A 72,089-nucleotide genomic window follows, 5' to 3' on the forward strand; every position below is an offset into this window, starting at 1 on the left:
CACGCGGTGCTTCGTCTTCCCAGGCTGAGAGGCCTGCACCTTCCCGCCCCAACCCGGCCCAGGCCACTCCACCTGTCACCGGAGGAGCCTCCGTTCCCCCACCAGACTTCAAAACCCTGTATCCCTGGGCCAACTCGACCCTCTTGAGGGAAACATCTTCTGTGAACACTGCTGGGGCAGTTTTGCGGTTGACTAAGGGGGATGAGCCTCACCAAACATTCCACAAGGAGCACGACGAGAAGATGACAGTGCTGCCTTGCCCCCCCCGAGCTGCCAGTTTGCGCCGACGACAGGGCGAGCAATGACGGGCCCTTCTGCTTTGTTTACACAACTTTATTCAAGAAGGTGAAGCTCAAGTTTCCATTTACTCGTTTTGAGAGGGAGCTCCTCACCGAGCTCAACATCGCCGCCGCCCAGCTCCATCCCAACAGCTGGGCGTTCGTGCGAGCGTTCCAAGTTATGTGCGACCATCTCGGGTTGCCGGCATCCGTAGATGTATTTTTATTTCTCTTTAAAGCCAAGCACCCAGGAGACCGCCTGTGGGTAAGCTTGAATGGGATTGCTGGGAGGTCTATCCTCTCTATCTTCCAGCAATCCTATAAAGACTGGAAGGGGAAGTTCGTCCAAGTGCGCCCCAACGACAAGGACGCTTCCCTACTCAACGGTTTCCCCTTGTACTGGGTGAACAAGGGGAACAAGGAGTCCAAGAGCTGCTTCAGGAGACCCAGAAGTCTTGATAGCATGGGTGCATTGGACAGAGATCTCTGCCTCTTTTGGAAGAGTGTGGCGGATGCCAACATCACCTTCCTCACCACCACCCTGATCTGCTTCGAATTCTTCGAGGACCAACTCGAAATTCGAATAGGTTAGAACATTTAAGCTTTTGTTTTAATACTGCTTTTGTTAACTGTTTCTGGGCGTCTTGTGCGTTACGCGCAAGACTTTGGTTTTATTTTTCTGCACTGCTCATCTGCTTTGCTGCATATTGCCTTGTGCCTTGATTTTCTCTCTTAGCTAACCCATGCATTTTGGCTCTATGCAGATAACATGCTGGGCAAGGGCAAGCTCGCTGAATTAAGGGCGCTCGCCCGAACCCACGGGTTGGCAACGGGTTCTCAAACAGTGCCAAACTCGGTGGTGGAGATCGCCGCTGCACAGGGCCGATCGCCACCTAAGGGCCCAGCTCCCTCCGATGTCCGACCCGCTGCCCACCGCAAAAAACTGGTCCTCAAAAGACCCAAGAGGAAAACTCCCCAAGTAGTCCACGAGGAGGAGGAAGAAGACGACGAGGTCACCGAAGATGGCCTTGTTACGAAGAGGAAGAGGGTGGCACCTTCTTCACCACCTGCCCCACCCCCTCTTCCAACATCAACACCTCCATCCACGCCTGCTCCACCTCCGACTTTGCCATCTCCACCAGCTCCTGCCTCACCAGTCCAAGCAATCCCGCTGGCAACTGCGCCACCTGCGGATGAGGCTCCCGAGGCAAACTTCATGGAGGACCCCCCGAGCGCCTCCACGCCATATGTATCAGCTGGAGGGGGTCCTCCTTCAAATGCCTCAGCTGCAGATGTTGCTCCAATCGGGGATGAGGTTGCCCATACCTCTCCAATTCTGATCACCGAATCCCCGACGTCGCCACCACGCCCAGAAGCACCCACTGAAGAACCAGCTAAAGAAGGTGGCGACGAAAACCAACAACAGGCCCACCGGGTGCCTCTACAAGCAGCAAACCTCCCTCTTGAGGTCACGAGGATGTGGGAGCCTTTATCTGCCAAGCTGAAGACGATAGCAGAAGACATCCCCGCCATCATAACCAGAGCTGTGGAGAGCTCCACCAGGAAGCTCCAGGATGACCTCTTCAACCTTAGAACTGAGAATAGCACCATGAGGGTTGAGGTGGAGAAGTTGTCCTTCAATCTGACACTCGCGGAGATTGAACACTCCCGAGTAGAAGACGCAATGAGCACCAAGCTCAGGGTGGCGCGCAAGGAGGCCACTGAACTCCGCCATAAGGTGCAGCAACTGGCTCAAGAAAAGATCGAACTAGAGAGCAAGATTGTGCCTTATCGCGTCAGGGTGGCTGACCTGGAGGCTCTCATAAAAGCTGACGCCGCCAAGGTGAAGAAACTGGAGCAAAGGTCAGCCGACCGGGAGATCTTCCTTGGCAAGGTGGAGAAGGCGAGGGATGACGCCATGGCTGAGCTCGACGAAGCCAACAAGGAAAAAGGGGAGCTCGCTGCCGAATTGGGCCAAGTGCAAGCAGAATCCAAGAAGGTTGCTGAAGACCTTCTCCAGGCTCAAGAAACCAACGAACAACTCAAGAAGCAAGTAGAAGAGCTGGAGCAGCAGAACAAGGGGCTGAAAGAACAAACTGAAGAACTCAAGAAACAGATTGAAGAGCTTAATCTGAGTTCTGCCCAAATTCTGGCTGCTGGATTCGAAGCTGCACGGGAACAATTCGCCTGCTTGTTCCCCGATCTGGATCTCAGCATGGTGTCTCTTGACAACGAGGTAGTGGATGGGAAAGTGGTTCCCACTGAAGACTTATCAGTTTACTCCATCCACTGCCTTTATACTTTCCTTTTGTGTATAACTTGTAATAAACTTTATATCTTCCCGTACATATGTTCTGAACTGATATTTACTTTTAATGACAAAGTCTGTGTATTTCCTCTTATGACTTCTTCAACTGCTTTAACTTTCCTTGCGTGATTTACTTCAAAGAAATGACTTAGCGAATTCGTAGGCACGATCTTATACTTAACTGTTTCGAACCATTTTAACTTCAAATAATAATCGCTTTAAAACTTGTAATCTCAAGGCAATTAACCTTAACGCAAAATTACTCTTCAAGCAACGAACTTTAACTCAACTACCGGCTTGAAACATTGCTTCACCCGATCTGCTTCATCAAAACGGGTCTTTAGCTTTCTCGCCACTGTTTGAACTTTTCTGATCGCCAAAGGCTCTTGGCGATATCAGCTTCTTTCTGGTTTCACCTTGGCCATTGTTCTTTTATCTGGGGGTAGAGGCGCCTTTCGGGTCCTCCTCCACCTTCCTGAACTTCAGAACAAAAGACCGGGTGGCTAGGTGCTCTCTTCGAACCTACCTTAGCCACCTTCCAAACTTCGTCCACCCTTAACACCATACCTGAACTCGTTCAAGACGAGAAGGGTTTTATCTTGCCTGAACTCGCTCATAGGCGAGAAGGTCTTTAACTCGCCTGAGCTCGCTCATAGGCGAGAAGGTCTTTTAACTCGCCTGAACTCGCTCATAGGCGAGAAGGTCTTTTAACTCGCCTGAACTCGCTCATAGGCGAGAAGGTCTTTTACTTGCCTCTACATTGCCCCAGGGGTTACATCTTCTCGCCCCCAGAAACACTGAGGACTTTTCGCTGGGGCCTCTACATTGCTCCAAGGGTTACATCTTCTCGCCCCCAGAAACACTGAGGACTTTTCACTGGTGCCTCTACATTGCTCCAAGGGTTACATCTTCTCGCCCCCAGAAACACTGAGGACTTTTCACTCTTCCTCGCCTGCGCTCGCTTCGACGGCGAGGAGGTCTTTATCTTGCCTCAGAACGCGCGAGGGCGCTGAGGTCTTTTAACTGGTGCCTCCGATCGCCAAAAGACGATGAGGACTTAAAACTTTTAACTGATGCCTCTGATCGCCGAAAAACGATGAGGACTTAAAACTTTAACTGATGCCTCCGATCGCCAAAAGATGATGAGGACTTAAAACTTTAACTGATGCCTCCGATCGCCGAAAAACGATGAGGACTTAAAACTTTAACTGATGCCTCCGATCGCTGAAAAATGATGAGGACTTAAAACTTTTTAGAAAGCATGCAATATATCTTTAACTTGCCTTAAGTCACATATAAGTGACAAGGTCTTTCTTCAAAACTTTCTGAAAACAACAGGCACGCAATCTAAAACAACTTGTACCTTGAAAACTCTTCTTTTATTGGGTGGCCTCATCAAAAACCCTCCTTAGGGAAAAAAGAGTGCCCCCTGCAAACTGTTTTAACAGAGACATTGTAAAGTAACTTCGTGTTTATCTTTACTTACAAAGTTCTCAACTGTAATACAACTTCAGGTGCGTGGCGTTACAAGTACGAGGAATCGCCCCTCCTTCCAATGTCTCTAAGCGGTAGGCGTCGTTCCCGAGCGCCTCGGTTATTCTGAACGGTCCTGTCCACTTGGGCGACAGTTTATTCTCCATCTCGTACTGGTGGGCTTTCCTCATCACCAGGTCGCCTTCTCTAAACTGTCTCGGCATCACCTTCGAGTTATATCTTCGTTCAATCCTTCTCTTCACCGCTTCAGCCTTCAATCTCGCCTCTTCCCTGACCTCATCCAGTAGATCCAGGTTCAGCCTTCTCTCTTCGTTCGAGTCTTCCTCTACGAAATTCTGGAATCTCGGCGAGCTCTCCTGGATCTCTACTGGAATCATAGCATCACACCCATAGACCAAGCTGAACGGGGTCTCATGGGTTCCTGACTGCTCGGTGGTGTGGTACGCCCAGACTATACGGGGTACCTCCTCAGCCCAGCTTCCTTTGGCTTTCTCTAGCCTTCTCTTCAAACCTCTCAGCAACATCCGATTAGCTGACTCCACCTGGCCATTTGTCTGAGGGTGCTCGACGGATGCAAACACTTGTTGAATTCCCACCCCTTTGCAAAGCTTCTTCAACAGGTGGCTTGCAAACTGAGTCCCATTGTCCGACACCAGGCGCTTAGGTACACCAAACCGGCACACAATGTTCTTCCACACGAAACCTTCGATCTTGTGTGCGGTGATCTGAGCCACTGGTTCTGCTTCGATCCATTTGGTGAAGTACTCAATCGCCACTACCAAGTACTTCATCTGCCTGATCGCCAGCGGGAATGGTCCCAGGATGTCGATTCCCCAAGTATGAAACGGCCAAGGGCTGTGAATCGACTTCAACTCCTCAGGAGGCGCCTTGTGCCAATCGGCGTGCTGTTGGCATTGCTTGCAACACTGCGCATACCTCTTGCAATCTTCTCTCATTGTTGGCCAGTAGTAACCTGCACGGAGAGTCCTTGCGGCCAGAGCTCGACCCCCGACGTGGCTTCCGCATATACCTTCGTGGAGCTCTGCCATGATTCTCGTGCACTTCTCGCCATGTACGTATTCCAGGAGTGGGTGAGTGAACCCAAACCTGTATAGATCGCCATCAATCAACGTGTACTTGCTAGAATTTTTCTTTACCTTCCTAGCCTCTGTCGGATCCAGTGGGAGAAGGCCATCTGCCAGGCATCGCTTGTACTGTGTTATCCAGGTGTCTGGCTCATGGATAGCGCAGACCTGCGTCATGTTCACCTTCTCTCCTCGACATGCTCTAATTCTCGGCGATCTCAAAGTTTCTTGCGTCAGGGACTTATGACTTCTCGCTGCTTTCTCCGTCGACTTGCTTATCTGAAGAACCAGGTGATCTGCTACAAATGCTCTCGGCGTCTTCAGAGTTTCTTGAATCACCGTCCTCTGCCTACCCCCCTTGCCTGAACTGGCGAGCTTAGCTAGCAAGTCAGCTCGGGCATTCTGTTCTCTGGGCACGTGTACTACTTCAAAGGAGGCAAAGGAACTCTTCAATTCCTGCACATACTCCAAGTAAGCCGCCATTTGTGGATCTTTAGCCTGAAACTCGCCTGTTACTTGCCCTGTGACTAGCAGCGAGTCACTCTTAGCCATTAGCACCCTGACTCCCATCTCTTTGGCCAGCAAAATCCCGGCGATCAGCGCCTCATACTCTGCTTGATTGTTACTGGCTTTGAAGGCAAATCTCAAAGATTGTTCGATCAGCACGCCGTTGGGTCCTTCCAAAAATGACTCAAGCACCGCTACCCTGCTGGTTCGACGATCCATCCACCGAAAGCACCCAACGGAAGTCGTCCCCTTCAACTCGTGTCGCCTCCGATGAGAGCTCGACCACGAAATCCGCAAAGATTTGCCCCTTGATCGGGCCTCGGGGCTCATATTTAATATCAAACTCTGACAATTCTACTGCCCACTTCACCATCCTCCCCGCAACGTTAGGCTTCTTCAAGACCTTCTGGATGGGCAGGTCAGTCATCACCAGTATGGTGAAGCTATGGAAATAGTGGCGCAACCTCCTCGCCGAAAATACCACAGCCAGCGCGGCCTTTTCCAGGGCCTGATATCTCGTTTCGGGGCCCTGCAACACCTTACTAACAAAATAAATAGGCTTCTGAGCCTGATCTTGATCCTGGGCGAGCACCGCACTCACCGCCCTCTCAGTTACAGCAAAATACAACCTGAGAGGGGTTCCCGCCAGCGGTTTGCACAAAACCGGCGGGCTCGCCAGATACTCCTTCAACTTGACGAAGGCTTCCTCGCACTCCTTCGTCCAAACAAACTTGTTATTGCGCCTCAAGCACTGAAAATAGGGATGGCCCTTTTCTCCGCTAGCTGACACGAAGCGAGACAGGGCTGCCATCCGACCTGTTAGCTGTTGAACTTCCTTCACCGTAGCTGGGCTCCTCATCGCCAAGATGGCAGCACACTTATCAGGGTTGGCCTCTATGCCTCTTTCAGTCAAGAGGAAACCCAAAAACTTTCCAGCCTCCACGCCGAAAATGCATTTCTCTGGATTCAGCTTCAGTTTGAACTTGGCGATCGTCGTGAACAATTCTTCCAAGTCTGCGACGTGCTTGCTCTTTTCCGGCGAGGTCACAACCATGTCATCGACGTACGCTTGCACGTTCCTTCCCAGCATCAGTGCAAGTACTCGATCCATCAGCCTCTGGTACGTGGCCCCCGCGTTCTTCAGCCCAAACGGCATCACCTTATAGCAATAGCACGATCTTTCCGTCATGAAGGTTGTCTTCTCTTCATCCATGGGATGCATCTTGATCTGATTATACCCCGAGAAGGCATCCAGGAAGCTCAGCAACTTACACCCTGCAGCACTATCTACCAGGGCGTCTATGCTTGGTAAAGGATACGAATCCTTTGGGCAAGCTTTGTTCAGGTCAGTGAAATCGACGCACATGCGCCATTTCCCGTTACTCTTCTTCACCAGCACGACATTCGCCAGCCATTCAGGGTACTGGACTTCCCTGATGTGGCCTGCAGCGAGGAGTTTCTGTGTTTCGTCCCTGATCGCCTGCCTCCTCTCCTCGTTGAACTTTCTTCTTCTTTGTCGCACTGGTCTCACCAAGTTATCCATCGCCAGATGATGGCACAAGAAGTCGGGATCGATCCCGGGCATGTCCGAAGCGGACCATGCAAACGCGTCCAGATGCCGTTCAATCACCTTGGCGATCTGGTCCTGGAGCTCAACCTCCAGGGATCTTCCCAGCTTGAAGATCTTTCCCCCGATTTCTCTCTCGAGCCACTGCTCGACGGGTTTTGGTCTGGTTTCTCTGGCGATCACCGCCCTGGCGATTCCCAGTTCTCTCGGTTCCTCAGGGCGATTCCTTGCCTCTTCCTCCTCCAGACCAGCATTCCCCTGTCCTAGCTCAGCATCCACCATCTCCACGTCCCTTCCGGCGGTCTCTTCTGTTACCGTCGATCTGGGTTTCACACCAGGAGGCGGGGTGGTCGTTACATAACTCACCGATCTCTTGTTTTTCAGGCTATTCTCATAGCACTTCTTTGCTTCCTTCTGATCGGATTTGATGGTGATAACCACCCCCTCCATGGACGGCAACTTCACCTTCATGTGCCGGGTCGACGGTATGGCACCTATCCTGTTGAGCGTGGGCCTTCCCAACAGGATGTTGTATGCTGAAGGAGCGTTTACAACGAGGTATTTGATTTTCTCCGTTCTTGAACCCGCCACATCTGTAAACGTTGTCCTCAATTCTATGTACCCCCTGACCTCCACCTGGTCACCAGCGAACCCATACAAACACCCTCCATAGGGCCTCAGCTAGTCAAGGGGCAGCTCCAGCTGCGTGAAAGTCGGCCAAAACATCACATCTGCCGAGCTTCCTTGGTCCACCAGCACCCTGTGGACCTTTCTTCCTGCTGTTATCAACGAAATTACTATGGGATCGTTGTCATGAGGCACAACATCCCGGAGATCTTGCTTGGTGAATGTAATATCCACTTCCGGCGAGTGGTCTTCAAACATATCCACCGTCATCACGGACCTCGCGTACCTCTTCCTCTGTGACGCGGTGCATCCACCTCCTGAGAAACCCCCTGCAATGGTGTGGATTTCTCCGTGCGTAGGCATCTCGTGCTGCTGAGCTTCAGCACCTGCTGGTTGGGAGCTTGACGCACCCCCCGTCCTTCTGTCCAGCAAATAGTCGTTTAGGAACCCGCTCTTTACCAGATCGTCGAGCTGGTATCCTAACGCTAAGCACGAGTCCACTGTATGGCCAAAGCCCTGGTGAAACTCACACCAGGCGTCCGGCTTTGGTCCCAGCACCTTGTCGCCCACCTTTTCCGGCGCCTTCAACCTCGCGGATATATTGGGAATGGCGATCAGATCCGCCAATCCCATGACAAACTTGTGCTTAGGTGGGCGATTGTATTCCCGGCGTGCTGGTTGCTGGCGTCCTTGGCCCCTGCCCTTGTTCTTCCTTGGATCATAAGGATGGCGAGTCCTCTGATCCCTTCTGGTCGTCGCTGTCTCCAGCACCCTCTGCGGCTGGATCCTGGTCTGGGCGCGTGGCCTAGCGGGGGCCACGCTTCCTCTCTTCTCGGCGACTTCGCTCTCGTCGGCGATGTGGGCCACCGCAAGTCGCCTAACCTCAGCAAACGTGGTGGGGTGTGCCCTGATCAACGCCTCGCAGAATGGTCCCGGCAGCACGCCCTTCTTAAATGCATAGACCAGCATTTCTTCATCTTTGGCCGGCGATCTGACCATCTACGCCCCAAAGCGATTTAGATAGTCCCTGAGGGACTCTCCCTGATATTGCCTTATATCAAACAGGTCGTAAGACACCCTGGGCGGTGCCTTATTCACGATGTACTGCTCGACGAAAATCTTCGAGAACTGTTGGAAGCTGGTTATGTGACCGTTAGGCAGGCTAACAAACCATTCCAGCGCCGTTCCCTGGAGCGTACTCACGAACATCTTGCAATGCACGGCGTCCGATCCCCCTGACAGCATCATCTGTGTATGGAACGTGGTGAGATGAGCTTCAGGATCCTCCACGCCGGTGAAAACAGCCTTGACAGGTACCACACTCGTAGGAATAGGCGTGTCAGTAATCGCCTGAACAAAAGGCATAGGAAAAACACGAGGCGGTGTTGACGGCGCGACCTCTTCAGCAATAGGACGCCCTTGCTGCTCCTGAAGAGCCTGACGCAGCTCCTCAGTCACCTTGCTCAGCTCATCATTTCTGGCCCGAGAGGCGGCCAGGTCCTCATGCATTCTCGCCTGCTCTATGCGCGAGGCTTCCACAGTTGCCTGCAACGAGCGCATAATCTCTACCATCTGCGCCATGGTCATGGCGGCGGCGCCTTCAGCAGCGACAGGCGCAACTGGACTTGAACGATTGCTTCTCATTTTTCTCATGAAACTTAGCGAATCACAGAATGCAGCGAACAACACTTACTTCAGCTACGATCGATTCAGCGATCAATCGAAAAAAAACTTGTGCAAAACTCCGCAAGAAAACTCAAGAACACCGCGAACCTTCAAAGAAGCCTGCAACTCCACCAGAAACCACCGCTTCTCCCACGGACAACCAAACGAACGAAGGAACTCAAACTCCACCGAACGAAACACGCGTAAACAGCAGAAAACCTCACTTCACCGATCAAAAATCCAAACGAACGGTGTAAAACGCGAAATCACCGAACAAATCTTAAGCGAACAGCGAACGATGGTTGCACCAGCACACAACCACGCAGAAAACTACGAAAATCTCCAAGAACTCACGCTGTGGATGGGAGCAAGTTTTACACGGCCCCACGGTGGGCGCCTGATGATCCTGCCTGTTGACCAGAACGCTGGAACCTGCCTCGTCACAGGATCGACGTGTGCACCGCTTGAAACGTCCGTCCTTCTTCAAGGTCCACCTCGAGAACCTGCAAAAGAACAGAGCGGCGCCGCTGCGGCCGATCGCACTCCAACGCCCAAGTCAGTGACCGAACCACCAAATACTAAGAGCAAGAACACTCAAGAAATCTCAAGGAACCGTGCAATGTTCTCTCTCACAGTAAGCTCAAGAACTTGCAAGCGTAAAGAGTATAATCTGAACGTGTGTACCTCAGAAAGTTCTTTGAGAACTCTTATATACCTGGTCACTTTCTCTCTCCTGGCAGTTACAGACCTGGACACGTGGCTCGCATCCAGTCGTACACGTGTCACCATCTGGAGCCTTCTTGACTTGGGCGCTGCTTCTGACTCTCTTTTTGGTTAAGTTACTTATGCATGGTACTGCCCAGTGCATAGCTAACTTGGGAGTGCGATCTCTACTGGAATTGGCGAGTTAGGGTGCTCTCGTACACCTTCCCTGTGGTCTCGCCGGCCGCCTTCATAATCTGCACCACCTTCATCTTCGGCGATGTGTCTGTTCTGGCGATCTCCAATCATTTGGTCGCCTGAGTTTACCATCTGGCGACTTCATCTTCAACTGGGCGATCGCCTGGTATGCTGGAGATCGGAGCACGCCAACTTAATAATTGGCGACTACACGAGCCCCCCGACTTCCTTCCCTTCTGCGAATCTGGCGCCTTGTCAACACGCCCACGCTGTAGCTTGGTGCCACGTCATCACTTCCGACTACCAGGGCGGTACAGATTCTTTCTTCCTCCATCTGATTCAATAACTCCAATTTTTTTGCATATGAATATATTTTGGATATTGAAATGTGAATTACAATATTGGATATAGGACATTTTGTTTTAAGTATAGACAATTTTTGGAACTGTACCCAGAGTCGGTGGGTCGCGTATTATTGGATGACAACAACGAACTTCCTCTTCAGATGGTGGGCATATGTCAAATTTGAAAACCTATAGGCACAAATCAGATGGTGGACATATGTCAAATTTTACAACCTATAGGCATGAATATTGTAACGAAAGGCACACTTGTTTGTACTATAGTTATAATGAAAGTCACGTACCTTAACAATGTTGTTTACGGTTATATTAAGGTAGAATGCTTTTTTATTCAGACTAAATATGGCTACTTATAACAACATTAATGCTTTCATGAAATATGATATGGAGTTATTTGAAAAAAGAGTTTTATGGAAGATAAACACATTCTTTAGCACTAAGACTGATCCTATTGCAATTTGTGATCCAAATTTTGGATCTTTTAACACCTTTGCGTGTACACTTACTCTAACTGTTCTTGTTGGATCCTGTAATACAGAGGTGTATAATAGTCATTTTTGTGTTGCATAAACTGAAAGGATCAAAAGAGTACATAAGCCATATATTACCTTAATAGTTATTAACATGTCTCCTAAACCATTTGGTTGACATTCTTTGACATTACTTCTATTTAAGTGAAAATGGTCTAGTGCTGAAGGGGTCCAATTTAGCTTGCACGAAAAAATTTGGATTGAGTGAAAACAGTCTAGTGCTGAAAGGGGTCCAGTTTAGGTTGCACCAAAAAACTTGGTTTGAGCGAAAATGGTCTAGTGCTGAAGGGGTCCAATTTAGCTTGTAGGAAAAACTTTTGGATTAAGTGAAAACGGTCCAGTGCTGAAGGGGTCTAGTCTAGGTTGCACCAAAAAACTTGGTTTGAGCGAAAACGAGGCAGTGTTGAAAGGGTCGATTTTAGGTTGCACGAAAATATTTGGATTAAGCGAAAACGGGGCAGTGCTGAAGGGGTTGATTTTAGCTTGCACGAAAAATTTGGATTAAGCGAAAACGGGGCAGTGCTAAAGGGGTCAAATTTAGCTTGCATGAAAATATTTGGATTAAGCGAAAACGGGGCAGAGTTGAAGGGGCCTATTTTAGCTTGCACGAAAAAATTTGGATTAAGCGAAAACGGGGCAATGCTGAAGGGGTCTATTTTAGCTTGCACGAAAAAATTTGGATTAAGCGAAAACGGGACAGTGTTGAAGAGGTCTATTTTAGCTTGCACGAAAAAATTTGGATTAAGCGAAAACGGGGCAGTGCTGAAGGGGTCAATTTTAGCTTGCACAAAAATATTTGGATTAAGCAAAAACGGAGCAGTGCTGATTTTAGCTTGCACGAAAACATTTGGATTAAGCGAAAATGAGGTAGTGCTGAAATGGTCCATTTTAGCTTACACGAAAAAATTTGGATTAAGCGAAAACAAGGCAGTGCTGAAGAGGTCCATTTTAGCTTGCACGGAAAAATTTGGATTAAGCGAAAACGGTCCAGTTTTGCTTGCACCAAAAATTTAGGTTTACACGAAAAAGGTCCAGTGCTTAATGGGTCCAGTTTAGCTTGCATAAATTTTTTTGGATTACACGAAAAAGGTCCAGTGCTGGAACGGATCCACTTTAGGTTGCACTACAAATATTTCATTGATCCAAAATATGCAGTGGTAAAAAAGTTGCCAAATTTTTAACTTTAACATAATATTGTTAACTTTAAACTTATTTTAGTGTAGCAAATTGGACAAATGTAAATATTTATAACTTTTTTTTTACTAAGTCCAACGAACTAAGAACGAAGTCATACTTAACCACAAACGACTGTTAAATTAACCTTCCACAGTATGTGGCACCTGCTAATGGATCCTTTGGGTTTGAATACGAATAAAATCATTTTTGGAAAAACTTGTCATCATAATTACAAATGATGGAAAGTAATATTAAGTGTAATTAGAAGGTTTGTTGCATCATATGGTACAACAATATTCGTCTTCAATTCTCAGCATTAAAAAGTTCGCACATTGTTCAACTCAATGGAAGTGTATGTAATCCATTATATTTCTATAGTTATGAATGCTCCTAGGATCCACTAAAACATGTAAAGAATAACTACACAATTGCAGAACATGGAGTTTCACATCCAACGCACTCTCAACCACCATCATTCTGAAGTTCCACGAATGTTGAACTCCCTCAACACATTTTCTCGTTCTGCATTACGTGCATCAAAGATATTGTGTGGGTTTCTACAAGGATGCCAAGGCCAACATGTTGAACAACCCAAAGCTGCTCCCAAAAAATTAATGGTAGCAATTTAAAACTAAATAAATGTAATAAAGTTAAAGTACATAATTATTTCTCATAATTACCATTAACCTGCAAAACAGGAACGTAACCAGCCAAATAAATTTCACGACCATTCGTTTGTTTGTTATATACCTCGGATGACCGTGTTAAACTGAAAAATATTAAGTCATACACTGCACCGCCCCAATTGTATCCATCGAATGCATCTAAAATATCTAAAACCTTAAAAGGAAATGAAGAAAAAGTTCTAGAAGTCCTAAGCAAAAAGAAAACATATAATAAAGAAGTATGTACAATCGGCAGATTTCATCAACATTTTTTTTCCTATATACTTTGTTCCCCAATTTTTCCAAAAGAATATCTATCTTTATGTCATCTCCTCCAAAGACCTTATTCACCTGCAAACATAATTCTTCACCCACCACTCGCAACCCCAACGCGAAACAAACATCAACAACCTTAAAAGGTACTAAATGTTGTCTGATCCTAAAACAATTATCATCAACACTCCACCTACTAATCAATTCGTGAAGAAGGGGACTTGATATGTCCAATTCTTGTTCTAAGTGGAGCATCCACTTAAAGGGGGTTGCCTCTATTCTTTGTCGCTGCAATGACGTTAAATATCTATTGATGTTAACAATATGTTTAGGTTGCACTTTGTGTCTTACTCAAATCTGCAAAATAAACGTGCAAGGGAAATGTTTAAATTGAATATAATTACACAATTTCATAATTAACTATCAATTATCAACCTAGTAATATAATAAATCAAACCTTCATTTTTCTTCCTTATTGATCAAACTTTTCATCGTCATACTTCCTCAGCGAACCAGGATAAGCCATTTCAAAACTGTCCAAAAGAAAATATATCAACCTATTCATCCAAAAGAAAATAAACAAATTAAGAGAGAACGTATTCTGAAAATGTGTGTGTGCAAGAACACCTTATTTAATTCAGTTTGTCCCCACCTCATGCCCTTCCCCAACCAAGACAAACACTCACTTGACATTTCCAAGAAAAGTTTCCCTAGGTCTGTGCAAGAAGTGTAATGTGTTAGAATATATGGCCTTAAACGAGAGGGGGGGGGGCTGAATTGTTTAAGAAAGATTTTCGTAAAATTTTAAGCCTAGAATGAAAATACTTCAATAAAACCTTGATTAAGAAATCAGTTTTTCGAAACATAAAGCAAAAGCACAATACTGGAAAAACAATCAGTTGTTTTACCGAAACAATCGGTTGTTTATACCAGTTATCAAATGACAAAACTGAATTTAAAGAGATAGGGATAGAGAGACTGTACACAGTTGTTTATATTGGTTCACTCCAAACCCAGAGCTACATCCAGTCTTCTCAGAAACCCTGAGGAAATCCACTAAGCAATCACACCTTGATCCCTTACACAACAACCAAGAGAATGACCTTGAACACCTCAAGAAACACACTCTCCTTGGCCAACAAACCTACACCAAGATTGTTGATCTTGATCCCCTCAAGAACACACAACCAATCTTAGCAAACATAGAAACGAAACTTGTTTCACAGAGAATACAAGGATTACACTTGTTACAGAAGATAAACTGGAATCAATACAAGAAGAATCCTATTCCACAAACTTTGATCAATCACACACTCTTAGCAATCTTAGCTCTTTGAAAAACTCAAAAACTCTTAGCAAAAACTTGTCAAAGATTAATTGTTAAAACTGTTTTTCTGAATATATTCAAAGATGTAGTTTGTTATCAAATCTTAACAAACTCTTAAATTGCATTAAAAGATTGATCAAAGCATTTAATGACTGGAGCGTAAGCAGTTAAAACATTTAAAGCTCAGTCAAAGATAAAACAGTTTTTCTGTTATGGTCCCAAAACAAACAATCGGTTGTTTCCTCGAATCAATCGGTTGTTTTGGTTCTTAACAGTTCAATCATTTTAAAAACAGTTTTCAATCATTTTCTCAAAACACCTAAGTATAAACAATCGGTTGTTTTAACTTAGTATGAAAACATTTTACTTTCACAAAGATTGAGATTGCTAATGCTTTAGATTTAATCAAAGGGTGGATTACAACATATAAACTACCCCAGAACTAAGCTAAACCAGCACAGCAACACCAAGCACAGCAAAGGCTTCAACATCCTTCAAAGGGTTTGGATTCTACAAAGCTTGAACACCACTTGGTTCAACAATCTCCCCCTATTTGATGAAGACAAATCCCTGGTGCTTGTGTTTGTTCTGATTGAATCTGAAGCAGTACCTGCAAAAATAGCATTTACACTACCCAATGCTTCTTACTGCAACAAGTTAGATTTTTACATATTCCATGCATAAAGCATGATAAACAATCGATTGTTTACACGAAACAATTGGTTGTTTCTATCAGCAGCAGCAGAAAACACTTTCATATCAGAGATTTTAACAGATTATACAATATCAGATAAAGATATACAAGAACCAATTAATTCTCCCCCTATTTGTCTTCACAAATAGACTTTAGCATGTATCAAAAACAGATTTAGGAGAGATTATTAAGATCAAGAATACCTAACTCATTTCTTAAGAAGAAAAACCTCTATTTTGGTAATGGTTTGGTGAATATGTCAGCTAACTGTAGTTTGGTCTCCACAAACTTCACTTCACAGTTCCCATTTTGTACATGATCCCTGATGAAATGATGCCTTATCTCAATATGTTTGGTCCTTGAGTGCTGAATCTGATTAACACACTTTCTTCCCACATAATGCCCACCTCAACCAACACGTGCTTCACATTTCCATAATAAGTTGCACTAGGTCTGTAGAGGAAGTTTAATGTGGGTCACCAAATGTTCTTACTTGGGTCACCACATACTGCAATCCTCTAAGTTGAGTTAAATTGTGATCATTGGACACTGTCCTACATTCATGGACTCTAAAAACCTGATCTAACTCACTTTCTGGCCAAACCATGCCCACCCCAACCAACACGCACTTCACATTTCCAGAATAAGTTTGAAGTGGGTCTGTACAGGAAGTCTAATGTAGGTCACCAGATGTTCCTACTTGGGTCACCACATACTGCAATCCTCTAAGTTGAGTGAATTTGTGATCACTGGACACTGCCCTAAACTCATGGACTCTCAAAACCTGATATAACACACTTTCTGCCCACATCATGCCCAACCCAACCAACACCAACACGCTCTTCACATTTCCATAATAAGTTTGCACAGGGACTGTGTAGAAAGTATAATGTGGTCACTACATATTTCCTACTAGGGTCACCACATACAACAATGCTCTAAGTTGAGTGAATTTGTGATCATCGGACACTGCTCTACACTCATGGACTCTAAAAACCTGATCTAACGCATTTTCTACCGACATCATGCCCACCCCAACCAATACCAACATGCACTTCACATTTCTAGAATAAGTTTGCACAGGGACTGTGCAGAAAGTCTAATGTGGTCACCACATATTTCTACTAGGGTCACCACATACAACAATCATCTCAATTGAGTGAGTTTGTGATCACTAGACATTGCCCTACACTCATGGTGCATAATGTGATTTCGGTATATAGATGGATAAAAACAACTTTATAGAAAGGATATGGTGCAAACTATGTTTCTTCATATTTATTGGGTTTATTGAAGGGTTATCCAACTGTATATAACCAAGGGAAAATTCAAAGGAAAAAAGTATTGTTGGAAATCATTAACCGTAAAATTGGAAACAAAAAGATCTTATTGTAGTTTGAGATTTTACCCCATGGGCATGTTTGGTTCCATTCTGGTGCCCTGCTTCACAGAAATAACATTTTTTATACATACAAAGATGCAAAGTTACACATTCATATTTTTACAATGAGGTTATTCAAAATTAAGAGCATCTCATGGTAAATTTTTAAATATAGATTACAAATTCAGATTCTCATTCCCTTTTGTCAACCACACTCTCTTTTTGAGCATTTTATAACAATGCTTGGTTAAAAAGTATATGCTGGTTAGAACATTATATGTCACATCTAGGTAACAAACAATTACAATGACACTGGACACAAGCTTCAAAGCTTAATGTAATGTTTATTTTGCATCAGGGTATTGACACCATGGCGTCAACTTCCAAAGATTTTAGAGTTGCAATCGCTTAATGACTTGGGTTTTTCTAAAAGATATGTTAGATGTTTGCAGGTATGGTATTAAATTCTAGCTCAAAATTTATGTACAATGTTGAGTACTATAGAGAAAACCTCTGATTTGTTATGCTATGTATTTTCTCAACCCTTATATTACTTTCTACAATGCTTGACAGATTTCGGAGATTGTCAACAACATGAAAGACCAAATACACATATGTGCAGAACACAAAGTTGGGGTAATAGGTAATTTGCGTGTAGTTTTTATGATGAGGTTACCCTATCGTGTTCTATTTTCAATTAATCTAGTTGTACGAAGTTGTTTTAATTTGGGCTTTTGGAATTATATTTTTACATTGGCCATTGGCCTTGCCTGCCAAGTGTTTCAAACAATAATCCTCTACTAACCACAACCTCAAAGCTCAAGATGTAATAGATGCAGAAAATGGAGCACATGGCAAATGTTCATGGTTTCCCAACTGATACAAATACACTCAATAAGCTTATGGACTCTAAAAATCTGATCTAACGCACTTTCTGCCCACTTCATGCCCACCCCAACCACATATTTCTACTAAACCCTAAACCAACAATTACCAAACTCGTTTGTTCAACGATTAGACCATACAATTTATATGCTCTAACTTCATCACTGTGAAAAACATTTATCAATTTTATATCAGTGTGTTTAGTAATAACAACAATACCAACAGTTCAACATTCAAGGAACAAAAGCTTCAAACTTCCTTCAACGGGAAACTCAAACTAAAACAGAATCATCAAACCATACTTTAAAGGTCCATAATACATGTTATTGTCACTCTAACAACTGTTGTAACACGACAATCCTAGTCAATGTTATAGAACAACATCAAAATCACACAACATCATCAAAAATCACACAACAACAATGTTTCACTTCATAATCCATTGAATAAAAAATATATTACCTTTATCGCCTAACCACCATGAAAAGAGATGGATGGCGTCCACCAAGCAAACACCGACCGACGATGACGACGAAGAACAAGACCACATGACAAGAAACCAATAGAACAAGAAACTGAACAGGAGAACCACAAGACCTTTGCGAAGAAGAAATTCAAAGAGTGAACGGACACTGGAGAACCACGAAACCTTTGCGAGGAAGAAATTGAAAGAGGGAACGGGCACTGGTGAACCACAGGACCAAAAGAAGAAGAAATTGAAAGAGGGAGAGTTCAGCTAAATGTAAATCCTAACCCTAATGGAAATTTGAACCAAAGATTAAACTTTTTCAAAAAATAATTTGTGGGCCCTGCAACAACAATTTAATATTAATTTTTTTGCCACCTAGACAGTTGTACACTAAAGCAATTAGATAAGCGGTTGTTCAACCAACATTTTCCTTTTAAATATCAGCTCATCCCACGACTTTTTATAATAAATTAAAGACCATTAGCTTACAATCCTTCGTAAAAATAATTATTTATTTATATTTTTATAGCTTATGAAGAATTCCAAATATCTAAATTTAAATAAGGGCATTTTTTTTAAAGTTGCTACTAAAATCATTATAAAAGTACGATAAGGTCTTAGTTAGAGAAGTTTCTAAACGAGTAACTACGGTTGACTATAAAAAAGAAAATTGGGAAGGACCAGTCAAACTTTTATGCAGGGACCAGTCAAATCTCCAACTATAACTTGTTTAATTAGGTTAAAATACAATTTTGTTCTCTTGTTTCTATTTTACATTTTAGTTTGAAATTATGGTCCAGAACTTAGATTTGATTTTATATTTCTACAAATGTTCATTTTTTTTATTATTTATTGCATGTCAAACGGATAATAATTATATTTATCTATTTATAGACTTCAAGTTAATATATTAAAGATGACAGTATCTATGTTTTAGTAATTATTAAAAGACGTCTCAAATTTATGTTTAGTGTTCCATATAAAATTTTAGTTTTAATTCTTTAAAGTTCTATCTATTACAATAAATTATTAAAATTTGTTTGATTCTTTCTGTCCTAAATTTTAGTCATTATTTTAAAATATTTTTATCTCCTTATCTTGTGAAGATTAACAAAATTGGAGAATTTACTTTTTAAAATATTGAAAACATAACAAAAAGATAAAGGTCCTACCGGGAGTCGAACCCAGGTCGCTGGATTCAAAGTCCAGAGTGCTAACCACTACACCATAGAACCAATTTTGAAAATTAAACTTTGTTACCGTTATTTTAATAAAAAAAGCACCAGAATTCTTTATAATTTATTAACAATCTGTAAAAACAATTACCAAAAAGAAAAAAACTTTTAGTCGATGTATGAGTAAATTAAATATATATTATTTTATCAATAATTCCTGATTTAATATATATAATAAATATATTATTAATTTACATCAATATTTATATTTTAGTAACAGGGTGCAATAATTTACTTACAAAAATTGAAAACAATGTACTTAGTACTTTGGAAATTTCCTTTATGATAATTTGACTATTAAAAAATAAAAAAGCCTGTCATATTATATAAATTGTCATTTTCATCAAGTTTCTATAAATTAAAGTAAAAATTACTTTTATGCTTTTCAGAATTTGTCCTCCAATATTTATTTGTCACATTGGTACCACACAAATAAAATATGCTCAAAAAGTTCATAATAATATTCAGTGAAAACGTATAAAATAGAAAAATAAAGGTTTAATTACCTTTTTCGTCCCTATATTTATAGTCAATAGTCAATTTGGTACAATGATTTTAAAAAAATTCAATTTGGTCCCTAAGTTTTTAAAATGTATTCAAAATGGTCATTTTTGTTAAATATCACCAAACGGCGTTAAGTGTTGCTTATGTGGTAGACACGTGTAAGTTACGTGGATTGTGCTTACATTACTTTGGTGAATACTGAATTAGGGTTTAGGTTATTCAAATTGGGGATTTCAAATTTCTGATTTAGGGTTTCTGATACGAGGATTGCTCCCCTGGTTGGATTTTGTGGTGCGCTTCCCTGCTTCGATTCCATTCGGAGGTGTGCTCCCTCATTCGATTCTGTGGTACGATCGTGAGTTATGATGGTGAGTTGCGTTCCCATGGTCGATTTGGAGGAGCGATTATGTGGTGCGGTCCAGAGGTGGTGAAGGGGCAGCGATTGCGATCCAGACCGTGGTGTCCTAAATCAGAAATTCGAAATCCCCAATTTGAATAACCTAAACCCTAATTCAGTATTCACTAAAGTAATGTGAGCACCATCCACGTAACTTACACGTGTCTGCCACATAAGCACCACTTAATGTCGTTTGGTGATATTTAACAGAAAGGACCATTTTGAATACATTTTAAAAAAATTAGGGACCAAATTGAATTTTTTAAAAACCACTATACCAAATTGACTATTGGCTATAAATATAGGGACGAAAAAGGTAATTAAACCAAAAATAAAACAATATTTTTTTAATCTCATGCAAGGAAAATTAAAGCACTTTGAACGCAAATTCGATTTATTTTATTTATTTCATGTAAAATTTAAGATGTGTTCATTGAATTTCATAATTTAATTAATAAAAGTTATTTTAATGTTTTTTTCTATTTTCTAATTATTATTATTGAGTTATAAAATAATACTTGTACCGATGATACCGGTACGATTGACTATACGTCTCTCCATCAATGGGTCGACTGATACTATATCTCGATCCTCGCCAATGGGCCGACCGACATCCTAAACCCAATTACACTCAAGTAAAGTTAATCAAACTAATCAATGGTTAAGAGTTAGGTAATGTATTCCTAAACACGACCCAAACCCTCTAATCTAACCCAATTAGAAAGACTCACTAAAATAATATAAATATCATAGATTCCAAGAACCAGGTACGTCATCATACAGTGATTTGACCATCGAGTGTCGAATACTAAAACTGACTTGAGCGTCGGAGTGCTTTCTGCAGGTACCATCTGTGTCTGGGCTACGAGAAAACTGAGAGGTGAACAAGTAGAGGAAAGGAAAGAGATTGCTTGGAGAGGAAGTGAATTATTATCCGACCGGCTAACCAAGGAAAGAGAGGAGCAAACTCAATAGTTCTCTGGGCCCCAACCCCGTTCAAGAACAATTGGCGTCCACCATGGGGTTGAGAGAATTCGTCCTAAGAAGAAAGTAGATGGTATCAACCCAAAGCATGGCAAGTGAGAGAATGTCAGAAGCTGAGCATATGACACTACTAATGTTGCTACAGAGGGAGATGACTGAGATGAAAAGGAGGAATGAAGAGATCGCACAGAAGAATGAGGATGAGATCCTAGCTCTCCAAAAGGAAAATGAAGACGTGAAAAAGAAACTCGGGGAAGGGGGACCGTCACCACCCCCAGGACTGTTGAGGAGCCAAAGGAAAAGGTCCACACTCAAGAGGTGGATGGTGAGTCCTACCCGAACAAGTCGGCCCCAATGACTGAAACCCTTGATCCGGTCCGCCGACATCCATTTACCGATTCCACAATCGGGGTACCATTGTCAGACAAGTTGAAGGGCTTCAATTGGGAGTGTTATGATGGCACAACCGACCCGGACAAGCACATGGATACGTACACCACACACATGAGCCTTTACACCTCAAACATGAACACTGGTGTCCATTTTCGAGACACAGTTTGCCACCAGCCATATATTAACATATATATTCCATTAACAACTTATATATTCATTAATATATATTCAACTAACAACTTTATATTCACATATATATATTTAACTAATGTATGTATTATAATAACATATGATCAAACTTAATATTTTTTGTTCTTTAATTATTTTTTACCGAGCTTACATTAAAACTGGATCGAGTCCATGACCTATCTTTTAGACCCAAATTCGAGCTGACCATAGCCAAATGTTTGGACTGAGACCTCGAACATTCCTGTCCAGTACAATACCCCTTTATTAAAGAATAAAATTATCAAATAAAAAACACATTAAAAGTGAGACATGTATTCCTTTAAATAAGTATATGTATAATTAATATAATTAAAAGAATAAAATATTATAATTATTAAAATAAAATTTATTATGAAAATTTTTATAAAGTAAATACTTTTTTCTTAATTTTATAATTTATAGTTATATAATATTTGAGAATAATTATTATTTTGTATAAATAATTTTTTTTATAAAAAATAAACATGGAAAAATGAGTTATATTAATAAGAATAAAATTAATAACAAATTATATACTTAAAAAATAGTTACAAAAGGGATATAAAAAAAGAATAGTTATAAATTAAAATATTATTTTGGTCTAAATTTAAACTACTTATATGTTTGTTCTACTTATTTAAAGATATATTTATTTTTCCATTTTAAGAGATTATTTTATATATATATATATTTAAAATTTATTTAAACTAAAAATGTTTATACAGCATACGCAATATTTATTAGTCATATACTTACGTTAATGTTAGTTTTTAACCTTACTATTAAGTGAGAAGAGATACGAGGAAAAGTAATTTAAAACGCCAAATAATTAAACGTCAATTAATAAAGTGAAGTTACTTTTAAGAGAAAAATATTGAAAATAAATTTCATTAATTTTTTAAATTAAAGTTAGTTTAGGTTGATTTAATAATAACAAATAAAAGTGCATGTGTCGAAATTAAAATTACGCAATTCTAGGTTTTAAATACATCATTAAATAAAATTTCATATAACTAGTATTATTTCTTTTAAATAATTTTTTATTTCATATCATGGTAAAATTTATTTAATAAAAAAAATTAAAAAAACCGTGTCGTTGCTGAGTCTGCAATTTCTATTTAGAAAAGATGCCACATAAGGAGACAGATGGCGAAATTTCAGGCTACATTTTCCTTCGATTAGGATTTCCCTGCGGTAAGCTTAAGCATGCTTTTACGCTATCAACAAATCGCAGTGGTTTTGATTTATCGAACGACTATTAATAAGTTAAAGTTAAAAATACATAGCAGAACTGTGAATCATCCGATCTATATAACGGTCATGATTGATCCCGTGGACGAGTGTGTAACAAATGTAACCGTAGGTTCCACTTTCCTCTGCATTTTTGAGCCGCCACTTAGGCAGTGTTGTGCAATAATTATGAAAGGTAGCCGAGTCAAGTCAAACCCACAACCCTTGACCCATTTTTGATGTGCTTCTTTTTTCCACGGTCAAAGGTCAACCTTTCGCTACTGAGTCAGAAGTAGTAGCTTCCAAAGACATGGGTGGTGTGGTGTGCATGCCATACCATACATAAATAAAGTGCATCACTTCCTCTCTTTTCTCTCTCCATTTTCAAACTCAACAACAACACAAACCTTCTTCATTCATACCTCATCTCTTCAGCATGTCTTTCAGTTTCACTGACCTCCTTTCCAACAGCAATAGCTTGACCATGGATGATGATCCTTTTGGACTTGAATTTGCCAACACATTCAAACAATTTCAACCTCTTTCACTGCCTCTCCCTTCTTATTCAGAGTTCCCACCTGGTTTTTCCCCAACAACACAGTCATTGAACTCACCCCTCTTCTTCTCTTCTCAAAATGTAAGTTTTACCATCAGTTATTGCCATTATTATATCTGAAAAACTGTTTTGCTGTGTGTGTAGTTTGTTCTACCACCTGTTTACCAGTGACAGGATTGACTTTCATAAAAGTAGTACCGTCGGAAGAAACTTTCTCCTAAACAATTTAATAAAAATAAATATGAAATCAGTTTCTCTGAAGTTGATTTCAAAACAAATAATCTTATTTCAATTTCTTTTTGCTCTTTTAGAAATATATATGGAAAAGTTCCCTCTAAAGGGAGCATGTAATAGTGATAAAAAATGGTTCTTGTTGCTGGTTAATGTGATGTTTTTTTGTAATAATAACTAATTGTAGGGCGTGTTTGGTTTAGGTTCCTGCATCTTACACAGCTGAGTCATCTTCCAGCATGAGCTTCAACATGAGAAACAGTTCAACTGGGGATCAGATAGGAAACAAGGAGGAAGAGAGATACTGCTCTGACTTCTCTTTCCTAACAAAAACAAACCACGTGCCTCTCTTTCAATCTTCCACAAGCATGTTTGAAGTGGTAAGTTGAATTTTTTTAATAGAAGTTTAACTTAAAGCACAAGTTTTGGGGTGTATTCTTTTTTTATTTCTGGTTATTTATTTGATGATTCAGGGGTGTGAGACCATTTCTTGTTCAATCTGTGTACCTTGACTTACTTGGACCTATTTGTCTCATTAGCATCTGCTATTTGTTTAGTGTGTCGTCTTCGTTTAGTTCTTCACTTTTCTTAAAATTAATTAATTTTGTATTTTAGTTGGTACAAGCTTGTTTGAACAATTCAAAACTGGACTGTGGTATTCCAAGTTGACTGAGTCAATCTTAAAAGTATGTCCATGCTTGTTTTCAGAAATCCTTACCTACTTTCAATAATAAACTATATCTCTTATTTTATGCCAATTGATATAAATTTCGTAGGTCATTGCTGTCTGCATAATAAAACGTTTTTGAAGTTCACATGGCCAAAGTTAAAGGCCATTGAACTTACTTACACATAAGAACTTACTAGCAAGTTTCAAACTTGTTGATTCTTTGAAATGGAATATGCTAGTCTTGCTTTTATTTGATTATGGTTTCTAATCTTTGTTCCACTTAAACAACAGGAGCCAGTAAAGAAACAGGACACAATGATGTTGAATGAAGCTGCAAAGCAAACAGATTTCTCATCTGAGAGGACACAAACAAAATCTGAATATGTAATCACTCAGGGCTTCTCCACAGAAGTTGCCTCAATCAAACCTGAAATACAAAGCAATTCTACTTCTGTGTCTGTTCAATTTAACTCTAATAATGCTTTTAAGTGTATTAGAGAACAAAGGAAATCAGAAGATGGGTACAATTGGAGGAAGTATGGAGAGAAACAAGTGAAAGGAAGTGAGCATCCGCGCAGTTATTACAAGTGCACGTATCCAAATTGTCCAACAAAGAAGAAAGTAGAGAGGTCTTTGGAGGGACATGTTACTGAAATAGTATACAGGGGAAGTCACAATCATCCTAAGCCACATAACAAAAAAAATGGCTCTCAATCAATTCATCAAACTTCTTCATCCTGCACCATCTCAGGGATTTCAGATCAGTCTATGGGAGAGGAAGGTTTTGAGCAAACATCACAAACTAGTTGCTCTGGAGGGGTTGATGATGAGGACCTTGGACCTGAGGCCAAAAGATGGTAAGATAAGCTAATGACAATACATATCTCTAATGACCTGCTTTTTGTATTATTGGAAAGAAACTACATGATGAGCTTGATTTCAGTGTGACTAATTATGATTATGGTTCTGATATTTCAGGAAAGGAGAGAATGAAAATGATGACTATTCTAATTCATCAGCTGGGAGTAGAACTGTTAAGGAACCTAGAGTTGTGGTTCAAACCACAAGTGAAATTGACATACTTGATGATGGATATAGGTGGAGGAAATATGGACAGAAAGTGGTCAAAGGAAACCCAAACCCAAGGTATTTCCATTTTTCAGATTGTATAGATGAATTTAATTGTCATACACTCTTATTGTAAACATTTTTAAATTGTCAATCAATCACAAACTATCCATGCAAAAATTTGAAGTGATTATTGTAAAGGCCAACAAACATCATTCTGATGATCAATCATACTCTCTGGGGCATTTCAATTAAACTCTTCATAGAATTGATCTTCATTTATGAAAAGTAAAATACTTGTGTTGAGGGATGATTATTCTGTCAAGTGAATTTGAAATCAAATTGAAGAAAACAAACATCACCCTTTAGTTATATGGTTTTTTAGTGTTGAAATTTCATTACTGCCACCCCATAAGGCTATGACTCACTAAAGATATTCTTTCTGCAGGAGTTACTACAAATGCGTTAGCTCAGGTTGTCCAGTTAGAAAACATGTTGAGAGAGCTGCAAATGATATGAAAGCTGTGCTAACAACCTACGAAGGGAAACATAACCATGATGTGCCTTTAGGACGAGGAAGTGCAAGCTATAACAGAACTTCTCTAAACAACACCACCAGCAATGTAACAGTACCTGCCCCTATAAGGCCTTCAGCAGTGAATAATTATTCTAACTCAGCAAGTTTCACCAATTCACTCCCTGATACCAAGCTATCAGCATCTGCAAGTCTAGACACTATTCCAATGGACATGTTGATGAACCCTGGAAGCCTAGGATTTTCGGCTAATGACTCATTCCTTCAGTCTTTTTTTTCAAAGAACTTCTAAATTTGGAAGTAGAACACTGGAACCTTACACGTAACTGATATGTTTATGTATAGCATATAGGAATATAATAAGAAAATCATGGGAATCTACTAATTTAGTGTTCTAAGATTAGAGACTAGAACTGCAGTGAAGCTTGACAAGAGTTAGGCCTTATTTCAACTCTCAATTTAGTAATAGGAGGTACAGAAAATGTGTTGACTTTGAATTCCATTATTCTTTTGTTGCTTCTGTTTATCAATAAAAAGTTTCTTTTGCTATGTCTCACAACATTCAATTACTTTCTAAAATTTATGATAGTTCTTGCCAATTTCTACTCCGCTATAGAAATGTCTACTCATTACGTCTCTCGTTGTTTTTTTGGTGTGTTTTTATAACTTTTCGGCCAAAGTCCTTTGTTTATTCAAATTATATTCAAATTATGAAATATTTCGTAATATATTGAGAAAGTCTTCAAAATCCAAAATATTAGAGATTAAATCAATTTATAATATATAAATATAACTTCATCTTAAAAACTAGTTTTGTGATTATGGATTAAACTCATTTTCTAATGAAAAAACTTATAAGGTGTAAATTTTTTTTGAAGTGTCATCTTTATTTGTGTAGTTTTCTTATAATTCATTGAAACTCTCCACGAGTTTTCAACAATTGATATATGAGTCCCCATATCTTGAATAATTTGTCTAATTCTAGAAGAAACGCTAGTACTATTTTAAAGATTTTGATATTATTAGATGGACCTTGTATAAGTTCTACTAATAAATGAAAACAATAGATTAGAAAAACGAAACTTTCGGTGAACTTCACTTGAATTTTCTACCAATTTGGTCATTAAAGGACAAAGTATATATAATAGTAGTCAAATTATATTATTAAAAAAATCCAGTTATAATGTTTGTTGGTTTCAATGACTACAAAATTCCACATTTAAGAAAAGAATCAACACCACCAACACACTGTGAAGTGGGACCAAAAGAAGTTTGTATTCATATGCAAAATCCGTACAATAAACCTCTTATTATTGCAACGTATGCAAATACTTAAAAGGGAAAAAGGGTTACACATTCATTTGAAATTCATACTAATCATCTAAATTTCTTATACTCACTTCCTCACAAATATAGAAATAAAAGGAAGTTGAAAATGGTAGTAGAAAGTTGTTAACTTTTTATTCAGTGATAGGAGAAAGTTTTAGCTATTAAGGGTGTTTATATATAAGTTTGGGTAAATAGTTTGTATCCTGATATGACAGCTGATAGTGCTAGAGAACAGAAGGCTAAAAAGGACATGGCAATGGCTGCAGCTAAAGTGTCCGTAAATATATTCTTGCCTACAATTTCCCTCGTTATACGTGTCATTGGAATAGCTGAAGAGGTTGATGATAGCAAGAGATATGCTACAACCTGAAACCAAACACTTCACCTTCATTTTCTAACATTTCATAATCAATCATTAAACCTCAGAGAAACTTGTTCTGAATTGCTAAACAAAATCATATTATTCTTATATTAGAAACATCAATAACTTTAGTTAATGATTACTTGAAGAATTGTTTAGAAACAGAACAGCAATGAAATGAATATGATCAGAGAAGAAAGAACGCCAAACCTGATCTCCAACAAAATCAATCAACCCTGCAGTTCTTGCCTGAAGCATGTTTTTCCCATTACAAGGTTCATGAGATTGACGAAATGCTTGAACACCATAGTACAAAATAGATAGAATTGCCACAGCCAGCAAGTATCTATAATCCAAATATTCCAAATTTAACTTCAACCAAATTACTTCATTAAATAAATATTTTAATTTTGATATACTATAAACGTAAAAAAAAAAAATTAAATACTCAACTATAATTAAATATTGCTATAAGAAATTGTTAATCATATTTATTTGGAAAATATTTTTTTTTAATTATGTGATAATATATTAAGAAATTTTGTATGATTTAACATCAAATATGAACTTTGTTATTTACATTTATTATTTTATGATATATTGACAATTTGTATAAGTACAGTATACAACTTTTTTTTTAAAAATTTTAATTTTTATATGGAGTGATAAAAATATTCTTTCTTCTTATCATCACAATTAAAAATGGTATACTAAAACAAGTTCTCAAACTATCGTTACTATACTTAAAAATTATCCCAAAGCCCATAATGTTTTATAATATGTTAATTTCTCTAGTATAGTATATTTCAATGAAACAAAATCAAATTTTGACAAAAACCCATTAATCTTCGGCCAAAATGCTAACAAACCCACGTCATATATTAAAAATATTGAAATAAAAAATGTTTGAGCTTGTACCTATATTCTTGTCCCATGGATAAATCAATCCAATCACCATTTTTACTAACCACAAACACAACAAGCATGAAGGAAACCAAAGAGAAAAAAAGAGCAATTCTTCTTAGCCCCAATGAGCCTCTCATTAGCAAATCGGTGGCGCCGCCGCTAGTTCCCGGCGCGTGAACGTCCACACTTGGCTCAAACGGCTCTGTCTGAACGTCAATTTTCATTTGTGTGGGGTCGGAACTGTTACATTCCCTTTGGGTTCTTGCATGACACTCTTCGGATTCCAATGCTAAGACGACAATGAATTGAAAAATGAAAACCAAAGTGAAGAAGAAGGGTTGTGGTGAGACAAAGATATAGAGACAATTTGTGGATGTTTAATATTGGAAACCGGTGTTATTCTGTTGGCGAATTGTCATAGGAGTTTACGAAGTTTCGGTTCTAGCCAATAACAGAGCGCGTGAACTGCACCAAGGGTTCAATATATCTTCATGTTTGATATAAGATTTTCTTTTATATTCAGAAATTGTTTTTTTTATCTTTCTATTCAGAAATAATGATTTTTGAGAATCATAAATTTTGAAAATTGTGACTCTTAAAAAATACTAAAATCTGTTTAGTTAATAAAAAATTATATAGTAGTTAAAGTTGTCTTTTTGCTTATCAAGTAGTTAAAGTTGTCTTTTTATTGTCCGTTAAGAGTATATACACTTCAACACCATAGTGATTTGACCCTTTTTTTTACAAATCATTTTATTATTCTCGGTCGCAATTTTTTTAAAATTCTTTTTAAAACTGTTGCGTTGATAGGTTCAATTATTAGTTATATTTGTTCTTGCCAAGAAAAAATTGATATATTGGATATATGTGTGCATCAATTACACAAAATAAAATAGGAGATCTCACCTGATTTTTTGACGTTTAAGATATAGTAAAAACTTAAAATATTGATATAGTATAAAGTGAGAATGTATGAGTATAGATTCTTTATGAAAGTTATTCTCTATTTATAAGCTTCTCCATCTGAATCGTATTTTTCTCCTTTTGTGTGATATAAAACGATTTTAAAGCATTATCATGTCATAAAATCATCAAATATAAAGAATTTACATTGATTGTGTAATAATAGGATTAATTGTAACAAGATTTAACCATCCAAACTTGGTAGAGATAATTTACTAAGGCCTTAAAATGAGGATCTAAGATATCTCGACAAATTTTTGGAGACTACCTTCAGAAAATAGGTGGACCATGGGCACATTCCAACTTGGGTCAAGACAATACTTTTCCGACTGGGTTCATGACGGTACACATCCTCCATCCTCAAGCCGAGCAGGGTGAAGCAAAAATGCTTATCAAAGAGCCTCCGAAAAGACTACGTGTGACTCAAGAAGCCTTTGAAGAGACATGGATCTAACAGTTATTAAATGCTCGTGCACACGTGTCTTCCCCTTTCATTAACTTTGTAACTTCCTTTCACTTTTCTTTCCTAGGAATTGAATCGTCTAGATTAGTTTTTCTACTTCCTCGCAGTGAGATTTCTTGCAGTTGTTCTTTTTTCTTCACGAATATGTACGTTCTACACTCTTCGTTCTAGAACTAATTTTCTTTGGTGGCGAAGGTAGCATAGTTATTGCTTGGTCGTTCGTTGGTTTGAGTTTTTGCTTGTCGTGTTTGTGGTCATTGCTTGTCTTCCTAATGGATTATGCAACTTCGTATCCTCGGGCTAGGAGAGAACTTCTACGGAAACTTCCTCATATACTTGTGAAAAAAAAACTTAGGGAGTTGTGAAAAGCGTATGCACTTAGTAAACTTGATGAGCACTTAATTAAAGTTCAGATTTGTGAGGCGAATGAGCCTGTTTGTAGAGATGAATCAACTGACCCCAGGGTTCATTTTTCTATATCTATGATATTGTATTTATCAAACTAGGATTGCATTTGCCTCTTGATTTGTTTGAGAAAGAGATTCTTACTGAGTTGAATATATCTTTGAGCCAGTTTCATCCAAATAGTTGGGTCTTCATTCATGCGTTTAGCATCCTTTGCGTGCATTTTGGTGTAGTTCCTTCCCTGAACATATTTTTTTTTATTTCTTTGAGTTCAAGAGTTCCTCTAAACAATTATGGACCTCTCTTAGCAGTCTTAGTGGAAGGGGTTTACCCACTTTGTTCCAATTGTTACGAGGTAAGTTATAAATAACTAGTAAAACAGACCATGAATTGTGATATGAGTTGTGATTCATACTCATACTACCAAACGGATTCATTCTATCTGTAGCTAAACCAAGTCGGATATTCTTGATTCTTTACCAAACTCTGGAAATTCGTCATCAAATTTCTTCCATTGAATAAAATCAGCTGGATCTCGGTACATGCATCACATTTCCTCTCATGTGCATGTCATCTAAGATTCTTAGCATCATTTGGGTTTGCAAACAAACGCTTCATCCTTGCACCATTTGAAGATGAAGCACTGTTAAGCAGTTCTGAATTACAACTGCTCCGATCAACCGTGCAGATGTGCTTCAACAAACACACCGAACTTCTTCGTTTCGCGCCGTCACCGTTCACTACAAAAAAAATCACTTTTAGCAACCACCAAATTCGGTCGCTAAAAGTACTAAAATCGGTCGCTAATCATATCTGCGACCGAAACGGTCACCGAATAAAGATGGAAGCGAAAACCCTAGTCGCAAAGCATTTAGCGACCGAATTATAAAGTGGTCGCAAATTTGCGACCGAAATTTTGGTGGCTGAATCGGTTGCAGAAAATTTGGTCACCAAAATTTAGTAACTAAATTAGCGACCACCATTTTCAGTGACAGAATCGGTCGCAAAAAATTTGGTCACCAAAATTCCGTAACCAAATTAGTGACCACAATTTTCGATGGCTAAATCGGTGACTGAAATAGAAGGTGTTAGCGACCACTATTTTTGGTCGCTAATAATTAATTAAAAAAAATATTGTGGTGGCTAATTCGGTAACTAAATAAAGACTCCTATTGCGACTGATATGATTTCGGTGACTAAATGGAGACTTTTATAACGACCAATTTTATTTCGGTGGCTGAATACTTTTTTTATTAAATTAGTTCAACCTAGCCTAACTTTTTTTTTCTAAAACAGTAACTAACTTACTTTCAATAATGTAAAGATGAATTAGATTAAAACTATTTTTAAAGTGAATTTTCAACTCACTAGGCCAGTTAAATAAACTATTCTAATAAAAAAATCAACCAATTTGGTCTCTCTTAACATCTATCTAGTTACGAAAATTATAAAAATGAAAATTTTAAAATCGTCTTGAGTTAAATTAGAGGTAGAATTTTAAATCATTCTCAATGTAAATCAAAATCTGATAAATATTTTATCCAAACACAGAGTCTATATGAAAATATAAGATTTATTTTTATAAAATATATAATTCAAAAAAGTGAAGAGAATGAAAAACTCCTCACTTTGCATTCTAATTTAAATGATCTTCCAAATTAACACATGCACATTCAGAATAAAACATGCTAAATAAAAAAAGTATTAAATTAAAATATGATATATACACTCTGAATAAACCAAAACAAGTGTATCCATCAAATAATAGCTTGTGTTGTTTAAGCCAAAGCCAACACAAATCATAATAAATCAAGCCTAAGCCTTTATTTCTCAACTGAACACTTCTCACTTGTATATAAATAATTAAATAAATAAAAATTTAACCTTCCCCATCTTCAACATCTCCTTCTTGCACGTTATCTTTTAGAAAGATACAAACTATTTTCATTTGGTTGACAGTGATAAATCTACCATGAGGCTTGTAATGCTTAGTACTTGCCAACATAGTAGATGGCTTTGTCTGGTTGTTCCTGTTAGATAGCCATCTACTGTACATGGAACTCTGCAGCTGTGTGGCCTTCCCCCTAAAATTATATCAATACAAACAATGAAATAAGGAACTAACAAATATTTCCATATACCTCATTCTCACTGCATGGTTGATTGTTACAGTTTTAAAAGAAAGAATTTCTCCACTCAATCTAGAGAACAGAGTTCATCAATTCAAATAATCAAACATAAACTTATTTCTATATCTCTACCAATGATAGGTAGACTCACCATTCCAATTTTTTTAGGACATACATTGTATAAGAGGAAAGTTGGCTAAGTGGTTATGTATGAAATGAAAATAGGTAAATATAAAAAAAGAATGATACAAGACTAGTTTTGGTTATAATGACAGTACCCATGTATTTCTTTAAGCCACTTGTCCACACATGACATGTTATACTCATGGAGGCAAGGAAGAACTCGTATTTGGTCACCCTTCTTTGAAGAGGTATTTAATGACTGCCTCAAGAATTGGCTCATGTTGCATGTCTTTCGTATCTCTTATGGCATAACCATAGTGATCCAAGAAAGTTTGAAGCAGCAAAATGGATCCAGTGGATCCAAATTCAGCAAATTGTTAGCCAAACAAAGTACTAAGTCAATAACAAATTCGAAACCCAATACAGAGAAAATTCCAAATATAAATAAATTAAAAATTAAAGATCTAGCCAAGAATCTGGGGCCAACTGAGAAGGGTTTCTTCTACTCCCTTTAGATATAGAATGTGATACTGTAAAAGACAATATGGTTATTCATTAGTGATCCTGCCGGTTGACCAGAACGCAAGAGCCTCGCCTCGTCAAAGGTATTCTTCCTCTGGATCGGCTTTGCACCACACTAGCTTCCATCCTTCACACCTCGATTCACCTCAAGAACCTGCAAAAGACAGAGTGGCACCGCTGCGGCCGATCGCGCTCCGACGCTCAAGTCAGTGACTGAACCACCAAAATACTAAGAGAAAAACTAAGAGCTTCAGGAACTGTGCAATGTTCTCTCTCAGCGTACTCAAGTTCTCACAAGCGTAAAGAAGTGTTCTAAACGCGCGTACCTCAGAAGTTCGTTAGAAACTCTTATATACCTGTGCACTTTCTCTCTCCTGACGGTTACACATCTGAACACGTGGCTCGCATCCAGCTGTACACGTGTCACCATCTGGAGCGTCCTCTGCTTGAGCATCACTTCTTACTCTTCAGGCTGTTCGACTAAGTTACCCATGCAAGGAGTAACTCGGTGTATAGCTGCCTTGGAGCGCGATCTCTTCTGTGTGGCGAGTACGGGGTGTCACCATGCACACCTTCCCTGTGGTCTCGCTGGCCGCCATCATGATCTGCTTCACTTGCTTCACCGTGCATGTCCTGGTAAGCTGTTCCCTGGCCTCAACCTCTGGCTAGCTAGGGGATGATCATCAGATAACTTCATCCTTCGCACTCGTGCCCTTTGAGAGCCTTGAACGAGCTTTCCTGATCTTTCGGCGATGTCCTCCTCTCGGCGATCTCTGATCACTTGGTCGCCTGGGTTCGCATCCGGCGGCTACGACACAAACCTGGTGACCGCCGGTTTAGATATGCTAGAGGTCGGAGCACGCCAACTACGCGAGCTGGTGACCGCCGATCAGCGACTACGCGAGCTCCCCGACTTCCTTCCCTTCTGTCAGCCAGGTGTTCCGCTCAACACGCCTATATCATCGCTTGCTGCCACGTCATCACTCCCGACTACCTGGTCGGTACACAAGCCCCCTAGTCTTAAGCGAAGACTTTGTCCAGCGAAAAGACTAGGATGTCACATCACCGTCGAGCTGCGTGGCACTGGCACGGAATTCCAAACGTTTGTACCCTCTGCTTTTCCGACGCTCCACCAAACCCCTTTTTCCAATCGCTCGACACGTGGTTTCATCAACGGTCATCTTCAGCTGTCGTTTGCGCTTCCGAAAACATTCGAAAAACCCCTAAAACCCCTTGCACTTCCACTGTTTCATCACTTTCCTTCATTCTCAAAGACTCTAAGTTTTTTTTTCTGCAACCTACGAAGCTTCTCAACCCTCTCAATCTCCAACTTCCTTCAATACTCATCCGATCATAAAAAGGTAACTCTTTTACTTCTTCTGTTGATGTTTGTTGCATTTTAACCGATTCGCATCATCCATTATCTGTCTGGTGCATACGTTGTGGGCTGTTTTTCCTTTTCCTCTTCCCTCGTAGCTTAGGGCTTCATCTTCCATCACGTTCGTCCCAACGAACACCTGTTCGTTAGTTCTCCTTTCTTTATCCTCAATCGAGTCGTTCTCTGTAACCTTTGTTCATCCCTTTCATTTTCCTTTGCAGTTCCTGCGATGGCTCATACAAAATCCACCGCGAACCCTCATTCCTCGTCGCAAAACCCTCCACCCCAAGCGCGTAGGGTTGCTCCTGGGGCAAATCCTCCACCAGCGCGTAACCCACCACGAGCACCTGGCGTTCCTTCTTCCCAGGCTGAGAGGCCTGCAACTTCTCACGCCAATCCCGCTCAGGCAACCCCGCCAGTCGCCAGGGGCGCCCCCTACCTCCAAAGGACTACAAGGCACTCTATCCTTGGGCCACCTCAACTTTGTTAAAAGAGACCTCTTCAATAAACACGGAGTTGGGCGTGTACCGACTAAGGAAAGGGGACCAATTCGAGCTCTCATTCCATAAGGAGAACGATAGCAAAATGGCCATGCTGCCCTGCTTCCCGGATGAGCCGGTCTGTGCGGACGATAAAGCGAACCGCGGCGAGCTGTTCTGCTTCATCTATGCGACGCTCTTCAAGAAGGTGAAGCTCAGACTTCCCTTCACCCGTTTCGAGAGAGAGGTGTTAACCGAGCTCGATATCGCCCCCGCCCAGCTTCATCCCAACAGTTGGGCGTTCGTGAGGGCATTCCAAATTATGTGCGCACACTTGGGACTACCAGCTTCAGTCGACGTTTTCCTCTTCCTGTTCGAAGCTAAGAATCCAGGAGACCGCCTCTGGGTTAGCCTGAATGGGATTGCTGGGAGGTCAATCCTCTCAATCTTCCAACAATCTTACAAAGATTGGAAGGGAAAATTCGTGAAGGTGTGCGCCAACGACCAAGATCCCTCCCTGCTCGACGGCTTCCCCTTATACTGGGTACACAAGGGGAACAAAGACGCCAAAGAAAGCTTTAGGAGGCCCAGAAGTCCCGATACCATGGGCGAGCTAGACAAAGATCTCTGCCTTTTCTGGAAGAGTGTAGCAGCCACCAACATCACCTTCCCCACCTCCTCAATAATCTCCTTCGAGTTCCTTGATGGCCAACTTGAAGCTCATATAGGTTAGCCTTTACCTCGACACCTAGGTTTTCGTTTTGTGTTGGGACTGACTTCGCATTTCTACCATCTATCATTGGGCGTCCTGTTTGCTCTATATTTATCTTAACTGTTCATCCATGTGCTATTTGTTTGTGTTATCTCTGAGTGCATATACTTGCATGTTCTGCTTCTGCTTTGGGGCCTACTTATCTGTTTTCTACCCTGTGCAGACCTCATGTTGGGAAAGGGAAAACTGGCAGAACTGAGGGCAATCGCCCGGGCACACAAGCTGGCGGCGGGCTCCCAAACAGTGCCCAACTCGGTGGTAGAGATCGTCGTTGCCCAGGGCAAGACTCCACCCCAAGGTCCAACTCCTTCGGGGACACTACCCGTCCCTCAAAGACAGAAACTTGTCTTGAGGAAGCCAAAGAGAAAAACCACTCAGGTGGTACAGGAAGATGAAGAGGAAGATGATGAGGCGACTGAGGACGGCCTCATCACCAAAAGAACAAGGGTGGCACCTTCTTCACCACCCGCTCTCCCAACACCAACACCGCCCTCACCTCCAGCTCCAACACAACCAGTCCAAGCAACACCCTTGGCGGTCGCGCTCCCTGTGGTTGAAGGCAGCGAGCCTAACTTCATAGAGAACCCTCCAAGCGCCTCCACGCCGTTCGTATCTGCTGGAGAGGGTCCTCCTTCAACCACTTCTATTGCTGAGGCCGCACCAGGTGGAGATGAAGGTGCCCACAACTCGCCAATCCTTATAACAGAGTCCCCGACTTCACCGCCACGCCAAGAAGCCCCCCTTAGGGAAAAAAGAGTGCCCCCTTCAAACTGTTTAACAGAAAGCCTGTAAATCTTTTTCATGTTCGTTTTTACTTACAAAGCTTTAACTGTAATACAACTTGAGGTGTGTGGTGTTCCAAGTGCGAGGAATCCCCCCTCCTTCTAGCGTCTCTAGGCGATAGGCGCCGTTCCCGAGCGCCTCGGTTATTCTGAACGGTCCTATCCACTTAGGCGACAACTTGTTTTCCATCTCGTACTGGTGGGCTTTCCTCATCACCAGGTCGCCCTCTCTAAACTGCCTTGGCATCACCTTCGAGTTATACCTTCGTTCAATCCTCCTTTTCACTGCCTCGGCTTTTATTCTCGCCTCCTCCCTGACCTCATCCAACAAATCCAGATTCAACCTTCTTTCTTCATTCGAGTCTTCCGCTACAAAGTTCTGGAATCTCGGCGAGCTCTCCTGGATTTCCACTGGAATCATTGCATCACATCCATAGACCAAGCTAAACGGGGTCTCATGGGTTCCTGACTGCTCGGTGGTATGGTACGCCCAAACTATGCGGGGTACCTCCTCGGCCCACGACCCCTTAGCTTTCTCCAGCCTTCTCTTCAAACCTCTCAACAACACCCGATTGGCGGACTCTACTTGGCCATTTGTCTGAGGGTGCTCGACGGATGCAAACACCTGCTGAATTCTCACCTTTTCGCATAGCTTCTTCAGTAGGTGACTTGCAAACTGAGTCCCGTTGTTTGACACCAGGCGCTTAGGCACACCAAACCGACACACGATGTTCTTCCATACAAAGCTCTCAATCTTGTGTGCGGTGATCTGGGCTACTGGTTCTGCTTCGATCCACTTGGTGAAGTATTCAATCGCCACCACCAAGTACTTCATCTGCCTGATCGCCAATGGGAAAGGTCCCAGAATGTCAATCCCCCACGTATGGAACGGCCAAGGACTGTAAATCGACTTTAACTCTTCTGGAGGCGCCTTGTGCCAATCAGCATGCTGCTGGCATTGCTTGCAACACTGTGCATACTTCTTGCAATCCTCCCTCATTGTTGGCCAGTAATAACCTGCACAGAGAGTTCTTGCAGCCAGAGCTCGACCCCCGACGTGACTTCCACATATCCCTTCATGGAGCTCGGCCATAATTCTTGTACATTTTTCTCCGTGCACACATTCTAGGAGTGGGTGTGTGAACCCAAACCTGTACAACTCGCCATCAATCATGGTGAACTTGCTGGAGTTCTTCTTTATCTTCCTAGCCTCCGTCGGGTCCAGCGGGAGAAGGCCATCTGCCAGGCAGTGCTGGTACTGGGTTATCCATGTGTCTGGCTCATGTGTAGCGCAGACCTGCGTCATGTTCACCCTTTCCCCCCGACATGCTCTTATTCTCGGCGACCTCAAGGTCTCCTGAGTCAAGGACCTGTGACTCCTCGCCGCTTTCTCCGTTGACTTGCTTATCTGAAGAACCAGGTGGTCTGCCACAAATGCTCTAGGCGTCTTCAGAGTTTCTTGGATCACCGTCCTCTGCCTACCCCCCTTGCCCGAACTGGCGAGCTTAGCTAGCAAGTCTGCTCGGGCATTCTGCTCTCTGGGCACATGCACAACTTCAAACGAGACAAAGGAACTCTTCAACTCCTGCACATACTCCAAGTAAGCTGCCATTTGTGGATCCTTGGCCTGGAACTCGCCTGTAACTTGTCCCGTGACTAATAACGAGTCACTCTTGGCCATCAGCACCCTGGCCCCCATCTCCTTAGCCAACAAGATTCCGGCGATCAGTGCCTCATACTCTGCTTGATTGTTGATGGCTTTGAAGGAAAACCTCAGGGACTGTTCTATCAGCACGCCGTTGGGCCCTTCTAGAATGACTCCAGCACCGCTACCCTGCTGGTTCGACGATCCGTCCACCGAGAGCACCCAACGAAAACCATCCCCTTCAACTCGTGCTGCTTCTGACGAGAGCTCGACCACAAAATCAGCGAAAATCTGCCCCTTGATCAGACCTCGGGGCTCATACTTGATGTCGAACTCCGACAGCTCCACCGCCCACTTCACCATTCTCCCAGCTACATCAAGCTTCTTTAGGACTTTCTGGATGGGCAAGTCGGTCATCACCAACACTGTAAAACTGTGAAAATAGTGGCGCAACCTCCTCGCCGAAAACACTACAGCCAGTGCAGCTTTCTCCAAGGCCTGATACCTCACCTCCGGGCCTTGCAACACCTTGCTGACGAAATAAATAGGCTTCTGAGCCTGGTCTTGATCTTGGGCGAGCACCGCACTCACCGCCCTCTCAGTCACAGCGAAATACAACCTGAGAGGGGTTCCTACTAGGGGTTTGCACAAAACCGGCGGGCTCGCCAAGTACTCTTTAAGCTTCACGAAGGCTTCTTCACACTCCTTCGACCAGACAAACTTGTTGTTCCGCTTTAAGCATTGGAAGTACGGATGGCCTTTCTCTCCGCTAGCTGAGACGAAACGAGACAGGGCGGCCATCCGACCTATAAGTTGCTGCACCTCCTTCACGGTAGCCGGGCTCCTCATCGCCAAGATGGCAGCACACTTATAAGGATTTGCCTCTATTACTCTTTTAGTTAAGAGGAATCCCAAGAACTTCCCTGCCTCTACGCCAAAAATGCATTTCTCGGGGTTCAGCTTTAATCTGAACTTGGCGATTGTGGTGAACAACTTCTCTAGATCCGCGACGTGCTTGCTCTTCTCTAACGAGGTCACGACCATGTCATCTACGTATGCTTGCACATTCCTTCCCAGCATCGGTGCAAGTACCTTATCCATCAATCTTTGGTACGTGGCCCCCGCATTCTTCAGCCCAAAGGGCATCACCTTATAACAGTAGCACGATCTCTCGGTCATGAAGGCAGTCTTCTCTTCATCCATAGGATGCATCTTTATCTGATTGTACCCCGAGAAGGCGTCCAGGAAACTCAGCAACTTACACCCTGCAGCACTGTCGACCAGGGCGTCTATGCTTGGCAAAGGATACGAATCCTTTGGACAGGCCTTGTTCAAATCTGTGAAGTCGACGCACATGCGCCACTTCCCATTACTCTTCTTTACCAGCACGACATTAGCCAACCACTCAAGGTACTGGACCTCCCTGATGTGGCCTGCGGCGAGGAGCTTCTGTGTTTCGTCCCTGATCGCCTGCCTCCTCTCCTCGTTGAATTTCCTTCTTCTCTACCGCACTGGTCTAACTTGTGTGTCCATTGCCAAATGGTGACACAAGAAATCGGGGTCAATTCCCGGCATGTCCGAAGCAGACCACGCAAAAGCATCCAGATGCCGTTCTATCACCTTGGCGATCTGGTCTTGGAGCTCAACCTCCAAGGATCTTCCCAGCTTGAAGACCTTTCCCCCGATCTCCCTTTCGAGCCACTCCTCGACGGGTTTGGATCTGGTTTCCCTGGCGACCACCGCCCTGGAGATTCCCAACTCCCTCGCTTCCTCTGGGCGGTTCCTCGCCTCTTCCTCCCGTCCCCCGCTCTCCCCCTCAACCTCAGCATCCAGCATGGTGACATCGCCTCCAGCGGCCACCTCCATCGCCGCATCAACAACTCGCCATTCTACTGGCTTGGGCTTCACACCAGGAGGTGGCGTCGTGGTGATGTAACTTATTGACCTCTTATTCTTCAGGCTATTCTCATAGCACTTCTTTGCTTCCCTCTGGTCAGATCTGATGGTTATCACCACCCCCTCCATGGACGGCAACTTCACCTTCATGTGCCTGGTCGAGGGCACAACTCCTATTCTGTTGAGTGTTGGTCTTCCCAACAAAATGTTATATGCTGAGGGGGCGTTCACAACGAGGTACTTGATTTTCTCCGTCCTCGAGCCCGCCTCATCTGTGAACGTTGTTCTTAACTCTATGTACCCCCTGACCTCCACCTGATCGCCAGCAAACCCATACAAGCACCCTCCATAGGGTCTCAGCTGGTCAAGGGGCAGTTGCAACTGTGTGAAAGTCAGCCAGAACATTACATCCGCCGAGCTTCCTTGGTCTACCAGCACCCAGTGGACTTTCCTTCCCGCTGTGACAAGCGAGATAACTATGGGATCGTTGTCGTGAGGCACAACGTCCCTGAGATCTTCTTTTGTGAACGTAATATCCACATCTGGCGAGTGATCCTCGAACATATCCACTGTCATCACAGACCTTGCATATCTTTTCCGCTGTGACGCAGTGCATCCACCACCCGAGAAACCTCCAGCAATGGTGTGGATCTCGCCATGGGTGGGCATCTCATGCTGCTGAGCCTCACCAATTGCCGGCTGGGAGCTCGACGCACCCCCCGTCCCCCTGTCCAGCAGGTAATCGTTCAAGAAACCGCTCTTGACCAGATCGTCGAGCTGGTATCCTAGGGCCAAACACGAATCAATATTATGACCAAAACTCTGGTGGAACTCACACCAGGCGTTCGGTTTTGGTCCTAGCACCTTGTCGCTCACTTTCTCAGGCGCCTTAAGCCTGGCTGCTATGTTGGGAATGACGATCAGATCCGCCAACCCCATGACAAACTTGTGCTTTGGTGGGCGATTGTACTCCCTGGGGCGCCCTGGGCCCCTTCCCTTGTTCTTCCTCGGATCATAAGGATGGCGAGTCCTTTGATCCCTCTTGGCCGCCGCCGTCTCCAGCACCCTCTGCGGCTGGATTCTGGTCTAGGCACGTGGCCTCGCAGGGGCCACGCTTCCTCTCTTCTCGGCGACCTCACTCTCATCGGCAATGTGGGCCACGACAAGTCGCCTAACCTCAGCAAACGTGGCGGGGTGAGCCCTAATCAGCGCCTCACAGAAAGGTCCCGGCAGCACGCCCTTTTTGAAGGCGTATACCAGCATCTCCTCGTCTTTGGCAGGCGAGCGGACCATCTGTGCTCCAAACCGATTCAAATAGTCCCTGAGGGACTCCCCCTGGTATTGCCTGATGTCGAACAGGTCATAAGACACCCTAGGCGGCGCCTTGTTCACAATGTACTGCTCGACGAAAAGCTTCGAAAACTGCTGGAAATTGGTTATGTGACCTGTAGGCAAGCTCACAAACCATTCCAGCGCTGTTCCCTGGAGCGTGCTCACAAACATCTTGCAATATACAACATCTGAGCCCCCCGACAGCATCATCTGCGTGTGGAACATGGTGAGATGTGCCTCGGGGTCCTCCACGCCGGTGAAAGAAGCCTTCACAGGTACCACGCTCGCAGGGATAGGCGTGTCGGTGATCGCCTGAGCAAACGGCATAGGGAAAACGCGAGGTGGCGACGACGGCGCGACCTCTTCAGCAACTGGGCGTCCTCTCTGCTCCTGAAGAGCTTGACGCAACTCCTCAGTCACTTTGCTGAGCTCTTCATTCCTGGCCTGAGAGGCGACCAGGTCTTCGTGCATCTTCGCTTGCTCTACGCGCGATGCTTCCACATTTGCTTGCAGCGCACGCATGATCTCCATCATTTGCGCCATAGTCATGGCGCCTTCAACAGCAACTGGCACGACGGGACTTGAACAGTTGCTTCTCATCTTCCTTATGAAAAATCAACAGACCAAACTTCAACGAACGAAAACTTCTCCAGCAAACGATTGATCCAACAATCAATCGGTCGGAAACTCTCAAACTCCCAAGAACTTCCAAAAACGCAACTGCAACAGCACGCCGATAAATTCGGACGTCGAAACCTTCACATAAACTTGTAACTTCACCACAGAACTACCGCTTCTCCAGCAAGCTCCCGATTCACTAACCAAAAACGCAATCAAATGGAAAAAGCTCTGAACAACCGATTGAAAACCGCGCGAACAGCAAGAAACTTCAAGAAAAACGATCGAAAGCTTCGAACAAACGGTGGAAACTTCAAACTACCGATTAAAACCCAAACGAACGGCAGAAAACTCGGATTCACCGAACACAACTCGCACGAACGGTGGAAAACTCGAACTCACCGAACAAAACTCGCACGAACGGCGGAAAACTCGAAATCACCGAACAAAACTCGCACGAACGGTGGAAAACTCGAAATCACCGAACAAAAGCTTGAACGAACGGTAGAAAACTCGAACTCACCGAACAAAACTCGAGCGAACGGTGGAAAATGGTTGCACCAGCACACAACCACACAGAAACTACAGAAACTCCAAGAACTCACGCTGTGGATGGGGACAGGTTTTACACGGCCCCACGGTGGGCGCCTCATGATCCTGCCAGTTGACCAGAACGCAAGAGCCTCGCCTCGTTAAAGGTATTCTTCCTCTGGATCGGCTTTGCTCCACGCTAGCTTCCGTCCTTCACACCTCGATTCACCTCAAGAACCTGCAAAAGACAGAGTGGCGCCGCTGCGGCCGATCGCGCTCCGACGCTCAAGTCAGTGACTGAACCACCAAAATACTAAGAGAAAAACTAAGAGCTTCAGGAACCGTGCAATGTTCTCTCTCAGCGTACTCAAGTTCTCACAAGCGTAAAGAAGTGTTCTAAACGCGCGTACCTCAGAAGTTCGTTAGAAACTCTTATATACCTGTGCACTTTCTCTCTCCTGACGGTTACACATCTGAACACGTGGCTCGCATCCAGCTGTACACGTGTCACCATCTGGAGCGTCCTCTGCTTGAGCATCACTTCTTACTCTTCAGGCTGTTCGACTAAGTTACCCATGCAAGGAGTAACTCGGTGTATAGCTGCCTTGGAGCGCGATCTCTTCTGTGTGGCGAGTACGGGGTGTCACCATGCACACCTTCCCTGTGGTCTCGCCGGCCGCCATCATGATCTGCTTCACTTGCTTCACCGTGCATGTCCTGGTAAGCTGTTCCCTGGCCTCAACCTCTGGCTAGCTAGGGGATGATCATCTGATAACTTCATCCTTCGCACTCGTGCCCTTTGAGAGCCTTGAACGAGCTTTCCTGATCTTTCGGCGATGTCCTCCTCTCGGCGATCTCTGATCACTTGGTCGCCTGGGTTCGCATCCGGCGGCTACGACACAAACCTGGTGACCGCCGGTTTAGATATGCTAGAGGTCGGAGCACGCCAACTTAACGATCGGCGACAACGCGAGCTCCCCGACTTCCTTCCCTTCTGTCAGCCAGGTGTTCCGCTCAACACGCCTATATCATCGCTTGCTGCCACGTCATCACTCCCGACTACTTGGTCGGTACAATTAACATAGAATCTTGACTCTGAAGCTCAACAAATCGTTATTTAAAATCAAGAGATAGAAGAAATCAATAGACATGTTAGCAATACAATAGCATAAGAATTTTACAGAGTAACATGCTATCTAGATTTCATCCTAAAAACAGTGATGCTTGAGAAGCACGCTCACTCCCTGCCAAATCAATAAAATTCTGCAGAGAAATAAAAAGACATTAAAAAATTATAAAATCTTTAATAATGCCCACAATAGGAGGGGATTTTAAAGAAAGTAAAGATACCACACTAGCTACTAGGGTGGCTGAGTTTCCTTTGCCTAGAAATTCCCTCACGGAATTTTGCATTGTATAAAATGTTGCAACTTCGTTAATGGAAGTCTATCAGCAAAAAATATTAAGCACAATATTTTAAGCATGCAAGGGAAAGACACATACCAATCTGATAATTTGGTGATATCTAGAACAATTTTCATTAATTTATGTCTCTCCCACTTGTCTCTGAGCTGCAAGAATAAAGTAAGTAATAAAAAAATACCTACTATTAACTAAACTGGAACAAGAAAAGAACGAGTTATAACTCTTTTAAGAGTTACTTTGACGATAATACATTTTTAAATATATCTTCAATTCAATAGAAAAAGTTATTTTTTTTAAAGCGCTGACAATAATTTTGAAATATTGCATGATGAAGTATAGCTTTAAAATTTAAATGTTCACGATGAGGTATAAATTTGATGAACAACATCAATCAAAAACAGATGAACTCAGAATTGTCATAAAAAACACATCTCTTTAATTTTGAAGAGTTTTAAAATTTTAGTCTTATATGTATACTACTAATTTTAGTCTTATATATCATATAGCACCACTCTATCGTCAACTAGGTATCCAAGATACCTCTGAATTGAAGATTTTCCTCGTAACAAATGCCTCAGTTGTTCCTTTGAGTATGAAGAAAAAATTGTAATTTAGTGAATAGATGAATATTGTTATTTATCCTATTTTTGTTTCCCGAAACTTAAAATGACAACTGAGTGTGGGGGACTTCTCACTTCTGTGCTTCAAAAGCATTCTTCTTAAATGAGTTTCTTGAAATTAAAAACCTAAAATCCTCTAAAATGAGATAAATTTTGAGTGATTTAATCGAAGAACTTGAAAGCATAATCGAGAAGGTTTAAAATCAACTGGAAGGAACCAAGTCAGTTTAAGTTTCATCGGCTAGAATCAATACCCTAGAGATTAAAAGTACCTCCGTTCGCATCTCTGCTCGCACCTCCGTTTGCGCCTTCGTTCGCCTCCGTTCGCACCTCCGTTCGCGCCTTCGCTCGCCTCCGTTCGCACCTCCGTTCGCGTCTCCGCTCGCCTCCGTTCGCACCTCCGTTCGCGCCTCCGCTCACCTCCGTTCGCACCTCCGTTTGCGCCTCCGTTCGCACCTCCGTTCGCGCCTCCGCTCGCCTCTGTTCGCACCTCTGTTCACCTCCGTTCGCCTCATCCGCAGCTTCCTCCTCCTCCAATGGTTCTGTTACTTACCTAAAATAAACCCTCACTCCAATTCCTAAAACAATAACTCTGAATGTTAAAGAAGAGCTTAGTTTAGTTTGAGATTTTTTTTAAAGTAATAATAATAATAATAATAATAATTATTATTATTTATTATTATAACTATTATTATTATAATTATTTTTATTTATTATTACTATTATTATTATAATTATTTTTATTATTTTTATTTATTATTACTATTATTATTATAATTATTATACTCTTATTAATATTATTATTATTTATTATTATTATAATTATTATTACTATTATTATTATTAAAATAAAAAAAATTACATTTAGCGACCAAAAGAAATTCGGTGACTAAAAAATAAACGTATTTGGTGGCTAGTTCGGTGACAAAAATAAACAATTATATTTAGCGACCAAAACAAAATCGGTGGCTAAAAAATAAGCAAATTCGGTGACTAATTCGGTGACAAAAATAAACAATTACATTTAGCAACCAAAAGAAAATCGGTGGCTAAAAGATAAACATATTCGGTGACTAATTCGGTGACAAAAAATAAGCAATAATATTTAGCCACCGAAATCAAATTGGTGGCTAAAACATAAACATATTTGGTGACTAATTCGGTTGCAGATATATTTTTTCCAATTTATTCAAAACAGTCACCACTTTAGCGACCAATGGTTTTGTCACTCTCATGTTCAGTCGCTGATTCGGTCGCAAAACTAACTAACATCATTAAGAATTTACTTAGTCGCTATTTCGGTCGCAAATTTGTCACTAAGAGTATTCGGTGGCTATTTCGGTCGCAAATTGCGACTACTTATTTTCGGTCGCTAAATTCGATGACTAAATTGTTATTTTCTTGCAGTGGTTCTTCCTAAAACTCGGGCACCGATTCCGTAGAAAATGCCACTGTCGTTTGCTATTCTTCACTGCTTTGAGTATTACCGTTCTCCGATCAACTTCTGATGAAGCTCCAAGGCATGAACCGATTCATATGGAATGAAAGAGAATTTGATGAATGAAGCTCCGAGGCATGAAGAACAACAACGCAGGAAAATTTGAAAACCTAAATCAAATTTGCTAAGCGTGCATACATTATCCATGATGCACACAATAAATTTTTTTATATGTTGACTGAAATTTTATCAAACTTTTAACAAATTTGAAAATAAAATAAAATAGAACGTACTTATTATGGTATTATTCAACAATAATAAAGGGAATAGGAAGTCTCAGCAATACAAATAATAATAATAATAATAATTATTATTATTATTATTATTATTATTAGTATTAGTAAAATAAACAATTACATTTAGCGATCGAAAAAAAATCAGTGGCTAAAAAATAAACTTATTCGGTCGCAGATTTATTTTTTCCAATTTATTCAAAACAGCCACCACTTTAACGACTCATGGTTTTGTCACTTTCATGTTCAGTCAGTGATTTAGTTGCTAAACTAACTAAGATCATTAACAATTTATTCGGTCACTATTTGGGTCGCAGATTTGAGACTGAGATTATTCAGTGGGTATTTCGATTCCAAATTGCGACTACTCATTTTCGATCGTTGAATTCGATGATTAAATTGTTATCTTTTTGTAATGATTCTAAATTTAAAGAAAATCATCAACACCTTCAACCCACGGTCAAGTGAAATCAAAACAATTTGTATTCATATTGAGTAAAATACAATCTCATTATTGCAACATGTACAACTTAAAAAAAATATAAAATATTTTCAACATCAATAAATTATGAACAAATCCATATAAAAATGCAATTTTTAATCATAAAATATTTGAGGTTTTTTTTATACGTTATTAACTTTTTTTTCACTTTTATTCGAGGTGAGATTAAGAGTCATGGTTCTAAATTTCTTATATCACCTCCTCACAACTATAGAAGTAAATGGAAGCTGAAACATGATGTAGAAAGTTTTGATTTTCTTCAATGATAGGAGAAAGGTTTAACTCTCAAGGGTGTTCATATATAAGTTTGGGTAGACAAATTGTATCCTGATATGACAGCTGATAGTGCTAGACAACCGAAGGCAAAAAAGGAGAAGGCAATTGCTGCAGCTGAAGAGTCCGTAAACATATTATTGTCTACACTTTCCCTTATTCTATCTGTTATTGGAATAGCTGAAGATGTTGATGACAGCAAGAGATATGCTACAACCTGAAACCAAACACTTCACTTTCATTTTCTAACATTTCATAATCAATCAAAAGACCCCAGATAAACTTCTTCTGAATTGCATAACAAAATCATATTATTCTTATATTAGAAACATCAATAACACTTTAGTTTAGTTAATGATTACTTGAAGAAATAAGTTTAGAATTTTATTCCTTCCCAAGGATAGCACCAAAGAGAGGTATCAAGTTTCCAACCAGACTTTTAATCATTACTTGTTAGGTTAAACTTCTGTCTGCCACAGCCAATAAGGACAAAAAGCTTGCTAAACAAATAGCAAACCTTTTTTTTATGATCAGTGTTGTGAAAATGTTCAGTTCAATTCGATTTCAACACTCAATTTGATTCAGAGAAATGAAGTAGGGTTTAGAAACAGTACACCAACGAAATGAATGTGATGGGAGAAGAAATAATGCCATACCTGATCTCCAACAAAATCAATCAACCCAGCAGTTCTTTGCTGAATCGTGTTTTTGCCAGTGGAAAGTTCATGGAGTTGACGAAACACTTGAACTCCACTGTACAAACTAGATAGAATTGCCACAGCCAGCAAGTATCTATAATCCAAAAATTACAATTTAACTTCATCCAAATTAGTTCATTCAATAAATAATTTAATTTTCATATATTATATATCTTAAAAAAATAATTATATAAACACTTTAAGTTGAATTCAATTTATAAAACTTACTTTTGAAAAAAAAAAGTTTGTATAATTTAGCATATGATCTTTTGTTAATTATATTTATTATTTCATAAAAACAATAATATCATGTTACGTAAAAATTAACCAGAATCCCATAATGTCGTATTATATGATAATTTCTCTGATATAAGTTAGCATTAGTATATTTCAATAAAATTCTTAAACAAAATCAAATTTTGACAAAAACCCATTAATCTTGAGCCAAAATTGTAACAAACCCACATCACATTTAAAAAAATGTTTGAGCTTGTACCTGTATTCTTGGTACTTGTCAAATTCTTTCCAATCACCATGCTTGTTACTAGCCATAAGCATGAAGGAAATCAAAGACAAAAATAGAGCAATTCCTCTTAGCCCCAATGAGCCTCTTATTAGCATATCTTTCTTCTTCCACTGCCGTAGGAAGCCGGTGGAGGCGCCACTAGTTCCCGGCGCGTGGACGTCCACATTCTGCTCAAACGGCTCTGGCTGCACATCAATTTTCATTTGTGTGGGGTCGGAAACTGTTATCTTCTCTTTGTGGTCTTCCATGACACTCTTCGGATTCCAATGCTCAAAATTTAGACAACAATGAATTGAAAAATGAAAAGCAAAGTGAAGAAGAGGGTTGTGATGAGACAAAGATATAGAAACACGCAAAGTTCGTTGTGAATGTTGTAGCTTTATTTTGGAAACCGGTGTTGCTGTGTTGGCGAATCATCATAGGAATTTACGCAGTTTCGGTTTTAGCCAATAACATAGCGCGTGAACTGCAGAAAGGGTTCATTCGCGTGCCGTTGCTGGATTGGCGGGAGAATACGTTAGAGATAAAGATTAGAAACAATACCTATTTAGCGTGCAAAATGAATAAATGGTTTTTTCTTGTTGTAGTAGTTTATTTATTTTACTTTTCTCACCTTTTTTCCTTTTTCGAATCATCAAGTTAACTTGATTGGTTATGATTATTTTGGTTTGTCTCCGTTCGTGTTATGTATAAGATTTTTTCTTTTATATTGCGAAATGTTTTTTTTATCTTTATATATTAAGAAATAATGATGTTGAGAATCATAAATTTTGACAATTATGACTCCTAAAAAAATACTAAAATCTGTTTAGTTAGCAAAAAATATATATAAATTTCCTCTGGTTTGTTCTTTCGCTTATCTAGTAGTTAAACTTGTCTTTATATGCAAATCCTTTTATTCTTGTTGCAATTTTTCAAATATTTTTCTAAAACTCTCGTGTTGATAGGTTGAATTATTCAACTATATTAAACAACTTTTCCATTTAGTATTTAGCTATAGCTTAAGAAAAGACAAAAGAGTTTGTTCATCTAACCATGTTGGAACCAAAAAAAAATCTATATCTTCTTTTAATAAAACAAAATAGAAATTTCTTCATTTTCCATTATGTAAGTCACATGAGTTTAAGTATGTTACACTACAAAAAAAAATTAATTTTAACGGAAGTTATTTTTTGCGTTCCCGGCGGTGTTAACCCCGTTAAGTGCGTTACCCACGGTTTGCTTTTTCCCTGGTAGATCCAGCATCGCTAATGGTTACCGGCGATCTTTATGAAACCATGGAAAATAATTACTTCCCGATGGTTTTGAAACCCTGCTATTGTCGGCAGTTTTGAAACCCCGCTATTACCGGCGGTTTTGAAACCCCATTACTTTTAGGAGGTGCATATATAAAAAAGTAGGTGACAAATAATAAAAATGTCGAACCAAAATTACCGAACAATTTTCTCAAACCCTATGTTCTTCTACCACCTAACACTAATATACTACTGCCCTTCAACTTTTTTTTATTTACCTTCTAGGGTTTTGTAATACTATATAGGTATCATTTTTTCATAATGAAAATATAGATACTAAATCATTAATGTAATGTGTGTAGTATGTGATTAACACGATTTCATATTAATACCAAAAAATTATATTGATATAAGAAATATATATTATTTACTAATTCATTCATCTTATTTATTAAGATTCATTTAATGATTGGTGTTAGAATAATAAACATAAAAGTTTAGATTTGATTCTTATTATAAAAAAAAAGTAAATTCATTATATAAAAATGTGTAATAGTAACCAACATTAAAAGTTAATTGTTCTGGAACAAAATCCTAAAGAATATTTAACGTTACTTTAGTTTTCTTGGTGACTGAAATGGGTCCACTACCCCTGGATGGTTGACATATATTCTTTTCAGCGTTTACAGATTCTAATTTTCTCTATTGAACGTAGCTATTTCTTCCTTATACATGATGCATACATCTAAGACATACATCTAAGACATGAGAACTTGCACATAAGTAACTGGTACACAATACAATTATATAAACCTTCACTTCCATTGGGGCAAAAACATGAAAACTAAGAATCATCCTTTGCCCCACATGTTCCATTAGATAAAATGCATTCTAAGCAGTGTTGAACTTGTGCCTCTGAAATAAGATGTACTTCAAAGCCTTTGCTCAAGGCTTCGTTGAGCCCTTCCATTCCCCCATCAGGATCAAGTTCCTGTGCTACTTGTACTTCAAATTCTACAACACCTGTGATAAATCATCAGTTTCGCAAGTATTTCATTTCAAGACAAAAAAAAGAGACGAATGATGCGAGAACTAAATAAGTGGTATAACTTCGCATTATTTTCTTCCAAAATTAAGCTTAAGCTAAATTACAACCAACTTAAATTACAAGTATAAAATAAAAGACTTTGTTCTGGTTGGTATTTGGTCCTATTACTATCCAACCAAAACAATAAATATAAATAATTCCTAAGTTAAAAACCTCAAGTAACCAACCATGTGCCCAATACTAGGCTCATATTTCAAGACTTCATAACAACTTCTGCATAGTAGACATTCAACTACTACTTTTTTTTTCATAGTGTCCTGTTCTCGTTCTGTAGCAAAAAGAGCACAACACATTGAATATGAAATGATGAGAAAACTAAAAAAAGAAATTGAAAGAAAAAAAAATATAATAAGAGAAATTATCCAAAACATGGATCTTCAACTTTGCGTACTTGGAGGGGAGGAAAGATCATGCATTTTGTACTTAACTAAAAATCACAAACACTTCAACATACATAACTAAACCAAACTTACAACTATCAGATACCATTTATATATATGATCAAGTTCAAATATGTTGGTTTTCTAACAAACTTGCATGTCATAGTTATATATAACCTGTATATGTAATGCATGAAGCATCTAATCATTGCAAACCTTGAAAAACAAGAAGATTCAACAATAAAACCAGCGTGTGAACATTGAAATTTGCATGTTCTACAAAAATAACTTGATAGAAAATGGAATGGTGGCGTACTTAATTGGTAAAGGCCATTGCATCCATAACGACCAATACAATTGATCAATAATGAAATACTTATCTTTAGAGGTGCAACTAGGGTCCCATTGCATCCATAACGATCAACAGCTGCAACCTCCCTGTCCTTTGGCACCCCAAAAGCCCAAAAATAAGTTGAAATTACAAATGAGAGGATAAATTGGAATCAGGGGAAAATATTCCACCACTACTTGAAAGCTTTCATATAAAGTTTTGCCTACTGCTTTTGAATTATATATGAAGGAATTTAAAGCCTTATTCCATAAGGTTGCCATATAAGGAGGATTGGTTTTTAGTTACTAGTGAAGCACCCACATCAAGGCTGCAATCCAAGGTTCTACTTGACATATGAAAGTTGATTTTTTTACCTAATATATGAGAGTTTATTTTTCTACCTAATCAATCATAAATTTTAATTTATAATAAATTTTAATTGGATATTTATAATAAATTTTAATTGGATATTTATAATAAAAAGATTGGAAAATGAAGAACAAATGAATTTAAATTTATATAACGTGTGGACAAAAAGGTAACCAAAAATAATGAATAACCTACAACCAAAAGAACTAAAACTCAATCTTTTTCTATCACTCTCTTTTTCTCTCCTTTACTGTTATAAAAAACACAGGTCAGTTGTCAAAAGCACCTCCCCCAACCAACTGTATTTGAAAGTAAACATTGTATAGTATGAGGTTTGGTACAATAGTGTAACCGTGGAAGCCTCAATCTTTATATATTAAACATCATATTTGTACATTTGTGTGTTTGGGTGTTTATACAAACAAGTCAGACAGAAAAGAGAGTATGAAATAAAAATATCTTATCTATTTGTCACTTTACTTGTTTTCCTCATTTAAGAACCTGTCAAAATATCTATTTTTCTTATGTCTTTGCTTGTTCAATTTCCCTTCTCTATAAAGTTTCAGTTAAAAGTAAAAGAGATTGTGATTCATGATTAAGGAATCTGCAATTTAGAAATTAAAATACTAATTTATAGGGGTGGCAAAGCGGGCCGGCCCGCCCCGCATAGGCCTACCCCGCTTAGGCCCGCCCCACATACAAAATGCGGGCTGGTTTTCATGACCCGCCCCTCATGCGGGTTGGCCCGCAGGCTTGCGGGCTGACCCGCTTTTTTTTATTTTTTTTAACGTAGAGGAGGACTGGAGGCAGTAATGGTGTACAACAGCAGAGCGGCAGTACCGTGCAACAATTGTAGGCGAAGCCACGCGGAGTCGCAAGCGGAGCGAGCGACGGCGCTGGAGAGTGTGTCGTGTGTTGTGTGCATTTTTTGGAACAATGTAACTACGTTGTGATTTGAGTGAAAACCTAATTTTCTTTCACTCAAAGTTGTCACTCCTCCATTGGACCATTGCTGTCAATTCAATTAATTTTTATTTTTTTTTAAATTTATTTTATTTTTTTTAATTTTTTTTTGGCGAGCTAGCAGGCCAGCCCGCCCCGCCCCGCTGCTGGCCCGCGCGGGCCGCGAGTTATGCGGGGCGGGTTGAAAACGTCAGCCCGCCATGTAGATTTTACCGCAGGCCACGGCCGGCCTACACGGCCCACCTCACTTTGCCACCCCTACTAATTTATAATCTTCTTAAAAAAAAGAAAGATATTGGAAATATATTATTTGTATGAAAATATGATATGATAGTTAACAACTAGATAACACAAGCACATTGTAATGATTAAATACATTACAATACTAAGCATTTGGCTTACCTAACATAAAATGTTTTGTGAAGAAGTTCAGTTCTCCAAAGCACCTCCCCCAACCAACTGTATTTTAAAGTAAAAATTGTATAGTATGAGGTTTATTAGAATGAGCCTTACCAAAAAATGGTGTCAATTTATTAGAGTGTACTGATCAAGTACCTTCTCATCATGATTTACTTAAAATCAGAACAATTCCACCTAACAAATACTACGTATATTTTTTTTCTCAGCCTCTTTCCATTATCACTGTTTACTTTTCAAAGTCAAGTTCAAGTTTATCTTAATCCAAACAATGTTTTTTGCATAGACATTCAGTTACTTCTAAAATTGTTAGACAATTATTTTTTATAATTATTTTCCAGCTGCATCAAAAATTTATTCTATAACTATATTCATTTTGAGAATACTAAAAAGCACCAATTGATTCTTATACAACTATAAGAATCAATGAAGATTCACTCCACAGAGCTATTGTAACTCGAGTCGAAGTTGACCGGTTCAAAGTCAGATTTGAATATTCTAGCATGTTCAAGTTTACTTGACTCTATCTTATGCTAATACATAAATGTGAGACTGGGCCAAATCACCATAACACAACTTAATCAGTAAAATAATCCACATTAACAACTTAATTAGTTAAATAATCCACATCAAAACTAAAGAAGAGTAAAACGAGAAATGAACTGAGAGTGTTCCAATAATCCGTGAAATGCACCGTCGGAAGGAAATCCACCACTGATGACTTTTTACGGTAAGTGCACCGCTTTTGTCAGAAGTAATAATTGTCCCTAAGGACGGATATCGAACCCACAAGGAACAATAAATTATCAAGTACAATATTCACTAAATATAACAACATAACAATAGAAAGAGTTTAGAAGTGATTGTTTTGGCACTAATCAATAAGAAAACAAACAAAGAATTAGTTGCTTCAATTGGAAAAATAGGGATTAAGTTTCATCTCTCTCACTCTCATGTATTTTGATTAGCATGTTAATATTGAGTTCTTTGATTGAAATTGATGCTGCCTGTATAATTATAAGAACAACTTAGAACGAAGCTCAAATGTTTAATAGCAATTAACATTTCAAGTCTATTCCTAGCACTCAAATATGTTAAGTATTGTTGTTTAGGTCCGAACCCTAAAAATACCTCCCGGTCAGATTTAAGATTCTCAATTTGTCACGGAAAATTAAAAGTAAAACAACAATACCAATAATCAATCAAGAACTGAATATTAATATATAAAATATCACCTCAATACATAAGAGTTTGAGCAGATTACTCCCAATCCCAAAGGGTAGAATTAGCCACGCATACTTTTATCACCTTCCATTCTCCCAATTGGGTTACAATTCACTCTATGGTGTTTTCCTCTCAATCTGGCACACCAGGGTTGAACCTCTAGCCCCCTATTTATCCTAATTTTCTAGGGTTAGGTGGCTTGTTGTGTCGCGCTAATGGGCTAAGTGATAAAACACAAAAAAGGGCCAATCTTTATTTGCATATTTTTCCATTCTGGAACCTTCCAACTTTCTCTTTTTAGCTCAAATTATTCTCCTTTATTCCAAATCTTCAATCCTCCCTAAAAATCTGCAATTAACACCAAATTTGGGAATAAAATACTCTTATTCAAATAAAGATAATAAAAATGTAAAAAGGTATAAATTCATAAATTAGGGATTATTTTATATGTAAATTAGCAATAAATCCTCATAAGTGTCTATATTTTAGTATGAAATATTACTGAAATTAGACACTTATCAACCACTAAACGCACTATCGGGAGGAAAACTCGCGACTAAGAGGTAGACAAAGAATTAACAACTTAATTAGTCAAATAATCCACATCAAAACTAAAGAAGAGCAAAACGAGAGACGGACCGAGAGTGTTCTAACAATCTGTGAAACGCACCGTCGGAAGGAAATCCACCATCAAACGCACTACCGGGAGGGAAACTCGAGACTAAGAGGTAGGGAAAGAAGTAGGGCATGAGAAATTGGGAAAGAAACCAGAAATCAAATAGGGTAACAAATTACCAAATGGAAACCCTAATACAGAAATCTTTGTGCCAAAAATTCTTCAAAGGAACTCGAAACGCTAATTGAAAGACGAAGATGGAAAGTGTTTTTTGAATTATGAATGCATGTAATGTGTTTTGACTATGCCTCCAAAATTTTAGGTTAAAAGGGGTACTTTGTATTAACTATACCACGAAATTTTGGTTAAAAATGCTACTGTTTCAAGAAGACACGAAAAGTAAAAAAGTAGATAGGAAATTAAAATACATTAATTTTAGTGTAGATTTTTTTTAATAATAATGAAAATTTACTAGGGTTTAGTAAACCCTGAAAAACACATGACTTATCGGAGGTTATAATAACCTCTGCTAACAAATCGCTATTAAAATTCAATTTTGTTGTAGTGTTAATTCTTTTGTAATTTGTTTTATTCTTGCAGTTTATCTAAGTAACATTGCATGCAAAGCTTCAGTCTAGTTGACATTTGAAAAAAATTGTGATATGTATTGTGTATATTTTAAGTTTTAGGTTTTTTCTTTTTTTTTGCTATACTATTTTTAAGTTATTTTAATATTTTTATTATTATATTTTAAGTTCTCCATTAAGTTTATTTATTTTTTAAATGTAACAATTTAGTTCCTTTATCAATTTGATGAAACACATATAAGAATATGAGAATATGACCATGTGTTATTGAAGTGTTGTTAACAAATTACATATTTTTTTGTGACACATCAATTGCACACATGTTACCAATAAGTTCAATAAACTCTCACTAGGATTGACTCGAAATGACTCTGATACCATATTAAGAGGTGGACTTTAAGCCTAACTCAACATTACAAAACTGACTTATAAGGTAAGGTTTGCACTCACTCATAAACTATGAAATGTCTTAATCTCTAGTCGATATGGGATCTCCAAAACAACATATTTTTTTAACAAATATTTTATTAGAAAGTGTCAATTAAGAAAATGAATTAAATTATAACATTTTTATTAATAAAAAAGTATAGTTGATACCTTTAAAATAGTAGGACAATAATAAAATCAAATAAAAAATAATGTGACAAAATAGGTTTCTAAAGTCTTCTTCGTAATACAGAAAGATTAAATTCAATAATTTTATTAAATTTACTATTATCTAGTATACTATAATAACTAATATATTTTTTACTTCTTTAATAAATTAAAGGAATAGGATTTGATTTTTTTTCATATAAAAATGATTTATTTTATTATATTAGAAATTAAAGTTACGTAACATATTGGTGACGTCATATTATGTTAGAAAATAGCGTGAGACTTAGCTAAACAAAGAAAGAGAGTAAACTGGTTTAAAATATTTTAAAAAATTTAACCTTTCTTCAAGTTCTTTAAACATTATTTCAATTTGAAAGAGTGAATGCAATTACTTAGGAAAATCAAGATTGATAAAAGATTGATATACAACTATATAAAGAAGATAGAGAATGAGAAAGATTACACAAAAGATTCATATTGGTCAAGGTAAAAAGTGATCTTACATCCAATCTCAGTTATTCAATCTTAGAATAACTATAACTCATTATCTTCAAATGTTTGTACAAGCACTCACCATAAATGATACAAACACAAGACAACAAGCAAACACTAGATCAATTATTGAACATATTGAAGAGGATATGTCCTATCTTTGTAACACTCCAAGAGGATATGAACCATATCAACTCTTACTCACAGAAGAGGGTATACTCTAGAACACTTCAACAACTTATAAAAAAGAAAGAATGTACCATAGGTTTATCACAACATAAGCAATTCATAGTTTCAATTGCAGCAACATAACACAACCTTTTTATTTGCAAGCTTGAAATAACTCTTTAGCAATTGAAAATTACTCAGATGATCTCAATAAATTCACATTTTACAATAATATTGAATGTAGGAAAGAGTGAGTAAAATATTGTATTTATAGAGTTTAGAAAATGTTGATTGAAAATCGAATCTGATGTATTTAATCGATTATTTCAAGTTGGTAATTCATTATTCTGAGTGAAATTTGAAAATTAGTTACAACACTTTCTAATTTAATCAAATATGACACATGTTAATAAATTATTTTAGCTTTACATTTAATTTTAAAAACAAGTTTAATTGATTATTAAAGAATTTAATCGGTTAATTTTTAGGAACTTATGAAAACACATAATCTTACTCTCTATTTTAATCGATTAACAAAATAGATAATTGTTCCTGCTGGTTGACCCGAAAAATCTTTCGTGCGCCTACGTCACTCTTACGTCCAGAGTCCCTGCATTTTGCACATGCCTTTCCTGTGATGAATGCCTGAAAACACAAAGACAAAGGGCGCCCTAGAGGCCGTTTGCACTCCGACGCTCAAGTCAGTACTAGGGCTAGGAAACACCAAACTGTATAATTGTAACTGTGTGTTAAGCGACGCAAGGGAATAGCGTACCTTGTCAAGTTTGTTGCCTTACTATTTATAGACTGAAACTAGGGTTTCCTCTTACCCGAAATGGGTCTTTCTGTCGGGCGGGCCCAACACTGTTGTTACCCTGCTCTCAGGATAACCTAGTGCGTGGGGTCCCTAACTGGAGTTCAACCTCTGACGGGATGACCACCTCGGTGCCTCCTCGTGCACCTGATCTCTGGGGTCACCCGCCTCTGGGAGTGCCCTAGCTGTTCACGTGGCATGCATGAAGCTCACCCCAGGAACGCGACCCTCATAGGCCATATCTTTCCAGTGGCTCTACACTTTGTGTTACGCCTGAACGCGTCATCCACCCTACACGCACGGACCCTCGTGATCTAGGCTTCTCCCTTACTGATAACTGGTGTGTGGTCTGGGATCCACCTCTCGTCAGCTCTACTGTTCGTGTTCCCGATGTCCGACCTCTCCACACTATCTAGTGGCACGTCAGTACATCCTGACGACCGATGTCTGACCACTCTTTGGCTCCTTGGCGCACGCGCTTTGCGAGATACTGGCCCACACCGCTTGTGGGACCCGCTTACATGGCACCAACATTACCAGTGGTCAACAACGTCCAAGGACTGGTCAGTACAATAATCAATTATTTTATTTTGAAAAATCTCAAGAACAATTTAATCTTACTTAAAACGTTAATCAATTAACATACTTATAAAACCTTTTTCTCATGTTTTTATCTTTTCAAAGAACTTTTTCTTTTGATTAAATTTAATATAAGTTGTATGATGAATTGAAAACCTTGTGAACACCTTGTGTGAAAGAATCTCAAACACATGAAGTGAAAGCTAAACACTCAATACACCTACAACATCAACATCTTCAAACATCATTATCAAAACAACTTTTCTTGAGGTTTGATATTGTTCTTCAAGTCCAACAATCTCCCTTTTTTTTATGATGACCTAAATTTGACGCATAGTCCAAACTTGGATGTTGGATATGATGTCATAATGCTTTCAATGAAGTCTTCAATCACACAGGTTCAAACTAATAACAAGGAACACCCCTTTGCTATATTATCTCCCTTTTGCTCCAAGCTCTCCCTACATGAAATAAAAGGGAAAAAACAACAAAGAGACAAAACTAGGAGTACAAAAAATATAAACTCATCTCCAAGCAAGAGGCATATTATTCTCCCCATTGGGGCATTATAGAAAAAAGATACGATAAGAATCATTCAAAACAACATATTTTAGGTAAAACGATAACATTTACTCAAATAATTTTATAATAATCGATTATAATAAATTACAAATTGATTATTGTTCTTGCAAAAGGGGTCGAGGACTCTTGTTCAAGCTGATGACACAATCTTCACAGGTTGATCTTGTTAGAAAAGATGGCTTTAAACTAGAGGGGGGGGGGTGAATTGTTTCAAAGGGTTTTCGCAAACTTTTCAAAACTAGAATGAATTTATTTCATAAACCAATTGATTCAGCAATTCAGTTAGCCAAAACAGCAAGCAAAAGTTGTACTACTAGAAAAACAATCGGTTGTTTCGTAGAAACAATCGGTTGTTTATACCAGCAAACAACAAATAAATTGAATTTAAAGAGTTAGAGATAAAGAGATTGTACACAGTTGTTTATACTGGTTCACTCCAAACTAGAGCTACATCCAGTCTTCTCAGAAACCCTGAGGATATCCACTAAGCAATCACCACTTGATCACTTACACAACAACCAAGAGAATGACCTTGAACACCTCAAGAAACACACTCTCCTTGGCCAACACTAAGATTGCTGATCTTGAACACCTCAAGAACACACAGCCAATTTCAGCAAACACAGAAACGAATTGTTCAATAGATTACAAAGATTACACTTGTTACAGATGAATATCTGAAATCAATACAAGCAGAATCCTATTCCAGCACCTTGATCAATCACAAACTCTTAAGAAATCTCAGCACTTTGAAAAACTCTTTAGAAAAACTTTGTCAAAAGATTCTTGATTCTCAAATCTGTTTTTCTGAATTTATACAAAGATATAGTTTGTTATCAAATCTTAACAAACTCTTAAATTGCATTAAAAGATTGGTCAAAGCATTTAATGACTGGAGTGTATTCAGTTAAAGCATTTAAAGCTCAGTCAAAGAAAACAGTTTTTCTGTTACGGTTCCAAAACAAACAATCGGTTGTTTCCTCGAATCAATCGGTTGTTTTGGTACTTAACAGTTTCAACCATTCAAAAACAGTTTTCAATCTTTCTCAAAACACGTAAGTATAAACAATCGGTTGTTTCGACAAAACAATCGGTTGTTTCAACTTAGTTTGAAAAACATTTTGCTTTCATAAAGATTGAGATGCTACTTGCTTGAGATTTAATCAAAGGGTGGATTACAACAAATAAACTACCCCAGAACAAAGCTTAAACCAGCACAGCAACAACAAGCAAAGCAGAGGCTTCAACATCCTTCAAAGAATTTGGATTCTTCAAAACATTGAACATCACAAGATTCAACAGATCTCTCGGATTGGGCTTTCGGCTTCTCTTCTCAGAGTTGTGCACTCCAGGTTGGGCTTTCAGCTTCTCCTCTCACAGATATTCTCTCAAGGTTGGGCTTTCGGCATTTCCTCTCACGATTGTGCTCTCCAGGTTGGGCTTTCGACTTCTCCTCTCACAATTGTGTTCTTCAGGTTGGGCTTTCGACTTCTCCTCTCACAGTTGGGTGTGTGTACCTGCAAGGTACTCTGATGCCAAAGTCAGAAATAGTTTATATATGCATCAGATAAAATTCACTCTTACTTACCTCTTGGGTTGATCCTCTATTTATATGGCTCTCTTATTGGGCTTATAACTTATTTGGGTCTTTCTTTTTGCACCACTTATTATTTTAAACACACCCATTAATTTGGACCTTATTAAATTGGGCCTTGCTACAATGATCATATATATATATATATGTTTATTTTATCATTTCTACATATATAATTCTCGGCATAACCTCTCGGTATATTCTTTCGGTCATACCTCTCGGTCCTAGCAGTACAATGATCATAAAAGAAAAGTTAGTTACAGAACACAAGTCTCTAGAATAATTGACTAAGCCCATATGATAATCAATTATCTTGTACAAAACCTTAATTTCAACAAACAAATCTCTTAAATAATCGATTAATCTCACTCGTAATCAATTATTTTCGTCAGAAAATAGAAAATGAAGAGATTTAATGTGATTTTAATATGTTAATTGGGATTTTAATCCATTAATTCATCTTTCTGGACAATTAATATGTAGTTTAGCATATTAAAACTTAAATTGTGAGAAAATCAAATCAATGAAATACAATCATAGAATTTAAGACTTTATCAAATACAAATAGATTCACTGAAGATTCATCAATAATTCTAAAACTTCTTCTGATTTCATAAAATTTATCTCTAGGAAAAGGCTTAGTGAAAATATAAGTTAAATGATCATTTGTATTGACATATTCTATAATGCAATCACCTTTTGTTATATGACCTCTTATAAAAGGATGTGTAACCTCAATATGCTTTATTTTAGAATGCAAAAATTCTTAGTGAGATTTATTGCACTAGTATTATCACATCTCAATGGAATGTTATCAAGGAAGAGTTTGAGCACAACCGTTTTCAATGGTTATATATTTAGCTTTTGCAGTAGAAAAAAATACACAAGCCTATTTCTTAGAGTGCCATGAGACTAAAGAACTTCTTAACAAATGGTAAATACCACTTATGCTTTTTCTATGTATCCTACACCCACCAAAATATGAATTTGAAAAAGCTATTAAACTTAGTGATGCTCTTCTAGGGTACCAAAGACCAAAATGCATGGTTCCTTTTAGGTATTTTAGAATTCTTTTTTACTATAATTAGATGTGATTCTTTAGGATTAGATTGAAACTTAGCAGAAACATAGATATATTTCATAATATGTGGTCTACCTACATTGAGAGAGTAAGGATTCAATAGCATGTGGTCTACTTCATCAAGCTTATTTCTAAACACCCATTTTATACTCAATAACATGTTGTGTGTTAATTCTAGGAACAAGATCTCATACTTGGTCTCTTTCAAACTGATATAATTCTTCTTACGCCAAAAAAAACTTCTCATCCTTCAAGGCTACATTTACATCTTTTGGTTCTATTTGTTGAGAAACATAGGCTACATGTGGCAAAAAATTATTACCTTTCCTCTTATGGTGATACCCCTAGGTATATCTCCAATAACATTGTTTATGGAAAAATCTCTTGGAGTTCCCCATTCCTTTGAAAGTGCAGTCTCATTTCTAATATTGTACTAACCAGTGCTCGGTTCTCGGTAATATTTTCGTATGCTTGATTATTTTGTGGAGTAGGAGGTCATCTCGGTCGTTAGGCCTGGGTGAGACTTGTACGAGTGGCCTTTTTTCAGGGTAGGCCCAAAGCGCGCGATAGGGTCATTACGCAAAGTAATTTCATATATACACCTGCTTATAGATATGTTTGAGGTGGTGAATATAATATTGTTGTTATTTTTCATTTTTGTTGTGAGTATATGGCAATATTTTCTATTGCATATCTATTACACATGGCTAGTCCCTGTTAAACCCTAGTAAAGTAGGGAGAGAAAGTGGGCCTGCGAATGGCACCTGAAGATCATTGGTGCCCGTGGAAGGTGGTTTTTCTGTTACAGATTGTACCGCCCAGGTAGTCGGAATTGATGACGTGGCCACAAGCAATAGTATAGGCGTGTTGAACGGGACACCTGGCTGGTAGAAGGGAAGGAAGTCGGGGAGCTCGTGTAGTCGCCAGACGTTAAGTTGGCGTGCTCCGATCTCTAGCATACCTAAACCGGCGGTCACCAGGTTTGTGATGTAGTCGCCGGATGCGAACCCAGACGACCAAGTGATCAGAGATCGCCGAAATGAGGATGAGAGGATGAAGTCGTCTGCCGGTCATTCCCTAGCTAGCCAGAGGTTGAGGTCAGGGAACAGCTTACCCGAGCATGCACAATGAAGCAAGTGAAGTAGATCATGATGGCGGCCGGCGAGACCACAGGGAAGGTGTATATGAAGACACCCGTACTCGCCACACAGAAGAGATCGCACTCCAAGGCAGTTATACGCCGAGTTGCTTCCTGCATAAGTAACTTAGTCGAAAAGCCTGAAGAGTAAGAGGTGACGCTCAAGTCAAGGATGCTCCAGATGGTGACACGTGTACAGCTAGATGCGAGCCACGTGTCCAGATGTGTAACTGTCAGGAGAGAGAAAGTGCACAGGTATATAAGAGATTCTAACGAACTTCTGAGGTACGCGCGCGTTTTAGAATACTTCTTTTACGCTTGCGAGAACTTGAGTACGCTGAGAGAGAACATTGCACGGTTCCTGAAGTTCTTAGTTTTCCTCTTAGTATTTTGGTGGTTCAGTCGCTGACTTGAGCGTCGGAGTGCGATCGGCCGCAGCGGCGCCGTTCTGTCTTTTGCAGGTTCTTGAGGTGAATCAAGGTGAAGGACGGAAGCTAACACGGTGCAAAGCCGATCCGGAGGAAGCTACCTTTGACGAGACAAGGCTCTTGCGTTCTGGTCAGCAGGCAGGATCACAGATAAAAGATTAACGTACTTAGTATATCTTCAATTAAGATTCGCTTATCTCCAGGGAGAATGGTTGCATGTTGCATGTGCGGCAATAAAAGGAGAGTAATTCTCCAGGTAAAGATACGCTGTTTATGGCACACTTTTCTAAACTATTACTTTTGGTCAGCCCTAGCTGACTTGATCGTCAGAGTGTAATCGTCAGAGTGTAATCAATAGATAGGGTGCTCTCTATCCCAACAGAGACTTATTCTAGCGCAACAAGGAGATGTGGGTCTGATTCCAGAAGAGGTAGATCCAGGAGGAGATGTTCAACCTAAGGTCAACCAGCAACACGATCAACTGACGAGAACATTTGGCGCCCACCGTGGGGTCCGCTAAAACTTGATCCCATCCACATTCTGGTTCGAGTTTACAGACGAAGATGAGGAATACGAGACAAGTGCCATTGGGACAAGAAGGAGGTGAGGCTACCACATTGCAGCAGCTTATGGAAACCATCAGGGATCTCCAAGAAACCAACGAGCAGTCAAGACAGGAGCATGAGAGATTATGAGAGGAGTTACACAAAACCAATGAGGATTTGCGTAGAGACCGACGTATCCCGAGAGAACGAGAGTCAAATCTGCCAGAGAGAGACTGCCCCAAGCTTTTCTCGCGCGCTATTATGGAGGAGCCAATGCCCACACACTATGTGGCACCCAAGATTACTTTCACTGGGGTAGAAGACCCTGAAAGTCACCTCACTGCGTTCAATGCTCAGATGATTATCTCAGGTGGGTCAGATGCAGTACGGTGCAAGATGTTCATGGGCACCTTCACGGGCACGACAATACAATTCTTCAGTGGACTCCCAGATGACCATATCACCTCTTTTGCAGAATTCACCAAATTGTTCCGAGAGCAGTTTTATGCCAATCGAGTCAAGCCCCCAGTCTTATATGATATCATCAATGTGCGCCAGAGGGAAGGGGAGACACTGAAGAATTATCTTAAATGATTTTGGGCTCTCATTGTGAAACTCCAAACTCATGATGAGAATGTAATGGTGTCTGCCTTTGTGAATATTGTGTCCTTTGATTGATATTGATGCTCGTATAAAAATTATTTATATTGATTCCTCGTATATAAAATTATTAAGATGCTTCATAAATATTGATTCCTCGCATATTTATAAAAGCAACTTAGCCTTAAGATCAGACGTTGACAACAATTAACATTTCAAATTTATTCCTAACATTCAAATATGTTAAGTATTATCATTTAGCTCAGAACCTTAGAAGTACTTTCTAGTCAAATTTAAGATTTTAGGTCATGGTAAACCAAACATTACAAACAAAAAAAATAATCTAATCATCAATCAAGAATATAAATTGATGACTGTTACAAGCAGGGAGAGCAAGAAAAGAAGATCCAAGATGTTTCTCCTTGAAGACTGCCTCCTCTGACGTTTCTCACACCTCTTACTCTCCCAATTGTGTTATAATTCACTCAACGGTGTTTTCCTTTCCATATTGCACCTCTAGGGTTGTGCCTCAAACCTCATATTTAACCTAATTGGCTTGGGTTAAATGAATTCTCGCCTAGGCGTTATGGGGCTCGAGTGAGCGAGATCCACTGGTGGCATCTTGGCTTTTTGCGAGTTCTGGAAACTTGGTGAGTGTTCATGCATTCCAACTTTTTCTTTTTAGCTTTGTATATTTTCTTTTTGCTCAATTATCTCCATTCTTCCTTAGAAACCTGAAATTAACACAAATTTGGGAATAAATCATTCTTATTTAAATTAAAATCATAAAATATGTAAAAAGGTATAATTTCATAAATTATGGGTTATTTTATATTTATTTTAGCAATTAATACCCATAAGTGTCTATATTTTAATATGAAATATTACTAAAATTTGGCACATATCTGTACTCTTAGTTGATATGGTTGATCATGAGTTGGGAATGGCTTTTGCATTGTACCTCCCGCGCTCCCATGTCTTTCGCCAGAAGTAATTTGACTATCAAAGTTTCGTATTCGGCCTGATTGTTGAAGACTTTAAAGTCGAACTTCAGAGCTTATTCAATTTTGAGATTGTTGAGGCCTTCCAAAACTATTCCTGCTCCTCCCCCACTTTTGTTTGAAGAACTGTCCACGTATAGGATCCATTCTTCCTCATTATTGTTGAGCATGGGAGCTTTGATGTTTCAAATCCAAGTTAAAGCTTAAAGTTGTGTTGCTTTTTGTTTGGGTTTAGATTAGGGTGTTTAGAATCTATGTTAAGATCAGTTCTTAATCCTTGCACAAAGCTTAACTAATCTGTTTTAAAGAAACAAAGTGTTTTTCCAAGCAAAGGAAAAACAATCAGTTTATTTACCGATATAATCGGTTGTTTGTCACTTAACTGGCTTAAAGGTTTTGAAACTGTTTTTTGAATTGGTTATGTAACTACCTAACCCATTCAACCGGTTAAATCGTGGTTTCAACCGGTTAAATGTGTGTTTTTATAACATTTTTTTGAAAACCTGTTTTAACTTTTTTTGAATGTGATCAAAACTGTTTTAGCTCATTATGCTGCCTTAAACGGCTAGATTTCAAGTGCTATAAATATAGTCTTTCTTGCAAAACAAAATAACAATTTTTACAGAGTTTGAAATAGAGATTGAGATTTGTTTTTGAAAGAAGTTTTCAAAGGTTTTACAAGATTGTTGTTAAAGCTTTGCACTGGCACAAGATCTAATCATAGGGCTTCCTGTTTTCTAAAATCTCAAGTGTTTTTTATCCCTTTCAAGGTTCTTGTAATTGTTCTTTCTTTACAATTGTAAGTGTGTGAAATCCTGCAAAGACAGAGGGTATTCTGACTTGAGGAGGTGTGTAGTGTTGCAAAGAGAGTGAGTGGGTCTTGTGGTTTTCAAGGTCACCTATTTGTGGTGTGTTTGTGTAATCTGGATTTGATTACTACTGGAACTCAGAGGTTGTTCTGAGAACTGGATGTAGCTCAAGGTTGAGTGAACCAGTATAAAACTGTTGTGTAAATCTCTCTTTCTCTAACTCCTTATAACTGTTTGTGTTAATTATGTTTCTGCTGCTGGTATAAACAACCGATTAAAACGCAATTTCAATTGGTTAAAATTCTTTAATAGTTTTTGTATCATTGTTTGATTGCTTTCCTTAAGTGCTTATCCGTGATTGTTTGATAACGGTTCATTCTTAATCAAGTTTTGCGAAAATCTTTGACAAACAAATCACCCCCCCTCTTGTTTAAGCCATCTATTCTAACAGTTATAGCCTTCTTGTAGCTCAAATACAAAGTCGGCAAAGAATTGTGCTTTAATTGGCCCTCAGGGCTCGTACCTTATCGTGAACTCAAATAGTTCTACCGACCATGCTATCATTCTTCCGGATAGTTTTGGTTTTTGGAGTATCTTGTTTTTCGAACAATCAATTTTGACAACGATTTCATGGCTATGGAAATAATGTCTCAGTCTTCTTGATGCGTGTACGAGGGCGAGGGTAACCTTTTCGACAAGTTGATATCGTGTCTCAGTGTCTTGGAGTACTCGGCTTATGAAGTATACGAACTTCTGTTTGGGGTTTCTTTGTACGCCTACCTTGCTAACGGCTTCTGGTGATACGACCAGGTATATCATCATGGGCTCTTTTGTTGTCGGCTTGGCCAGAATGGAAAGTGTTGCTAGGGTTGCTTTCATGGCCGAGAAGGTCATTTCGTAAATTTCGTTCCATTCAAACCTTTAGGCCTTCTTCATCAGTTTTGGGATTGGTTTGATCGTATCGACTAGCCTAGGCATTAATCTTGATAGTTTCGTTAACCTTCCAACCAATTGTTGCACTTCTTTAAGGCTGCTCGGACTCCTAATTGTTGTTAACGCTTGGCATTTGTCTGGGTTTGCCTCAATTCCCCGACTTGTCCATCCTATTTGTTCCCGAAATATTTGTTCCATCAATCACTGGTAAGTGGCTCGACATTCTTTACATCGAAAGGCATGACTTCGTAGCAAAAGTTAGTCTTATCAGTTATGAATGTGGTTTCCTCCTTGTCGGCTTCGTACATGGGTATCTAGTTGTACCCAAAATAGGCATAAAGGAAGCTCATTACCTTGTGTCCTTCTGTGTCGTTGACTAATCAGTCAATGCTCGCCAAAGGATATGCATCCTTTGGGCATGCTTTGTTCAAGTTCATGTCATCAGTACACGTTTGCCACTTTTCGTTGCTCTTTTTGACTAACACCACATTTGACAACCATGTGGTGTATTGTATCTCACGGATGAAGCCGATTTGAAGCAAATTTTGAACTTCTATCTGCTTCGCTATCTTTCTTTCCTCCCCCAGCTTCCTCTTCTTCTAGGATACCGGTCTAGCGTCCCGACATGCTTGTGAGATGACTCAAGGGTCTATGCCCTACATGTCGCCTACAATCCATGCGAATAAATCTTTGTACCGGGTCAAAGTTTTCGTGACGATATCTCTGCTCTCCTTCTCCAACTTCACACTTAGTTGTGTGTTTTGCCCCGGGCAGCCAATATGCCATTTTGTAGTCTCTTCTTTAGGATCTATTCTTGAATCATCATTTGGATGAGGATCGAAATCGGTAGTATCGGTTATACAATTCATGTTCATTCGTCTTCTCAGAAGGGGGGAGCGATCTTCAAGCTGGGGGCATAACACTCTCGGGTTGTCTTCTGATTCACCCTTACAGTTGCTACTCCCCCTCCCTCGGTTAGAAACTTCATCACCAAGTGTGGGGTTGACACCACTGCCCCTAACCAATTTAAGGAGGGTCTTCCTAGAAGAACGTTGTACGATATTTCGGCATCCACCAAGGGGTACCTTATCTTTACAGTCTTATGCTTTCGATCTCCCTCCCCAAATTTGGTGTATAAATCAATGTATCCTCGGGTATCAATACATTCTCTCGAGAAGTGAACAATCTACTTATCATGTGGTATGACAGCGTCTTGGGTGAGTCCCATCTTGTGGAAAGTTTTCATGTATAGGATATCTATTGATATGTCCTGATCAACCATAGTCTTCATGACCATGAAGTTGGCTACTTCGATCGTGATAACTATATGGTCATCATGCTTGGGATTAATCCCTCGGAAATCTTCATCGGCAAAATACATTGTCAGCATATTCCGTTTTGGCTTGACCTCAACGATGTTTACGAATCTTAAGCTTCTCAGGTGGCACTTCCAAGAAGAGTATGCTAAACCTCCTATTGCGAACCCTCTTGCAATCGTATTGATTACGAATTTAGGGGCCAAAACATCCTCGGTCCCGTGATTTGTCCTAATCTCTTCTCGAAGATGGATCTCATCTCTCGTCTTTCTTCGTCCTCCCTAGCTTTCATAAATCGTCTTAGGTGGCCGACCTGAACTAGCTCCTCTATTTTATCTTTTAGTGTCAGGCATTCTCCAGTTGTGTGACCGAAGTTACAATGATATTAGCAATGCCTGCTTTCATCAGCGTTGGGAGGAGTATGTGTTCTCTTCGGCGTTGTTATAAGGTCTGCATTCAAGGCCTCATCCAAGATCCTGGACCGTTCCGTCACTAGTGGGGTATATTGCGCGAAGCGTATCGGTCGCAAGTAGTCCATCTGTCATCTAGGCGGCCTGGGCGCTCTCTTTACCTCTTTTTTTACCGTGCGACCATGACTTCCATCTGCACCATGAACCTTTGTTCAAATTTCCCATAGCTCTTCAAGTTGCATGAACTAAGTTGCCCTTTGTCACGTTCATGTTTCTGGTCAGCTTCTTGCATAGGTTTTCGAAGAATGGGCCCAATTTTAATGTAGTGACTAGATGGTGCATTGCAACCTTCAGACTTAGGTTCTAGATGCTAAGCGTCATTTTTCTGAACCGTTCCATGAACATTCGTAGCGCTTGGATCTTTTCTTTTCGGATGTTCACAAGTGCTATCGACATCAGATGGTGAGGCCGACTTGTTTCAAGGTGGGCTGCAAACCTGGATACCAAGGTGTCAAAGCGGTCTATGGAGTGTGGGGGTAGACGAGTGAACCAGTTCAGCGCGATCCCTTTGAGAGATGTCAGCACTCTAAATAACAATGCCTTCAGTTGTATAAAGACTGACTTGCATAAAATAGGCATCCACATGCTCGTTCGGGTCTACGATTCTTTAATACTTGTCCAACGTTGGGCTTTTCAATATGTTCAGGAGTGATACCTCCATAATTGGCTCCGTAAAAGGGTGTCTTTGCGACGACATTCTGAAGGTATTGGTATATGTATACAACTTGCTGGCATGGTGGTATGAACTATTTTCTCCTTCCAGCCTCGTAACAGTTCGAGCATTATAGCCTTCCAGGTTTCAGTGCTCCTTGTTAACCGTAGGCGTTCTTTCGATTTCCAACTTTCGCTTCATCGCGACATTCTCAACCCTTAACATCCATCTCCTCGACATTCTTCCTCTTCAGGCCTTCTAGATCCCTCATCATTTCTAACATTGCTGCCACCGGATCTATCCGATGATCTTCCTCTTCTATCACCTGTCTTTCGCTTCCCATCATACTCCTTGTAGCTACCATGTGGTTTCTCGATAGATTTTTATTTCGGCCCCACGGTGAGCACCAAAAGTGTTCTTACACAGTTGAACAAGGTCGGATTTCCTCTATCAAGTCTTCAATCTCTTTGGTTATTTGGTCCTTCGGCTCTTCAGCTCTTCGTCTCTTCGGTCTCTTAGTGTCTTGGGGATGGGTACCTGCAAAAACACTCTGACACTCAAGTCAACGGTGAATATGTCTAAATCATAGGTATTATAGTCATATAATCATTACCTCTTTCCTTTGGGGTCTTCTCTTATTTATAAATTTCTAATGATCTTAAGGATTATCCCAGGCCCAAGCCCATGAAGACATAATGCTCCCTTAATTCTATTTAGAGAGTGATTAATTACTTGTGCTGATTTGTCTCATTGTGCTTAGAGACCAACTCATGTTTTGATGTGATTCATATTTAGACTGAATAGTCGATACGTCAAGAATATCATTCGACACTCGGCACTACAATAATTATAATCATTATTTACTACTTCTTATCCACACTTTCATACGTAATTAAATGTTAATTTTGATGAAGTGTAATAAACAAGAAGGCAGTTTGTTAGTACATGATGCAACATTAGATGTGAAGCATAATCATAAGTCATGTAATGAATATTCTTCGTTACGAATAAGTTATGGGCAACTTTCTTTGTGAAATTAAATTAAGTATAAGTTAAAGTTTAACTTCATAGTTATTGTAGATATTTGGAGATTCTTAACCATTTTTTCCACGGATGATTCAAGAAATATACCACCAACAGTAACGTAAATTTTTAGAACTTAAGCAAACGTAGATATTTAGAAACATTGTATTTTTTCATAGGTTATGTAATATTATATACACACATAAGTATATCTATTGTGTTAATTTGTATTAATTTGTGTTGCTATAATAAAAAAATTGTATTGAATTTTTCGTATTTAAGATGCGTTACCTCCAAATCAAGCAGTTCCTTTTTTTAAAAAAATTGCATTTTTAACATTGAGGGTAATATTAATTATATTTTAAAAGTTTATCGCGTCACTTTCAACATTAGATATTGTAACATCGTGTTTTTTTAAAAAAACTACCGACTCCATTCCATTTTCTTTTTTCTCTCTCTCTTTCCATATTCTCTTCTCTCCCTCTCTCTTAATTTTCTCTCTCAATCTTCATCTATTTTAAAATCTGATCATACCACGTTGTAACTGAAGAGTTAAGGAACATTTCTACCCGATCAGATTTTCAAATAGAGTAAGTTCATTTTTACTCTATATATCCTTTGTTCTCTGTTTTTCCTTATAATTTAGTCATCAATATTGGTGGGGTCAATTAAGAAGTTTAATCCTCTCCACTTATTCTACTATATACTGAATTTTGGTTCTGTTTGGATAACTTGCATTATACCTGTAAATCTTTAAGCTTATCCAAACTATGGGGAATAAAATTCTAGAAGTTGCTTGGAAAGCAAGCAATTGAGGTAAGGGAAGCTAAATTTAATTTTTAATAGCACCCTAGGATAGAAGATCTGAATATGGAGGGGACGTGGTCTCAATATTCAATTTCTCTTGTAGGGATGTTGTGTGTTTATATATTGTGTTGTTTGTTTATATATTATTTAAACTAGTAAAAATATTAGATTTTGATGGTTTAGTATTTAAGTGTTGTTTTTTTTTCTGTTAAATAAGATTTTGAATATTGTGGATTGCGTTTTGAATGATATTGTATGAAATTGATGTCATATATTTGGGATAATGTATGAGTTGTTATTTGATGGTACATTAAGAATGAAAAGCCTATGTTTAACGGAGATCCTCTGGGTTCACTGATGATCTAAGTCATGTAGACTAAGATATCAGATGGTGAGAAGCCGAGAGGAAGTTCATACACACCGGGTCCCACTGTAGACACTCGGTATTGGATGTTTGAACTTATCCTGATCCTTTCTATTGGATTCGCTGGTAATCTTTGGGTCAGGTGTTAGTCTCTGGTAAGGACATACTTAATGAATCTTTTGGAAGATGAAGTGGGATTGAAATGAAATCAAATGATTGTGATTGAAAATAGATCCACATGTGATCTATATGAA

General features: G+C 39.6%; 3 protein-coding genes and 1 non-coding gene across 4 annotated transcripts; 1 reads left to right on the top strand and 3 right to left on the bottom strand.

Annotated features, from left to right (window-relative positions):
• Positions 1 to 19,356: 19,356 nt before the first annotated feature.
• TRNAQ-UUG (transfer RNA glutamine (anticodon UUG)) lies at positions 19,357 to 19,428 on the bottom strand. Its single transcript has one exon. It is a non-coding gene; the product is annotated as a tRNA-Gln (tRNA).
• A 3,906-nt stretch (positions 19,429 to 23,334) lies between these two features.
• Positions 23,335 to 26,752, top strand: LOC137819224 (probable WRKY transcription factor 26). The gene is made up of 5 exons (XM_068623009.1): positions 23,335 to 23,780; positions 24,134 to 24,310; positions 24,892 to 25,457; positions 25,579 to 25,746; positions 26,117 to 26,752. The coding sequence occupies exons 1-5, from the start codon at positions 23,580 to 23,582 to the stop codon at positions 26,493 to 26,495; spliced, it is 1,491 nt and encodes a 496-aa protein (XP_068479110.1). The 5' UTR covers positions 23,335 to 23,579; the 3' UTR covers positions 26,496 to 26,752.
• A 707-nt stretch (positions 26,753 to 27,459) lies between these two features.
• LOC137819003 (CASP-like protein 4B1) lies at positions 27,460 to 29,132 on the bottom strand. Its single transcript, XM_068622698.1, has 3 exons — positions 28,812 to 29,132; positions 28,104 to 28,239; positions 27,460 to 27,898 (listed from the first exon to the last, which is right to left on the bottom strand). Exons 1-3 carry the CDS (start codon positions 29,021 to 29,023, stop codon positions 27,704 to 27,706), a joined length of 543 nt encoding a protein of 180 aa, XP_068478799.1. The 5' UTR covers positions 29,024 to 29,132; the 3' UTR covers positions 27,460 to 27,703.
• A 17,939-nt stretch (positions 29,133 to 47,071) lies between these two features.
• Positions 47,072 to 49,004, bottom strand: LOC137818826 (CASP-like protein 4B1). Its single transcript, XM_068622448.1, has 3 exons — positions 48,583 to 49,004; positions 48,045 to 48,180; positions 47,072 to 47,605 (listed from the first exon to the last, which is right to left on the bottom strand). The coding sequence occupies exons 1-3, from the start codon at positions 48,858 to 48,860 to the stop codon at positions 47,411 to 47,413; spliced, it is 609 nt and encodes a 202-aa protein (XP_068478549.1). The 5' UTR covers positions 48,861 to 49,004; the 3' UTR covers positions 47,072 to 47,410.
• Between the last annotated feature and the right edge of the window lie 23,085 nt (positions 49,005 to 72,089).

The sequence above is a fragment of the Phaseolus vulgaris genome, chromosome 10 (genome assembly GCF_000499845.2).
Source record: "Phaseolus vulgaris cultivar G19833 chromosome 10, P. vulgaris v2.0, whole genome shotgun sequence".
NCBI classification, from domain to species: domain Eukaryota; kingdom Viridiplantae; phylum Streptophyta; class Magnoliopsida; order Fabales; family Fabaceae; genus Phaseolus; species Phaseolus vulgaris.

Coding starts and splice junctions, on each gene's coding strand:
- LOC137819224 (XM_068623009.1), top strand. CDS start 23,580: ATGTCTTTCAGTTTCACTGACCTCCTTTCCAACAGCAATAGCTTGACC. Junction 23,781..24,133: donor TCTTCTTCTCTTCTCAAAAT/GTAAGTTTTACC, acceptor TGTTTGGTTTAG/GTTCCTGCATCTTACACAGC. Junction 25,458..25,578: donor GGACCTGAGGCCAAAAGATG/GTAAGATAAGCT, acceptor CTGATATTTCAG/GAAAGGAGAGAATGAAAATG.
- LOC137819003 (XM_068622698.1), bottom strand. CDS start 29,023: ATGAAAATTGACGTTCAGACAGAGCCGTTTGAGCCAAGTGTGGACGTT. Junction 28,240..28,811: donor TCCATGGGACAAGAATATAG/GTACAAGCTCAA, acceptor TTTGGATTATAG/ATACTTGCTGGCTGTGGCAA. Junction 27,899..28,103: donor TTGATTTTGTTGGAGATCAG/GTTTGGCGTTCT, acceptor GTTTGGTTTCAG/GTTGTAGCATATCTCTTGCT.
- LOC137818826 (XM_068622448.1), bottom strand. CDS start 48,860: ATGGAAGACCACAAAGAGAAGATAACAGTTTCCGACCCCACACAAATG. Junction 48,181..48,582: donor GACAAGTACCAAGAATACAG/GTACAAGCTCAA, acceptor TTTGGATTATAG/ATACTTGCTGGCTGTGGCAA. Junction 47,606..48,044: donor TTGATTTTGTTGGAGATCAG/GTATGGCATTAT, acceptor GTTTGGTTTCAG/GTTGTAGCATATCTCTTGCT.